Below are 70,911 nucleotides of genomic sequence, written 5' to 3'. Positions count from 1 at the left end.
CCCCTTCACGCCCCACTGGCATGAAGGTGGCGGATTGGGGAAAATAATCGCAAAAGCTAGCAATAAGCTATTATTAAGCGATTAAGCGATTATTAATAAAATGACCTGATTATGAAGGGGATAAAACTTAGATTTACTTTTAACTTTAGGGCAGGGAGAATTTTTAGGGGTAGAGCCGTAAGGTAAAAGGCTCAGGGGATCTAGAGGTGGACTTATCGTCCAAAGTACCCTGGTCATTACTTAGAAGGTCCCTTTGTTTGTCAGACAGAGTGAAGTGGCGTTAAATTGTAAGTTTTCTAATAAATGTATTGATATCGAGAAACAGTTCAAAATCATTAGGAGATTGATTAGGACAAAAAGATAATCCTTTAGATAGTAAAGATATATCTTCGGGGGTTAGGGGATACTCCGTTAGATTAAAAATCTGTATTGTACTAGTACAAGTTTGTTTAGTATTCCTTTTTGTTCTTATTTTATTTCGTCCTCCTCGTGTTCCCCGTTTAGTTTTTTTCGTTTCTTTTGTGGGTGGAGGGGCTGAAAAAACGATTCTATATTCCTAGTTTTCAGGACTTTCGATGGTATAGATTGATTCGTGTTTTGTGTACTAGTTGCAGAGAAAACTGCATGCGGAGTGCAGGAGAGACTAACATCTGTTGATGGAGGAATCTGTGAACATGGGTGGATACTTATGTCGGCCATATCTACCTGGGCAGCGGTGGGCGGACTATATTGGGGAATGGGGGGCCTTTTCACTAAAGTCCCCAGTGTGTTGAGACTCTCCCTGATTTTATTGGGAGTATTGGCTGGGGATTTGGGGTCGGACAGGCTCTGGATATCATGTCTCAATTGGCGTACTGTGTCCGTAAATAGCTTATTTAGAATTGCTGTTTTAGACCTGATGAAGCGTCCGGTATAGAGGACGCGAAACGCATTGTCCATGTTACTATGTTTTTATGTTTTCTATTTTTACTTCATCATTGGTAATAAAACCATTTAACCAGTTCGCGACCGGTCGGGTCACCCTGCATGGAGAGGGCTCACGGGCTGAGCCCTTTCCATAGCCGGTAAGTCTTTGCTGCATTTCACAGCGATGGCTGCCGGCAGCTTCAAAAAGATAGCGCCATCTTACCTTCTGAAGACCCGAGGCTATTTCGTTTTAACCCCTTTATTACAATGTGCTGATAGCACATTGTAATGAATGAGGAGGAAAATCCCCATATACTGCCATACTGTAGTATGGCAGTATATGATAGGATCGATCAGACAACCTAGGGTTAAAGTACCCTAGGGAGTCTGAAAAATATTAAAAATAAAAAAAGTTAAAAAAAAAAAATTATAATAAAAAACCTAAAATTTCAAATCACCCCCCTTTCCCTAGAACTGACATAAATATAAATAAACAGTAAAAATCATAAACACATAAGGTATCCACGCGTCCGAAAATACCCGATCTATCAAAATATGATAACGGTTTTTCAATGCGTTTAACCCCGTAACGGAAAATAGCGCCCAAAGTAAAAAATGGCACTTTTTTGCCATTTTGAAAAATATAAAAAAATCTATAAAAAGTGATCAAAAGGTCGTACAGTCCTAAAAATGGTATCATTGAAAATATTATCAAATTTTGCAAAAAATTATATCACCCACAGCTCCGTACACCAAAGTATAAAAAAGTTATTAGCACCAGAAGTTGGCAAAATAAAAAAAAAAATTTTGTACAGGAGGTTTTAATTTTTGTAAATGTATGAAAACATTATAAAACCTATACAAATTTGGTATCCCCTTAATCGTACCGACCCAAAGAATAAAGTAGACATGTCATTTGGGGCGCTCAGTGAAAGACGTAATATCCAAGCCCACAAGAAAACGGCGCAAATGCATTTTTTCACCATTTTCACTGCATTTGGAATTTTGTTCCCGCTTCCGAGTACATGGCATGGAATATTTAATACCATCACTATGAAGTGCAATTTGTCACACAGCTCTAAAAATAAAAAAGTTATAGATTTTTGAAGGTGGGGAGTGAAAAATGGACATGAAAAACCGGTTAAAATTAACCATCTGGATCGGTGAGCGCCTTGGAAATAGTCCTACTTTTTCTTCTGAATCTACGAGGACGGAGGTGAGCCCCTGCCCTATAATATCTTAATATAATATCTTATATTCTTTGGCAACTGGTACTCCTGCCACCGGCGAGGACTAGGCAGCACCCGATGCACAATTCTACAGCGTTGTGCCTGATCGCACAACCATTGAAGGTGAGCGCATTACCTTACTAATAAGGACACCATTGGAATATCCTAGGATTTATTGCACCAGGAAGCGCTTTTTGTTTTTTTCTTTTCTCTTTAGTACCAGTATGTCAGTGTGCTTGGTTTACAATCCTTCATCCTGGTGGTAGATGTCCTTTAAGGACACCCGACTTACAGACGACCCCCAGTTACAGACGGACCTCTCTGCCAGATGTGAACTCTAATTCAGCTTTCTGGATGTTTTAATTTAGTCCCAGGCTGCAATCATCAGCCCTATGGTGTCTATAATGAAGCTTTATTGATAATCCTTGTTCCAATTGCATAAAAAAAAATTGAAAAATGAATGGGATAAAAAATGTTTTTTTTATGGAGCTACAATTATAAAATCTACATTCCCGACCTACATACAAATTCAACTTAAGTACAAGCCCAAGGAACCTATCTTGTACATAACCCGAGGACTGCCTGTATTGCATTAATAATTTTCCTCATAATTTCTCCGTTCTACAATCCTTAAACCTAAACCTAATTAAAAAAAATTTCTCCAAAGTTATGTGACAATGAGCAGAAAAGAGTCATATTTACCAGGTGCTCATTTTACTCAATGACAGATTCCAATAGCCTCTCTTTTAAAAATGCCTTTATCTGCATTCTGACTAGAGTCAATTCATTTGAAAAATTTATTCACACTACCTGGCTCCCTGCCAGCAGTTTAAAGCAAGTCCCGGGGGGACTCATCTCACCGCCACAAGAGAGAGCTGGAGGGAGGAGAAGGAGCATGGAGTAGCAGTAGATACAGAAAGCGACAGAAACTCCATGCATTGGAGATGCTTCCGCTCTGGGGATTCTCTCAAACTTTTTTAGAAGAATTGAACTCTTGTGAGAATACCGACACAGGCATTGGAATGACCTTCCTCATGACAGGTTCCCTTTTAAACTAAAACTTTCATCTTGTTCTATGTTTTAGAGACATTTGTAAAGTTATGATATAGTGCCCCTAGCATGCCAGGGCTTGGCCAGTGCTGTTATCACAATATTTTGTCCATTGCTTAAAGGAGAGAGCTGCTACCCGCTTGTTTTAGAAATCATTGGGAATCTCAATTACATCTCTGTTTGGCACTATACACAGGATATCGCCATTCTCTCTGTCAGCTCTATTGAGATGGACGGCTACTCTGGACATCTCTGGGTGCGACTGAGGTACATCGGACCCCCGTACTCATGATCTAAAGGGGTCTCAGTGATGGCTTATCTGCTTAAATTGGTACTGAATGCTTCCATAATATCTTGCTTATGTGAGTGAAAGGAGGAGCTAGAATACCCCCAAGGGAACTCCAATAGCAGGGGGTAAAAGAGCTGTAGAGCTAAGCAGGGAGAAGAGGAGTGGAACAGGGCAGGGAGAAGAGGCATAGGGGAAGAGGAGGCGTAGAGCGGGGCAAGGAGAAGAGGCATGGGGGAAGAGGAGGCATAGAGCGGGGCAAGGAGAAGAGGCATGGGGGAAGAGGAGGCATAGAGTGGGCAAGGAGAAGAGGAGGCGTAGAGCAGAGCGGGGCTGGAGGAAGAGGAGGCGTAGAGTGGGGCATGGGGAGACCTAGGGCAATGAAAAGAGGAGTCGTGGGGCAGGGCAAGGAGAAGAGGCGCAGAGTGGAGCTGGGGGAAGAGGAGACGTAGAGCGGGGCAGGGGGAAGAGGCATAGGGGAAGAGGAGGCGTAGAGCGAGGCAAGGAGAAGAGGAGGCGTAGAGTGGGGCAAGGAATACCACCAAATAGGAAGAGGTCCAACCTCCAGAGTATACTCAAATCACATACTTTATTGAAACATATAAAAACATAGAAATCAAGCAGCAATAATGAACAGACTACAATGAAGTATAAAATACATGTGCCCAAAAGTAATCGCCATAAAGGGCATGAGGGTAGGCAAAACACAGTCAGTGCAAAGTGATAGGTCCCATATGAGTATTGGGCTGGAGAGTAACAGATAACACTTGGTGAGTACAATATATCCAAAACACCAATGGAGCACAAATAGTCTGACTGAAAGAGGAGACCATAGCAGAGAGATGGACCACACGTGAATGACCCCGACACGTGTTCCGCTGACAAGGAGAAGAGGAGTCGTAGAACCGGGCAAGGAGAAAAGTAAGGGTAGAACAGGGCAAAGAGAAGAGGAGGCGTGGAGCAGAGCGGAGCTGGGGGAAGAGGAGGCGTAGAGCGGGGCGGAGCTGGGGGAAGAGGAGGCGTAGAGCGGGGCAAGGAGAAGAGGAGGCGTAGAGCGGGGCGGAGCTGGGGGAAGAGGAGGCGTAGAGCGGGGCAAGGAGAAGAGGAGGCGTAGAGCGGGGCAAGGAGAAGAGGAGGCGTAGAGCGGGGCAGGGGGAAGAGGAGGCATAGAGCGGGGCAAGGAGAAGAGGAGGCGTAGAGCGGGGCAGGGGGAAGAGGAGGCATAGAGCGGGGCAAGGAGAAGAGGAGGCGTAGAGCGGGCAAGGAGAAGAGGAGGCGTAGAGCAGAGCGGAGCTGGGGGAAGAGGAGGCGTAGAGCGGGGAAAGGAGAAGAGGAATCGTAGAGCGGGGCAAGGAGAAGAGCAGATGAAAAGCAGGTAAATATTATATTGAATGAGCAGTCATTGGGTTGGGAGGGAAATTAAGAGGGTGCAGAATCCACAAGGATGATATGGTGAAGCATACAGAGTAGTAGGTTATGTTCCCAAACTGATCCAGTCAGTTCTGTCTCAGTGATATCTCCTCATCAGTATAACTAGTATATCACCTTCGTCCTCCTCACCGTCTGCAGAGCTTTGCTCTTTGTAACTTACACTCCCAGCAAGTATCAGTTATATGGTCTTATAATTGTACTATGGACGTTCTTCTTCCTTCTGGTTGTGGACAGACCAACACCACGGTAGGTACCTCTTATCACTAATGCCCGAATATATTGTATCTGTATGTTGTGTATGTTCATATGTGAACTATAGGTTCTGTTAGATTGTATACCCTCTGAATATAAGAAATACACAGTGGATTGTATTCAATGCAGCAATTCCTTGTTTATCCAGAATAATATAGATCGTGATGATCCATTGTAATATAATTCACCTCTATCTATTATATAAAGCTGTATGTATGTATATATGTCCGCTAAAGGAATCTGTACGGTCGTGTTTACAATCGCCAAATTTTGCACAGTCGCTCTCTGTGACTCAGGGGAACGTCATAAACAGAGACAGTCAGCAAGCGAGACAGACAGTGAGCGAGACAGTCAGCGAGCGAGACAGACATAGATATAAAATATTTTTGTTAACCCAATCTATTTAGCTAAGATCAGTTATTTACTAGCCCCGGGAGCTACAGCAAGTACAATATATATGCAGTGGAACCTTGGATTACAAATAACTCGGTCTGTAAGCGTTTTTTCAACACAATCTTGAATCTTACAAAAAATGTAACTCGGTTTATAAGTAAAATTGCATAATCCAATCATTATTTGAGCCTCCACCCTCTACCGTACTGTTCCTCCCTCTCTCACAAAATTGTATAACAAGGGCTAGATTTTAGGGGTTCTTACTACTCATGACTAAATATTTTTGGGGTGTGGAACCAATCGTCTGGGTTTCAATGATTTCCTATGGGAATACTTGCTTTGATATACAAGAGATTTGGATTACAGTCGTGTTCCCAGAACAAATTAATTTCTACTAAGGAAGTTATTTATCACAGACTCTTAAAGGGCACCTACCACCACGAATCTACCTATAAAGGTAGATCGGGTGGTAGGTGGATGTATGGGACGTGAGGATAGCCCTTTTTAGAGCTGATCCTCACGTCCCCGCTAGCCTAGCATAAACTTTATTGCCCTAATATGTTAATTTAATTAAGCGGCTACCGGGGCGTGGAGTAGCCGGACACGAGGCTACACGGCGCGGCTACTCCACGCCCCAGTAGCTGCTTTCCCCCGCCTACCCTGCATGCGCAGTAACTCCGGCCAAGATGCGCGATCTCGGGAACGATCTACCTTTATAGGTAGATTCGTGGTGGTAGGTTCCCTTTAAGTGTCATCATAAACCATGTTTAATATGGTACAAAAATTTTCACCATCCTCAAAGGTGAACTATTCATCATTTATCCCACTAAACTACCAGCCCCCTGAGGTAGGGGATGAAATATCCTTCCTAGAATTCCTTCTTCTATGTAAAATCTCACCCGTTTACCTATAAAATAAAATCTCCTTCAAAGTCATGTGAGAATGAGAAGAGTCATCTTTTGCCAGAGATGAGTCAGGCTGGGGGGAAGTCACTTGGATACCTATGTTTTGGGCTCTACAGCATTTAGAAAATTTCCACCTATCAGGTTTGAGGTTCTACAAGCTACAGATCCAGAGATTTGGAATCTAAGCTGAAGATAAAGATCCAATTCCATACTATGTATCATTGTATTTCTGCAGCCTCTTTTCAAAGTGTGAGTCAGTTGTACTTCGATTTGTGCCTAAAAAGTCTCTAATGTGCTGAAAAATGGGAAGAGGGCGCAAATCAAAAAAACCATCAATCTTACAAAAACACACGGTGTAAGCGCAAAAAGAAGTGCGTAAATACTCCCAAAAAGGCACAAAAGGAAAAGAAAAAAACTGTCAAAATCAAGGTTCACGTCCCCCTATGTCTATAACTCTCTGTATCTCAGGTTCTGCTGCTTGAAAGATGAGATTTTAAACTTTATTTATATACCAGAAGCATGTTTCTAGGTACTACAGAACTTTCTGAAGTGACTCCACTCTTCAGCCTCTAAAAGTGACTCATCTCAGACAAAATTTCACTCTTCTCTGCATATTTTTACATGACTTTGGAAAAGATTTTTTTAAATAGGTAAACGGGTGAGATTTCACATAGAAGAGGAAATTCTAGAAAGAACATTTCATTCCCATCTTGAGAGGGCTGCTAGCTTAATGGGGTAAAATCTGGTGATGGGTTCTCTTTAAAGAAGGTCTTGAAGAGTAGATAATAACTTTACACTTGAACTACCACAATCTGTAAAATAATCTGCATTAACTTCAAGGCTGAGCTGTACCTGCACTTTGTACCTGTTACAGGAATCACAATCGGCACAATAAAATATCACACTCAGACACTCATAACAACAAGGATAACGGTAAACCTGGTGAGGCTTGTCCTATGTAACACGATGTGACAACATTTATATGAACTTATGACAGTGACTTTGCACTCTCGGATTCCCCACCACGTAAACAAGTCAGACTTGGGCTACCGACGCTATGGATAAACCACTGCACACATGATAAGAGCTTTCTCACACTAAGAGGCTAATCAGTGACTACACAGGCAGACGTGGGATCTCCTACATCAAAATTCACAAAACGTCTACTTTGTGTCCAGATGTGTCATGATTTATGGCTGCAGATGTCTTCAGCTTCTGGCAGTACATCTCCACACTGTGCAACTAAAAATAACACAGTCACTTTTGTTACTTGTTGCCTTACAGTGTAATGTAACCTGGATAACAGAAATGTCCCACACTATAGCCCTAAATAATATTTATCCCCATAGCCAAATTAACCACACTGCCCCCCCATTATTAAATATACCGCCATAATAAAACCACTCGGTGCCCCCTGCATACATCAAAACTTTCATTACCACCCTCAATATATTATTACAATATAGAGCTTGAATAAGTAATACTGTACCCCCTAATAAATATGGTTCTTTCCAATTAATTCCATAATATATGGTTTCACCATTAATTATTTTATATATTGCCCCTATATAATGTCCCCTCTATTTTTATACAATGCCCCTACTAAAGAATTGCTTTATATAATGGCATTTTTATTCTTTTTTTTATACCCCTTATCAACTTATCAATTATATTATACAAAATGTCCTGATACATTTTTATACATATAATCCCCTCAACATATACATATCATACCCCTTACATTTATACAACGCTCCTCCTATTAATTTACATATAATTCCCTCACATTATTTGATTCTATTATTTAGAGCCCCCCAAATTATGAAAGGTTCTTGTCAGAAAGAATTACCCCAGTAAATCAGCACTAGTGATGTGATATGTGATATACAGTCAGGGAGGTGGGAGCTGAATACCAAATCCAGGCTGTGTAGAGGCATTAATCACATCGGAGGGGGCGTGCCAAGCTTGACTTTACTCCCCGCCTCCCTGACTCCTTATCATGCTCTTTACCACATGGATTATACATTTTTCCATGGTGCTGGTTTACTAGGATACACCCTGCTTACAGGTTGCATTTAATTCACCCCAATTGTTTTATTTACATATATATTTTATTTATTGTCCCCCTCCTTTGCAATTTTTAAATTGTGCCCCCTTTTCCCCCCCTGGATCTTCCAAAGTGCCCCAGTACCCCTGTATTTTCCACACTTCCCCCCTCCCTGTACTTCTTCCCACCTGTATTTTTCTTACTGGACTTCTCCTTCCACCCCCTCTCCTCCCACCCCCCACTTTGCATTTTCCATTATGCTCTCCCTTACATTTTCTATACTGGGTCCCCTACAGTCCCCCCATATTTTCCATACTACCCCTCTTTGTCCCCCTGTATTTACCACATCGGACCTTCCTCCCTCCCACTTGTATTTTCCTTAGTGGGCCCCCTCACAATTTCATTTTCCATAATGCCCCTTCATCGTTGCATTTTCTATAGTTGCCCCCTCTTTCACCCTGTATTTTACAAACTGCCCCCTTTGTCCCCATATATTTTCTATACAACCATTCCTATTCCCCTGCATTTTCTATACGGGACCCTCCCTTGTCCCCCTGCCACGTGCTATTGCAGTCACCGGCAGGGGCCTCCTACGAGGAAGTGTCGGGGGGCCCACTGGTGGATTCACTGGTTCCCCGGTGGGCCAGTCCGATCCTGCCCATACACATTACATGGTCAAACAGTCCCCCCAATTTGTTGGGGAATTGTTAAAAACTTTTTTGTAAACAATATGAAAACTGGCTGTAATGTCAGAGGTCTCCGTGGAGGAGACAATTCTTATGTACATACTTTGTTATAATGATCTTATGATTTCTCTGAATGTCCCTGTAGTTATAGCAATTTATGTTTTCCAGACTTCTAGATAAATTACAATGTCCCGAAAAATTAAAATGAAGTATTTCACCCCACCAACTACGTATGAAAACCTTTGGATGGAATTTCATCAAAGCGTCGGCCACGTGAAAAATTTACTGCTGGATTTTATCATGGCGCTGAGTAACATCCTGAAAGCTGTGGTGGCCATCTTGAACATTTTGTGCGAGGTTATTGAATTGCTCATTCACTTTGGTCTGACGATAGTGAATGAAATTTGGCTGGTCCTAAAAATTGTTCTAGTGATGGGGGAAACAATAAGAGCTTTGGGTCCAGAAGAACCATCAAAAGTGCAAAAACACATCCCAGATTATATCAGGAAAAATACAGCAAATCCTGAGATTAGGAATAGGGTAACATCACTGAATAATTTCAGTAAAAAGGATATTGTCCATCCTGATTTTAGCAGAACTATTCAACCTGGATCAAGCAGAAAGGATTTTCACCAGTCATATAACAGCGGGAAGGATTCTCACCAATCATATAACAGCGGGAAGGATTCTCACCAGTCATATAACAGCGGGAAGGATTCTCACCAATCATATAACAGCGGGAAGGATTCTAACCAATCATATAACAGCGGGAAGGATTCTAACCAATCATATAACAGCGGGAAGGTTTCTAACCTGTCAAAGAACAGTGAGAATGAATTGCACCTGTCACATAATAATGGGAAGGATTCTCTCCAGTTTGATCCAGACAGGAAGGAGTCTAATGTGAGGAAGAAATACTCTGTACAATTTGATCTGAGCAAAAACATTGTTCACTCCGATTCAAATTCAGACAACTTAGAGTTGAATTTAATGGAGAGAAATTCTGTAACCTTCATCCAGGATACAAAGAAAACTCGGAACAATTCTGATGATCTGACTTCTGTTAACTCTCCCTGTCTGGAAACTTGTGCTGAAAAACCAAACTTGCTTAATTCTAATAAGAAACATCAGAAAGATTCCAAATGGGAAGAAACAAAGCGTCAGGCACAGCATAATCTTTTGGGGCTTTATGCCCCGCCTATTTATATTGGACACACCTCCAACATACGGTATTTGAACCCCAAATAGTACATACAATATATGTCTGCAAAAATGTATACAGACCACACACCAGACCATGTACACAAATCCATATTCAGGCAGGTTACGTACAAGATAGGTTCTGTAGGTTTGTTCTGAAGTTGGAACTGTATATTTTATTTTTGTAACTACAGACACATTTTTTTTTTGGTCTCTGTGACAATTGGATTTTAAAAATGTTGGATTGTCATAAGAACCAGGATTAATAATAAAGCTTCATTACAAACACCTCTGATAACTGTTACAGCTGTTTATTGTAGATTAAGGCTAAAGTACAGTAAGTTACCAACATCCAGAAGTTCCAAAATTATGTAGAATTTCGGTAGCGTATAGAAGTAATGACCACTTATAGAATCTAAGATATGGACATGTCATCATATGATGGACCAGAAGGTGGCGCTGTGTTATAAGTTACTTGTGTTACCTCTATACCAGTGATGGTTATAGGAGTGTTATATGTTAATAATAATCTTTATATAGTGCCATCAAATTCTGCAGCACTTTACAAATCATACATTATATACAGCAAGTAATGTACAAATATTAGATATTTTATGCTGCAGTATTTGGATCTTGCAAAAGGAAAGAACATTTATTGTCTACAAACAATGGCGTAACTAGAAGCTGATGGGCCCTAGTGCATGGTCTGTGCCAGGCCCCGACTATAATGTATGGTTTATAGTAATGGTCTTCTCATATGGGAAAGCAACACCATAAGGGCCCCCTAAACCTCCTGGGCCCCCTAAACCTCTTGGGCAGAAGTAGAGGTTGGATCCATTCCCTTGTGCCTAAGGAGATTCAAAGCAACAGAAGACACCAGTAGAATAGATAGATACTAAGTAGCGGGGTGGTGTAGATACAAATAAGGGATGATAAAATCACAGTGTAGTTTAGGAACATCCATTATCACCTCTCTCTGATGGTCAAGGGCAATAATTAGTTAATATTATGAATCTTGGTGCTTTAGGGATCCATGTGATCTTCTCTTACATATGGCTGTTGGGCGGAGGTCAGGTGGGGTCTGGATTCCAGAGATGGTTTTAGGGTAATAATAATTTAATAATTACGCAGCGCTGCACAAAGCTTCTAAATCAGTCTGTGTCCCCAATGGGGCTCACAATCTAATCAACCTAGCAGTATGTTTTGGAGTGTGGGAGGAAACCAGAGGACCGGGAGGAAACCCATGCAAACATGGAGAGAACATACAAACTCTTTGTAGATGTTGACCATTAAGCCACTGTGCTGCCCTAAGTCTTGAACAATATAAATCCAGACCTTAGTACCAGGAAGATCCAGCTCCTACTGCAGTTTATTAAATGTTTTACTACAGATCCGTAGAACCTTCTCAATACCATCCAGTAGCATAAGGATGTGCAACACCCTCGCCGATGCAATGGCGAGGGAGGGTTTGCGAATACGTCCCACCTGCATGTAATCACATTACACTACATGGTCCTGATAGGACATAGGGGTATTGCAGTGGTGAATCCTGCCTGGCAGGGCAGGAGTTAAGTATTTTGTATGATGCAAGATGCTATTGTCCAATGATCTGTGTTACATCCTGTCCTTTGTAAGCTGAGATGTGATTGGAGGAGCAGCCACCACCTGACCAAAGGGAGGTAATAAAACCCCCTGGCCAGGAATGTTCTAGAGTTCTTTCAGAGAGGATTCTAGTCTAGTCAGTGAGTGAGTGAGCAATCTCTGTCTAGCCCATACCAGAGCAGGAAGAGCCTAGCCCCTGCCTCTGAAGAGTGGAGAAAGAAGACTAGAGTTAGTATAGTGAGGAAAAGGGGTATCATCTTACCTTTAAAGGTGATACCTGAAGCCCTACAGGACAAGCTGAAGCTTCCTACCAGGACACAGCTGCCTCCCAGCCTGCCCTCTACATCCAGGCTGGTGAACTATCTCCTGAGGCTCCCTCCAACTCACATCTCAGCACTCCATCTACCTGTTAAAGGCACGTTGCTGCGGTTCCTGCCGGTTCAAATAAAGAACTGTAAGTTGTTTTCTTCAACTTCTGTCTCCGTCTGGTCCCTGCTAATACGGCTGCCTTTATCACCGGCACCATGTCCATCACCCAGAGACTCACACTCGGGACATTAAGGGGTTGCCCCAGGGAGATCCGCTATAGCAGCCTCTCCCTCATCATTTCTTGCCAACACCAGCCTGCTGGAGACCTGCCAGGCTGTAGGACAGCCCTCCGGTTCCCCCGTACCAAGCACCGTGACCATAGCGTGCTTAGGCCGCAACCGCCAGCCACTCCGGTACCGCGGGCCCCGGCTGTCTCCAGGCCTCACCTCAAGGGCTAGGCCCCGGTGGGGGATGTTCCAAGTGGCGTCACGAACAGGATTGATACTTCTGTGCCTTATTACGGCATTAAAGACTTTCCTTTATTAAAAAGACTGTGCTGCCTAACCCTGCTGCCATCCGGGTTTAGGCCCAAGTAATTGTGTGTTTCTGGATTGAACTGTGTTATACTGCTGCCACGTGCTGTCGAGCACCGCTCCAGCGCTCAGGAGGTTAATCCCTGCAAGAACTGTACCAGCTCTGCTACATCCGGCACTGCTGCGCCTGAAGCATTGACCTCAGAGGCGTGTGGCGCGGCAAGTATTTCCAGCCCGCCAAATCCTCACTGGCGGGAACTCCAGAGGCGTCACTAGGCTCCGCCCCCTGCGCGAGTGGCGTGAACTACCGTGGAGGAGGAGCTGGAGCGAGTGCGGCCGGCAACGAAGAGGGTTAATCGGCCATCTTGGATTTCGGCGCAGGCCGCGCCTGAAGCCTGCCAGCAGCGTGCGCCTCATCCGGAGTTCCGGCGCACGTGTCCTGCGACTGGAGGAGAACACCGCTGAGCATCACCGAGCCCTGCTGCCTGCGGGACATCGGGAACGGAGACCTTCGTGCGCCGGAGCTGTCCTGTCACCGCGGCTGATCCTGAGTGAGTACCGCTGGGGAAGTTAAAGGGGGGTAGAGATTGTTTCCGACGCTAGGTTATTGGCTCACCTCCCAGGGAATAGTGACTGTGTCTTAAAGTGCCCACGTCCCATTCTAGCCATCGCCCATAGCAACGGACATTGTGTAACCCTACAGGCTTCCCTCAGCTAGGTCAGTCATGTCCACCCAGGACGAAGATACGGGACTGGAGCCAGTCCCGTCCCCTGGTCCCTCCTCAGGGTACCGGAGCATGTTAAGTCCTCCAGAGAGTCCCTTCAGCCCTGCTACAGCTAGTGCCCCTGGGACTCCCACCATGATGCTTCTGACTATGCCCTACTATCTGGGGGCCCCCTGGTTACCCTACTACGAGGGAGAAGCACATACTTTCCCTGAATTCAGGGACAAGTTGTTAGCCACCTTCGCCTTGCTCCCGTTCACAGAGGAACAGAAAGTGGGCATCCTCATCGGGCAGTTGAAAGGACCCGCTCTCCGGGAAGTCAAGTCTTGGCCCCGAGAACAGTGTCAGAATGTGGTCCAAATTCTTGATAGGCTGCGCAACACCTTTGACAAGTGCACCGTCTCCGAGTTGAAGCAGAAATTCTTCGGGAAAAGACAGAAGCCCCAAGAGTCCCTCCGAGACTTTGCCCTCTCCCTACAGGAGACATGGAAGGCCATCACCTGCCTTGAGCCCAAAGACGCTGAAACCTCTGATCAAACCTTAAGGGAACAATTTATTAATGGACTTGTTGATAGAAATCAAAGGTGTCAACTAAAGATCATCTCTTCTCAACATGCCCAGGCCTCTTTCCTGGAGTTTAAGGAAATTGCCATTGACATATTAGGAGACCGACCACCTACTGGGCCGCAGAAAGAGCCTGAATCCGTGGAAATGGAAGAATCTGCTCTCGCTTGCCATCCCATGCAGTCAGCATCACCTACTCCTGCGGCTATGGAAGTTACCGGCATAACAGGACCGGTCCCTAATCTGGCGGACACCCTGCATCAAATCCTCGATCGGTTGACCCAGTTGGAAGTAACTGTCTCCGCTATGAGGAGGAAACCTCCAGAGAACCCGGTACGGTCAGCTACTCCTCGTGAATCTCCGACTAAACAGCGCCCAAAAGAAGCGAAGTCGTTAAGCACCTGGAGTCAGAAGAAACCCCGCCAGCGGTGCAGCTACTGCCATAAATATGGGCATGAAGAGAATGATTGTCGTCAGTTAAACGACAAACCCTTGGAGCTAAGGGACGACCTCCAAGGGAAGTCCCCGAGATGCTAACTGGATGCCCAGGTTCGTGGGGACTCGCCCCATGGTTCATGTAACCATCAACGGAGTTACCCTACCGGCCTTAATTGATACCGGCTCTCAAGTGACCACCCTCCGGAGTGCTGCCTTCGAGAAATGCCGAGGAAGAGCATCCTTAGTCCAGCCTTCAAAGGCTTACTTGAATATCATTGCTACGAACGGAAAACCCGTACCCATCCGCGGCTACTGGGAGCCCACTCTAACCATTGGAGACACTGAGTTAACCAGACAGGGCGTAGTGGTGACACGTGTGCCCGAAAACGGTAACTTCTCCCTGGTACTGGGTACCAATGTCCTCCGCAACTGCTACCCTGAAGTGCTGAAGGCTCTCCACGACTTCCCGGAAGGTAATTCAGGAGACTATGCAGGTTCTAGCGGCGCAACAGAAGTTTGCTGGCCCTAATGGTGAAATCTGCAGAGCCCGGATCAAGGATCCCCAACCTGTTCGCCTTCAACCTGGGACTGAGACGCTAGTATGGTGTCGAGCCTGCATGGGCGTCCAAGGTCAAGACTACCAGGCGATAGTAGAACCTCTACCAGCTGATGAAGACCTGCCCATTCTAGCCGCCAGGAGCCTAGTCACTGTATCCCGAGGACAAGTACCCATTCGATTACTAAATGTGGGAGACTCCCCAGTGGATCTGAGAAAGTACCAAGCCATAGCCACTCTCTTCAGTGTCCATCCTGAAGACTTGGTGGAAACCTCTCTGTCTGCCTCCCAACAGTTGGAAGTGAAGCAAAGTGCTGAAGGTGAGCCTGCCGAGCAACCCTGGTGGCTTGAGCTCAATATTGGAGACGACGATTTTACTCCTGCAGACCAAGTACAAGGTGTCCTGGATGTCGTTATGAAGCACCACCAGGCCTTCAGCAAACACCCACTGGATTTTGGGCAGACTACTCTGATCCAACACACCATCCCTACTGGCTCTCATCCTCCTATCAAGGAACGATATCGGCCCATACCTCCAGCCCGCTACCAAGAGGTAAAGAAGCTGGTACAAGAGATGAAGACAGCCAACGTTATCCGGGAGAGTCACAGCCCATGGGCTGCCCCGCTGGTCCTTGTGAAGAAGAAGGATGGAACCCTTCGATTCTGTGTTGACTATAGGAAGATCAACAATATCACCCACAAGGACGCCTATCCTCTGCCTCGAATCGAGGAATCCCTCGCAGCCCTAGGGTCAGCTGCCTACTTCTCTACCCTGGACCTGACCAGTGGCTACTGGCAAGTGGCCATGGCACCAGAAGACAGAGAGAAGATGGCTTTCACCACCCCAATGGGCCTGTTCGAGTTCAACAACATGCCGTTCGGGCTATGCAACGCCCCAGGCACATTTCAACGGCTGATGGAGAGATGTTTGGGTCATCGCAATTTCGAGACCGTCCTGCTATATTTGGACGACATTATCATCTACTCCAAGACTTATGAAGACCACTTCCACCATCTGGCTGAAGTCTTCCAAATCCTGACCCAACATGGGTTGAAGGTCAAGCCAGCCAAGTGCCACCTGCTACAACCTAGCGTCAAGTACCTGGGACATGTGGTGAGCGCTCATGGAATTGAGCCAGATCCAGAGAAGATTGCAGCTGTCCACGACTGGCCTACCCCATCAACCGTACGGGACATCAAAAGCTTCCTGGGATTTGCCAGTTACTACAGGCGTTTCATCCCGAAGTTTGCCCAGCTGGCGGCTCCTCTGCAAGAGCTTCTAAGGCGCCTGCCAAAAGAGAGCCAACGTTCCCGAGTATCCATTGAGTGGACGGCCGAACGAGAAGCTACCTTCCAGATGCTCAAGCAACGGTTGACTGAGCCTCCGGTGTTGGGATATCCAGACTACAGTCTGCCTTTCACCCTATACACTGATGCCAGCAAGCAAGGTCTAGGGGCGGTATTATCCCAGCTCCAAAACGGAACTGAAAGGGTCATAGCCTACGCCAGCCATTCCCTCCGAGAACCGGAGCAAAACGACCAGAACTACAGTTCCTTCAAGTTGGAGTTTCTGGCGTTAGTCTGGGCTGTGACCGAAAAGTTCAAGGACTACCTAGCTGCATCATCTTTCACTGTCTTCACAGACAATAATCCTTTGGCGCACCTGAACACCGCACGTCTTGGAGCACTGGAACAACGGTGGGCCTCCAGACTTGCCAATTTCAACTTTACCATCAAGTACCGGGCTGGTAAGACCAACGACAACGCCGACGCTCTGTCCCGTCTCCCTGACCAGTGGGAAGGACCCTCCACAGATGCTCAGTGGGAAGATGTCGAGATGCCAGCATTCTATGCCCGGTTTGTGCGTCAAGATGCCCAGAGAGTTTACTCCCTACCGACAGAGGCAGCGCCAGCTACTCCTCAAGAAGAGTCAGAGCCCCCTGCGGAAAAGGACCTCTGGATGAGTCTTCAGGCTGATAGCCGTGCCATAGGAGAAGTAATGGACTATCTCTCTAGTGGGCGAGTGCCTGAAAGAATCCGGCACAGAAGAGCTGATGGAGAACTGTCTCAATTGTGGCGCCAGAGAAAGACTCTGAGCATGCACCAGGGTCTGCTAAAGAGAAGAACTCTGGACCCTATCACTTATGACCGGCTATACCAGATTGTGATTCCCAGGAGGGACGCCAAGATAGTACTGGAAATGTACCATGACCAGTCCGGACACTTTGGCGCTCAGAAGACTGAAGCCACCCTCCGAAGGCGATTCTTCTGGGTCAACATAAAGTCCGACATTGAAGCCTGGTGTCGAGAATGCCCAGCCTGCGCCATCGCTCGAGGAGAGCGGCACAATCAAAGGGCCCCTCTACGTCCCATTGTGAGCCAACGGCCCTTGGAGATCCTGGCATTGGACCACGTGAAGTTGGAGCCCAGCAGATCCGGTCACAGTTATGCTCTTACGATCATCGACCACTATACCAAATTTGTGGTTGCAGTACCTGTCAGAGATCTGTCTGCAAGGACTACCGCAGCGGCCCTGTGGAAGAGCTTCATCCTCCCCTATGGCTGTCCGGACCAGATCCTTACAGACCAAGGAACAGCATTTGAGTCCCAAGTCTTCCAGGAGCTGTGCACTCTATATGGCTGCAAGAAGCTGAGGACCACAGCCTATCATCCCCAAGGCAACGGGCTTTGTGAAAAGATGAATCAGACTCTAATCAATATGCTGAGGACTCTGACCCCTGCAAAAAGGGCTGACTGGCCAAAACTGTTGCCCGAATTAGTGTACCTGTACAACAATACCACTCATTGCTCCACAGGATACACCCCGTATTATCTGATGTTCGGGAGGCACGGCCATCTCCCTGCGGATATGACCTGGGACATAGAGTCCCCTGATTCCCAGTCTTTACTCCCCCAGACTGACTGGGTTCACGAACACCAGAGGCGCCTGGCGGATGCCAGAGAAGTTGTGGATCTGCGGTTAGAAGAGGCCCGGGAGAAACAAAAAAGGGACTTTGATCGTAATGCCTGTGCTGAGCCTTTTGCCCCAGGAGATCGAGTGTGGCTGCGCAACAACCATCCTACTAGTAAGCTAGATGGACGTTGGGAGCGTGAGCCATACCTAGTTAGGGACAGTCTCTCCCCTGAAGTCTACGAGATTTCAAGAGGAGACCGTCCACAACTCCGGGTACATAGGAACCGGCTGAAGAGATGTCTTCGTCCTTTTGCCCCTATGTCCACACCTCTCACCTCGACCCCCAACTTACAGACCTCCTTGTGTTCGCCTACCCCCAGTTTCTTGGAACTTGTGACTGTGCCTCAATTCTGTTTTGTTTCCACTCCAGTAAGAGGTACCTCAGAGAGACCATCATCCCCACCGCAGTCTCCAATACTGTTGCCTGTGGAGGATGATCCGGCTCCACTGTCTGCAACCCCTGAAACATCAGAGCCAGCTGAGACTCCGACTCCAGCGCCTGAATCAGAGGAGGACGATGAGGAGATTGTTATCTTCTCCCAGCCGGAACTGCGGAGGTCTCAAAGGGAGACCAAAGGTAAAGCTCCTGCGTATCTGCAGGAGTATCAGCTGGTGTCACGCAGAAGGAGGAGGCAGGTACGTTTTTCTGACACCGAAGTACTTACCACCGAAGAAGATACTGAGTAACCCCTGAAGGGCTGTAGCCCAATTCAGGTACTGTACTATGTATATATGTGTTTACCTCCATTTTCCCTAAAGAGCCAGAAACTGTCCTGAGACTCTTACCCTTATTTATCTCAGTCTAGAGATTATACATTGTCTTGTGCTATGATAGCACCCTTCCTCTGCCACAGCAGAGATTTCTTCAAAGGACTCTGTCCCTCTACAAATAGAGGAGACCCTTTGCTTCTCAGTGCACTTTTCCCCACCTCAAGGGCTGTACCCAGAAGATGGACTTTGTTACTAGAGACCTTCTGAGAGACTTTTGCCAGATACTCCAGGGAAAAGTTGCTATTGCTATTGACTACTATATTGCACTTAATGCCTTCCTTTTAGGTACGGACATTATGCTTGCACTCTTTATGCCTTTTCTTTGCAGGAAAAGAGACATTTGATTCTGCTACCCTGAGTAGCCTATCTAATTCTGTAACGTTTGTAACGTTCAAGATGTGTACCCATTGGGCTCCTAAGCCAATGTGAATTTACCACCTGTTTGCACTCTGTCATATATGCCAGTAGTTTGCATTAACCCTTTCATAGGCTTTACAGGTTGTAGTGTGGCTGTGTCGGACCGTCTTTTTGTAAAACACTGACCGCTACCTGATCCCTCAAATCGAGGTTTGCACATGGGGGTAGTCCGTAAACTGCGGGTCTTTAGGGGACCGGGGGTGTTACAAAGATAGCACCTGGATGCCACCCATACATGGGTAAGGATGCCAGTCAGGAGGTACTCGTGTCGCATATGCTAACGCAATGCAGATATACACACTATATAATTGTCGCCAGGGAAGAAGTGTTTACATAACAAATATACAGGCCTTGGTGCAAGGAGTGGATTACAGGACATGACACCAAACCTTTCCTACTGTACAGTTCGGTTTAATGGCGTCAGCGACCAACTGTCATACAGCTACATGTTTTGTCTTAGTCCGACACCAACCCAGGTGCCTGTCTCCAGGACCATGGGCGGTTTGTCCCTACACCTCACATAGCCTGCACTTCCCAGAAGTGCCTTTATCCACCTCTGCCCCTCAAGCCATCTGTAGTCGAGCCGAGGGCGGCTCTTTCAATTGCCCCCGGGGTATGCAACACCCTCGCCGATGCAATGGCGAAGGAGGGTTTGCGAATACGTCCCACCTGCATGTAATCACATTACACTACATGGTCCTGATAGGACATAGGGGTATTGCAGTGGTGAATCCTGCCTGGCAGGGCAGGAGTTAAGTATTTTGTATGATGCAAGATGCTATTGTCCAATGATCTGTGTTACATCCTGTCCTTTGTAAGCTGAGATGTGATTGGAGGAGCAGCCACCACCTGACCAAAGGGAGGTAATAAAACCCCCTGGCCAGGAATGTTCTAGAGTTCTTTCAGAGAGGATTCTAGTCTAGAGAGATTCTAGTGTAGGAGAATCCTAGAGATCAGTGAGTGAGTGAGCAATCTCTGTCTAGCCCATACCAGAGCAGGAAGAGCCTAGCCCCTGCCTCTGAAGAGTGGAGAAAGAAGACTAGAGTTAGTATAGTGAGGAAAAGGGGTATCATCTTACCTTTAAAGGTGATACCTGAAGCCCTACAGGACAAGCTGAAGCTTCCTACCAGGACACAGCTGCCTCCCAGCCTGCCCTCTACATCCAGGCTGGTGAACTATCTCCTGAGGCTCCCTCCAACTCACATCTCAGCACTCCATCTACCTGTTAAAGGCACGTTGCTGCGGTTCCTGCCGGTTCAAATAAAGAACTGTAAGTTGTTTTCTTCAACTTCTGTCTCCGTCTGGTCCCTGCTAATACGGCTGCCTTTATCACCGGCACCCTGTCCATCACCCAGAGACTCACACTCGGGACATTAAGGGGTTGCCCCAGGGAGATCCGCTATAGCAGCCTCTCCCTCATCATTTCTTGCCAACACCACCCTGCTGGAGACCTGCCAGGCTGTAGGACAGCCCTCCGGTTCCTCCGTACCAAGCACCGTGACCATAGCGTGCTTAGGCCGCAACCGCCAGCCACTCCGGTACCGCGGGCCCCGGCTGTCTCCAGGCCTCACCTCAAGGGCTAGGCCCCGGTGGGGGATGTTCCAGATGTGGAGGTCAATAGGGTCAAAAGTAGGGACTACTCCAGACTGTCAACAGGTCATTTTAAGAAATGTAACTGGACACAGAGTAAAGTGGTAGTTATATAGATATTGGGGATCATTTACTAAGGGTCTTGGATTGCACTTTCGTCGGACTGTTCACCTTTTTCGGGATTGCACGGCTTGGACCGGTGTCGCACGTGATCAGTTTTTAGCGCAGCTGCTCTGGCTTCCATGCGACACAAATTGGGGACGTCCCGCTGGACAATCGGACTGATTCGGACTGAGCGCAGGATTTAACTTTCAAATTGTGTTGCAAGACAATGTACTTACATACACCAGGAAGAAGAAGGTGAACTCCGGCGGACCTGAGCGGGGAAGTGACACATGCAGGAAAGGCCAGAGCTGTAACAGAACCAAGACGTTTCCTATTTAGACTCGTAAGAACAATGTAGAATGGGAGAGCGGAGCCTGCACAGCTGGGCGGAGACAGGCTTGGCAGGGAGGGACGTATAATACGTGGGTGGATTTCTATTGGGGGAGGAGAATAACAGTATTAAAGGAAACCTACCACTTGTAGTGGCAGGTTTCCGATGGCAATACCGGGCACCAGCTCAGGGTGAGCTGGTGCCGGAGCCTATTTTAGTTAGTGTTTTAAACCGCGGTATCGCGGTTTAAAACACTTTTTAAACGTTATAGCCGGCGCAGGCAGGTACGCGCTCGGCGCTTACCGTGCACGCGGCTCTCATTCACTTCCTATGTAGCCCTGAGCTGGTGCCCGGTATTGCCATCGGAAACCTGCCACTTCAAGTGGTAGGTTTCCTTTAAGGATAGGGGGATTTAAAATGGGGGGAGGAGTTAGAGGTTATTTAGGTAGCTGGCAGGAAGAGGTGACCTCATTCTGGCCAGAAAAAATTGTACTGGGCAGAGAGGAGGGCTAAGCTTCGGCTTTGCGGTAGGTCATTGGGTTTGAATCCTGATCAGGTGGGTGTACACTGGTTGGGTTTTCGTGGCCTAACGTAAAGCAGAGTGCGGCCTAAGCTTCAGGAATGTTTTCGTAGATGGGGCCCACTGCATGTGTTGATGTTGCATGTTGGGGGGAATGATATTGGGAAGTTTCCAATGTGCCCTCTTATTAAGAATATAAAGAGGGACTTGCTTTGCTTGTGGGATATGCACCCAGGGATGATGATTGTGTGGTCAGATATCATTCGGCGTGAATCCTGAAGGAATGCTGTGTCTGTGTCGGCATTGAACAGGTGCAGAGTAAAAGTGAATAGGAGTGTGGCGAAATTTGTGAGGCTGAATGGAGGCATGGTGGTTCGCAACACATTGCTGGATGAAGACAAAAGTTACACTGGCCCGGATGGGGTGCATCTGACTGAGGTTGGTTTGGATGTTTTTAACTTCGGTCTTTCGGAGGTGGCTGATTTGTGTGTGAGGGTGTGGGGTAGCATGTCGACTTAAGGGGTCAAGTCGGCATGCTTGGCGGGTTCTTGGCAACAGCCAGTGGTACACTTAAAGTGTGGTTACGAAAAAGATAGCCACGAAGTATCAGTAAGGTGATGTTATGGATGTGAGGTTGGTGTTTTTTTTTCCTTGGATCGGTATCCAGGTGGAATGTTTGTTTTCATTGTCTCCGAGTTGGTTTGGTCTAGGACCACATCTTCGTTCACCATTTTGCTAGGAGGTTGGCGGCAAAGTGGAGCTGGGGGTGTGGTTCTCGTGCGCTGAGCGTGCAATTTATGGTTTATGGAGACAATGAGGTAAACGGTGGTTTGGTTATGTTTTAATCCCATGCCAATTAGGGTTGTTGCCAAGAACTTTGCCGTCATTATATGTTGATGTATTTTATTATTATGTTAACAAATGTTTCCTGTTTTTCAGATTTACATCCATTTGCAATAAAAGCTGTGACCATTCACCTTTCCAACCAATAAATGTGTCTGTGTTTTATTTGTAGCTAGGTGGTGGTCAGGCTAGGGGGTATTGTGGGTCCTTCCCTGGGTGCCGAACTCGGCCATTGCCTGGTCATGAGGCATATTATATTCACAGATACCTCCATACATAAGGAGTGAAGTGACAACCCCAACGTATATTCATTCAGAAGGTTTACAACCTCTATAAACACATATGGGTTCAGCATGGTGTGAAGATGTTCCTTCCATCATCACCAGAGCCCTTCCCAATAGAATCCTAAAAAGAGTGGGGTCTGAACATGTAGATGAGAAGGATCAACATGTAAATGTTAACGGTCCAACACCCACCACCAAATCCATATCGAAGATTGGAAGAATGGAAATTGACTATTTGTGTAGATCCAATCTATTCTATGGTCGAATATCAGTGACCATATGAATACCCACAGACTTCTGGGCTCAAACCAAACATTTACCTTGTTCTTCAGGGTACTGGTTGGGTTACTAGACTGACACAGACTGCAGCTACCATCTCCCCCAGGACTCACCACACACTGCCAGCAGGGAGCCAGGTCATGTAAATAAAACTTATATAAAGTACTGAAATGATTCAGAATGCTGACAAAGGCATTACAATCAGCACAGCACAGGCTATTGGAACCTGCTACCAGCTAAAAATCACATTCCTGGTGACAGGTCCGGTAATTTAATGTCCCAAAAATAGTCATCTGCAAATCTTCCATAGTGTGGTCCTCTATGGAGAAATGTGCAGCAACTGGGAGATCCTTCCTTTAATTTTTAGAGGAGGGACTGAGAATATTTCTTTTAGTCTTCCATCTTTTTGCAGAATCGGTTGAAGTTCCTTGGCAATGTGACGTAGGATCTCCAGTTGTGGGCTGTAAGTGGCTGCTAGGGGTGCTCTGGCCTCCTGTTGGGTCTCCTTATGTTTGAGTAAATCATCTCTGTTGATGACTGCTACTTTTCTTATTTGGTTGTCAGTCACTTTTGTTCTTTAGCCCAACTGTAAAAATTCAGACCTGAGCTCCAGGAGGTGTTTTTCCAGGTCTTGTCTGAACAGATACGGTTGTAGCGTATGGCCTGGCTGTATATGATGGATTCTCTGGTACGTTTGGGGTGGAAGCTGTTATTTCTCAGGTAGGCCGTTCTGTCTGTAGGTTTATGGAATATTGTTGTGGTTAAGCATCTGTCTTTAATTTGTATTGTGGTATCCAGAAAGTGTATCTCCTTATCTGAATAGCTGCTCTGGGCCTGCGCTGCTGCCTCACACCTCCAGACACTCATCCTCACAGAAGATGGCACCTCAAGGAGTGGCGATTGGCATTGACCTGGGTACCACCTACTCCTGTGTGGGGGTCTTCCAGCATGGCAAGGTGGAGATCATCGCCAACGACCAGGGCAACCGCACCACCCCCAGCTACGTGGCCTTCACTGACACCGAGAGACTCATTGGAGACGCCGCCAAGAACCAGGTGTCCCTCAACCTCCACAACACCGTGTTTGATGCCAAGAGGCTGATTGGCAGAAGGTTTGATGATCCTGTGGTGCAGTCTGACATGAAGCACTGGCCCTTCCAGGTGCTGAGTGATGGGGGAAAGCCCAAGGTTAGGGTGGAATATAAAGGAGAGCACAAGACCTTCTCCCCGGAGGAGATCTCCTCTATGGTGCTACTCAAGATGAAGGAGACGGCTGAGGCTTACCTGGGTCATCCAGTCACCAATGCCGTCATCACCGTGCCAGCCTACTTCAACGACTCCCAGCGCCAGGCCACCAAAGATGCCGGGGTCATCGCCAGACTCAACGTCCTGAGAATCATCAATGAGCTCACAGCTGCCGCCATCGCATACGGCCTGGACAAGGGAGCCCGGGAAGAGCGCACCATCCTTATCTTTGACCTGGGAGGTGGCACTTTTGATGTCTCCATCCTCACCATTGATGATGGCATTTTTGAGGTAAAGGCCACAGCAGGTGACACTCATCTGGGTGGAGAGGACTTTGATAACAGAATGGTGACTCACTTTGTAGAAGAATTCAAATGCAAACATAAGAAGGACATTACCCAAAACAAGAGGGCCCTGAGGAGACTGAGGACCGCCTGTGAGAGAGCCAAGCGCACCCTGTCCTCCAGCACCCAGGCAAGCATTGAGATCGACTCCTTGTATGAGGGCATTGACTTCTATACCTCCATCACTAGAGCCCGCTTTGAAGAGCTGTGTTCTGACCTCTTCCGTGGTACCCTGGACCCCGTGGAGAAAGCCCTGAGAGATGCCAAACTGGACAAGTCAGAGATCCATGAAATTGTCCTAGTGGGAGGCTCCACACGTATCCCCAAGGTGCAAAAGCTGCTGCAGGACTTCTTCAATGGCCGAGATCTGAACAAGAGCATCAATCCAGATGAAGCTGTGGCCTATGGGGCTGCGGTCCAGGCTGCCATCCTCATGGGAGACAAGTCTGAGAATGTGCAGGATCTCCTACTAGATGTGGCTCCCCTTTCTTTGGGTCTGGAAACAGCTGGAGGAGTTATGACTGTTCTCATCAAACGTAACACCACCGTCCCCACCAAGCAGAGAGAGGGCAATGACCAAGGAGGCTCATCTCAGACAAGTGTAAGGAGACCATCGCCTGGCTGGAGAACAACCAACTTGCTGAGAAAGAAGAGTATACCCATAAGCAGAAGGAGCTGGAGAAGGTGTGCCAACCTGTCATCACCAAGATGTACCAGGGAGGTATGCCAGGGGGAATGCAAGGAGGAATGCCTGGCTCAAGCTGTGGTGCCCAGGCCAGACAAGGCAGCAGCTCTGGACCCACCATTGAGGAGGTGGATTAAGAACTTGTAGAATGGACTTGTGCTGAGCAGTTGCTCCATTCTTGTTATTATCTGTTTTCATTAATGGTATAAATAATGTTGCCATTAATTATCAAATTCATTGATGTTCGCACAATGATTTTATCTGTGCTGCTGGTTTGTTATAGAGAGAAAAAAAAAAATCTAATGTTTTGTTTGTAAATTTTTCATCATTATTTATTGCACAAAAAAAAGTTTAGGTTTTCGCATTCAAGTTTTTAATCTCTTATTACAATAAATACTTATAAACATGATTTACATTCACATTATGCGTATGCCCTGAACATTTACGGGCAGGTGGGGGCTTCCTTTTTGCCTCCATCTGCACAGTAAACGGCAGATCCTGCGGAGACACGCAGCAATCTACAGCTTTCCATCCTCCACTCGATCCAGATAACATCTGGCTGTCTAAAATGATCCGTATGTTTCTCCAGGTCTCTCAGGAGATGTATCGCAGTGACTGCCAACTAGTGGCTGAAATCTTCATCCTCATCGTCCTCTTCATCGGCAAGTACAGAAGCTCCGAGGCTCTGCAGGGTGGCGAGCATGCTGGATACGGACTCTGCAGATAAAACTAATGTTAAAAACAGTCACAAAATACAAAAACTACGCAACTTGATACAGAGCACTTAAAGGGCATCTACCACCAGGAGGAAAGACTGTATGCAAATGAGCAAATGAGCCTGAGGGGATCCAGGCTTCATTAACATGTATGGAGCCTGGAGCCCCTCAGGCTCATTTGCATACAATCCTTCATCTTGATGGTAGATACCCTTTGATGGTAGATACCCTTTAACCCCTGCAGGACCAGGACCATTGTTGTTTTTGCATTCCATATTTACTTCGCACCTTCTAAAAGCCAGAACTTTTTACATTTTACGACATGAGGTATAAATTATACTTCATAATATATTGCAATGTACTGGGAAGCTTGGTTAAAATTTCTTCTATATCACTGGATTTGGAAAAGAAGCACATTTTCTTACTGACTTATTTTTGTTTTTTACAGCTTTCACTGTGTGGTCCACATGACACATCCCCTTATTGTTTGGTTCAGTACCATCATCAGTGCAATACTAAATTTGTTACATTGCGGTGATGTGCGCAATACAGCATCCACCATGTGCTTCTACTATTTGGTATAATACAGCAGACATTTGCCCTATTTTGTTCTTTTTCTGTTTAGTTTTTTTTTTTTTATTGTAAAAGGGCAGTAACATTAGGTATTATAAAGTGGTTTGGTTAGTGTAGGCAGTATGCTATTTTTTTCACCTTAATTATGAAATTCTTTATTTATTTTACTTATGGGCTTATGGTTCCCCTAGGACAGTGAAGGCGAACCTTTTGGTGACAGAGTGCCCAAACTACAACAAAAATCCACTTATTTACCCTGAAGTGCCAGCATGGCGTTTTAAGCAGTAACTTATTGCTACCTGTTGTTCCACATCTTTCAATCGTATCGGCCCCCTGAGGAAACCAATACAATAGAAAAAGGAAGGGCAAATTCAGACTCAGACGTTGTAGCTTCTCTCCAGGGTCTCTCAGTAGAGGAAGAATAGTGGGTCCAGCAGGAGGACCTCCAGAGATATTGCAGTTCTGTCAACACCTTCTCAATTTTCATACAGTTCCAAACAACTTTAAAACAGAGCTGACAGCAGCATCTCTTGCCGGGGACTGCAGGAAGATTTGGTGAACTCTGTCCTGGGGCAATGGTCTGAGTGCCCACAGAAATGGCTCTGGGCGCCACCTGTCCCCCGTGCCACAGGTTCGCCACCACTGCCCTAGTATATGCATAAGCCCAAGTTACAAGGTCAAAGAAAAGAGCTGAGGTGGATACATATACTGCTTCTATCTTCTCCAGTTTCATGGAGTTTAAAATCTGCATTTACAGAGAAACCAGTGACCAGAGGACCTCCCCTACAAACCACACACAATATATTTAGGATGCATCTATACATGTTTCACTGATTGCTCTACACATGGAACAAGAGCCATCATCCTTCTCCTAGTTTATCATCTCAAATAGCCCTGCCGGTCAGGATATTTTTTAGGTCATTTAACCAATAGGGCAAATCCCAAAATTTGTGCCCCACCACTTTGCCAAGTAATAAAACTGAAGCTTCAACTCAGCTGCTGCGGAAGCTCACAATACACACCTCAGCTGCTGCGGAAGCTCACAATACACACCTCAGCGGCTGCGGAAGCTCACAATACACACCTCAGCGGCTGCGGAACCTCACAATACACACCTCAGCGGCTGCGGAACCTCACAATACACACCTCAGCGGCTGCGGAACCTCACAATACACACCTCAGCTGCTGCGGAACCCCACAATACAAACCCAATCTGCTGCGGAACCTCACAATACACACATCAGCTGCTGCGGAACCCCACAATACACACCATGGCTGCTGCAGAACCTTATAATACACATCACTGCTGACACAGAACCCTCTCCTTCTCATGTACATGTTTAACCTGTAATGTGCTGCATCACACAGGCTCTGAATAGCTCAGTAGGCTTGGCCTGTACCGCACCTTGTCCGAGGTATGCCGGGTGCTGGAGCCGACCCTGATCAGCTGTAAGATGTCGGTAATTAAGTTTAATTGATAATCCCTGTTGCCATGACGGCACACAATTTAGAAATTGCAATTGTCAAAAGGGACAAAAAAAATTTGACCAGTATAATAGTTAGAACCGTATAGGTATATGGATTTTTTAAAGAACAATGGTGGCTCTAATCTGACGGGTAGAGGCTTCTGTGGAACATGTACAAGGACATCTAAAAAAAGATATTGTGTGGAGCTGTTTGCTGATGACAGTTTCTCTCTAAAACTCAGGACAATGTAGAGCCATTTTTTTAACTAGTGGCTTCTAATCTACACATATATGTAATTACCTTTAACAGCAGGAGTTGGTCTTTGTTCCTTTTCTTCTTTTCCTACATCTACAGACTGGATGGCCATCATCCGGGTTTTCTGGTAGGAAGCGAGTAGCCCTTCCTGCCGTAGAGTTGCCTGGAGAGAGAGAAGTGGATTAACATCAACTACATCTTAAATGCAGAAAAAAAGTTGTCTATATATAATACACACATACTCAGCAAGTACTTCTGTTAGGTAGCTATTAAACCTCTCTGATCATCACTGCACTTTTCAGGTGTTCCCCAACACCGCAGTAAACACAATGGAAGACCACTCAGCCCATCACTGGTATAACACTGATACTGATTGGCTGAGCAGTACTAGGAGACGCACAGAAAGTGCAGTGTAGTGGGAACCAGAAACAGCAGATTAGGGAGCAAGAACTACCATCTAATTATGTTTTTGCTCCCCTTTTTTTCTGTTTGTGGGAAAACCCAATTGCTAGAAGTGGAGTATTTATAAAATGTGAAAATGCGTTCTGTATAAAGACTTCTGCTTGTCTGCTTCGTCCGACTCACCACCATCAGATTCTTATCCCTTTCCGCTTCTCGCAGTTGGCGACTCAGCTGTTCCTCTCGTACACGGGCCGCATCTTCTAATGTACTTATTGTTTCCTTGTTCCTTGTCTTCTCTCGTTGCATTTGACGCTCAGTCTGTCTCAAAGTCACAACTGCAGGATAAGAACAAAATGATAATATCTTTGAGTAAAAAAGATGTTTGTGCTTTAGATGCTGTCTCCACCTCCTCTGCTCCCTCAGCCTGGACAGGCGGTCCCCTACTTAAGAACATCCGACTGCAATGTCTGCAATGAAGCTTTAGTGTTTATCCTGGTTCTTATGACAACCCAACATTTTTAAAATCCAATAGTCACAGAGACCAAAAATAATTTGTCTGGAGTTACAATTATAAAATATACAGTTCTGACTTACATACAAAATCAACTTAAGAACAAACCTATCTTGTACGTAACCCGGGGACTGCCTGTATATTCCATCTAAGGTCTCGGAGGTGTGCATATTTATCAAATAGTTATTGAAGGACAGAACACATCCGATACAAAGATATCAAACACTTCACCGCTCTCATAATGTGTAGAAACAACCTAGCACTTGGACCCCGGAAAGAACTAGGATATAGATTAAGTAGATATATTTCAGGGTCTAACTTGCATGTTGAACACATCCCCAATATATTTATTTGTGTGTTAACAATCGAATATATAGGCTGAAGATCGGGCCCTTAGTAGAGGGGCCCTGTGAACAAATCAGTTCAAAGAGCGTGGGGGGCTTGGAGCAGCCTCAGGATGTTAGGGAGCATATGAAATGCCTAATTTGGTTGTAAGAAAATTCAGCTTCAACTAGACATGGGTACTACTCTGTCAGATCACCCAGGGGAAGCAATTTTCATGTAAGGGGTTCTAGTAGGGGTCTAACCTGGATAGTGCCTGCCTGTACCCACAGCCTATAGCTAGAAGTACCGCTATCAGGGAGATGGGGCGTGAACAGAATTGGGTGGGGGGGAAGAGTTGGCATGGGGACCAATTGAAACCCTATTCTACATTTATGCCAGATATTGCGAGTAAAGCTCCACAATGTTGTTGAAGATTAGGCCAACGGGGGACCCCATTTCAAGGTAGCTGGATGTATTGGGGCGTGCCAGCGTTTTTCAAGTTCAGTCCATCTATTACATGCTGGCATTTGAGACCACGAGGCGATATGGCAGAGGTCGGTCACAAAATAATATAGGTCAGAACTGACTTAGAAATCCTTGGACTCCTGCATCCCCACAATAACCCGAAGCACACTGACTGAAGCTTGTACCCAGTAGATGACCTGGCACTATGGGATATGATGTGTCTACAGCATTATTTCCATGGTACGTAGGTTATTGGAAGAACATGGCCGCTTCCTTCCAGCGCCACTCTTGTCCGCATGTTCAGTACCCCACAATGGGGCATCATTCTCATCTCATCATTCATTGTATGACATGAGACAGACTCACCTGCTTTAGTGTGCTCTCTCCTGGCCTCATGTAGATGCTTCTCCATTTGGGCCAGCTGCTGCGTGGTGTTCTCCTCTATGGCTCTCACTTTGTCTTGCAGCTCTTTTAATGACACAAAATGGATAAATTTAGCCCTCTAGTCCATTGTCATATCATATAATCGATCAAGACAAAGACCAGTTGCCAATGAACCTTAAAGAAAATCTACCATGAAATTCCATCCTGATAAACCAGGGACATTACTCATACATCCAGGCACCGGGACTGTGGTAATATTCTTTTATCTATTATCCATGGTCTCCTTCCTTCTAACATCAACTTTTAAAATGATGCCAATTACCAGAGCCTCTCCATGCTGTAGATTTAGATGCTGTCTCAACCTCCTCTGCTCCCTCAGCCTGTAATAACCTCACTGCAGCAGAAGTTTCAGCACACAAAATGGAAGGAGGGAAGTGCTCTTGCAGTGTAACAGCCTATGAGTCTGCAACACTAATCAGGCAGCACCCCTAGAGCCCTTGTAGCTCATTAGCGGATTTTAAAAGGAAGGAGGTGATGCATCCCATATAAGAGGGGGTTTATCATGGCTTGTACTGACATTCAAGCCATGACATAGTTGCAATTTCTGCCGCAGAGCCATGTATTACAACTTTTCCCCCCTTACGCTACCACCACGCTAAAGAAGGGATGTAATGATGTAATTTATACATTGGAATTTATACCAATACAAATGTCTGTTTTTCAAAATGGATGTAAATTTATATGCTTTAATAAAGACCATCTGATTTAAAAAAAAAGAAGGGATGTAAGGGTGTGACAGTGGCCATGCCAGTTCCTGACACAGGCTATAGAGCAATTTAACACCAGGCAAGGGCAAAACCTCTTAGAATATTTGACCTGTAGAAAGGGGTTAACAGCAAGCACTTGCACCCACTATTTAAATGGCACAGAAGGAGGATCCCTCTACCTCAGTGGTTCTCAACCTTTGTAATGCTGTGACCCTGCAATACAGTTACTCATGTTGCGGTGACCCCAAACCATGCGATTTGCAGTAAAAATGCTATAAAATCGTGGCTACAAAGGCTTTAGGCTACCCCTGTGTTTTGTTCGTTCGACCCCTGCTGGGGTCACTTGCCACAGGTTGAGAACCACTGCTCTACCTAGTTTCTTCTTCTGCACTGCCCGTAAACATTCCCCCTTTATACCTTTCTCATATTCCTCCTTCTCGTCCCGCAGTTGCTCTTGCAGCTGCGTTGTGGTCTCAGAAGCTTCGTGAAGTCTCCGCTCAAGGTTTTCCACTTGTTCTCTCAGGTTCCGCTCCCTTTCCTCGGTCTCATGGAGTGAAGAGCGCAGGAGGGATGCAGTCTGGTGACACGCTGCGATTTCTGCTTCTACTGTACCAAAAACACAAAGACCGATCATCAGATTGAATCAATTTAGATCTTACAGCTACACAAATGTCATTTACCCCCTAAGCGGTAACAATACTGCAAGTACCAGAAAGACTTACATTTTACTCTGGTCTCTGTCACTCTTCCCTCAATGACTAGAGCGCTGCGCTTCAGCTCTGCACTCAGACGGTCTCGTTCTTCATTTAGGAGATTCACTTCAGCCCTTAAATCCTCATATGATGGATGACCTCTGTGGATGCCACATAGAAAGTGAGAAAAGTGAGAAATGCAGGAATGGAGTGTTACGATGCTATATGGGGAATGATTCTGTTTTAGGAATACATCAGCTTGACAAAGTGGCAAGGACGATGACTTTTGTAGACATTTTGAGGGTCAGACATTGATAAGATGTTTGTAAGCAAAACCCTTTAAATCTATGGATATCATACACGGCCCCTTACTAGGCTGCTATATGGTTCTGATCACTTACATATCCACATCAATCACTTTATCCCTGGCCTGATCTTCTTCTTGTCTTAGCTTCGACAGCGCCAGTCTCTGTGCCATCAAACCTAACAATGGGAAAATATAATGAATTCACAGAGCGGCCATGGAATAAATTAAACCGCATCAAGCTTCAGTCCATGCATTGGTTGGATTTTCCAGGTCTACACATGGAAACTGTCAACAGGCTCTCTGCTTTTAGTAAGGCTGTAACAGACTTTTGGTTGCCTAGAGAAAAAAAAAAAGCAGTTGTAGAACACTCCCCCAGTGTCCTGCTACAATCCTGGAATATAAATCCATATTTCAAAGTCCTGTTGCTACTGAACAACCCACACAAAAGTTATGGTACCACAGCTCTTCTTACCCTGTATAGTGTCCACTCTCTTTGTAGCAAATGTGACCCTCTGCCCCAGGGTTACCAGTCTCTGCAATGCTCCCCGGAAGGAGTTTTCTTGTGTGTTAAAAGCCTGCACAAAACTAACAGCGAAACAAAAATTAACCTTAATTCACCATCTGGGACCTCTGTCGATCCTGAGAATGAAGGGGCTGGACACCACTGGCTTTGCATGTAAATTGCAGTGAGGCTACAATCACATGAAGGAAGATGTGCTGCACTTCCTTTCATACAAGCCGATGCATCCATAATCCACACTGCAATCCTTTCATTCAGAGGTCGGGCAAAGTGGCAAAAAGTGATGGCATATTCAAATGATACAACATCACTCCATAAGGTGTAATTAACCCTCAAATAATAAGACAATTTTTTTTCCTTCTATATAGCCAGCAAAGGAGCAGTCATACCCTTCTATCAGTTGCTTTAGGCATAGCACAGTGTGTTCAGCTTTTTCAGCTCTGCTCGACAGAGAGGCGACTGTAGCTTGTGCGGCAGTCAGCTTGTCTTCTAAACACTAGAAAAGTGGACAATATCATAGACATCACTTTAGTTTTCCAATATATACACCATACAGAGGAGGGAGGTACAATGGCCAGATGTGCTGGCACACCCCCATACAAGTGACGGACTGCTAGCACTGCGGAAAATAGCATGACTTATCATCATGCCAGGTTTACTGTAGATACAGACCACACATATGAATTGGGGAACATAAGAAGATTGCACACAACACCACATATCTCTCTGCTTACTTTGTTTCGGACCCTCTCCATCTCTAGCTCAGCGGTGCGGTCTTCCATGGCATGCAAGTTGAGGGCCAGCTGCTGACTGGTTTCTTCCAGAGAAGTTTGTAGAGAGCAGATCTATAGAGAAAATACATTACAGAATAGAAGTGAATTACAGGATACGGAATATGGTCCTACACATGCCACTGCCCTTACACACAGGTGTGAGCCAATGGGGCTTACCTTCTCTTGTATCTTCCGATCATCATCCTGCTTGTTGATGTCTTCAGACTTGAGCTGAACCATCAAACTGAAGACCTTCTCCCTCCACAGTTTAAGCAGCTGCTGAGTCTTCTGTCCATCCAAGTGTCTGTCCTTAAATCATATCATGCAGCACATTTAAGTAGAGAGAATAAGGAATATTCTAAACTGGGGTAAAAAACCTAAGTAATGACTAATGCGGCCACTGGCCGCAAAGCACCATGGTCTATGATGCAGACCGGTGTTTAAAAAAATTCCAAAATGATGGGTTTGTTTAACAGGAGAAGTGGTACTTACTGCCTTTTTACAGAGGTCATTTTCCTGCAGAGATAATATTTGCATGAGGGAGGAAAGCCGGGTCTGCAGGAGCGACATAGAAGTCTGCAGAGCATCTTTCTCTTTCTCCAGAAGCTAAAAAACACCCAATAAACAGAGATGTAAAACAAAGATCCTGTAAACTCAAATATATAACAATCACATAAATGTTACTGTGGTTATTTTACCTGAATTGTGCTCTTCAGTTCAAACTTTTCCCTCTTCTGCTCCTCTACCTGTCGTGTATCCGGAACCAGCTCTCCTATGTATGTCCTCAGCTGCAGCACTACAGTATTCTGGGATTCCAGCTCTAACTGGACCCGACTGGAAGAACCAGAATAAAAGTATATATAACCGCTGTAGCTATGCTTCCCTATGGGACTAAAATATTGAGGACCCATCAATATCAGAATTGTGGAGGTGTGACCTGTATCCCCCCCATTGATCACTGCTTGGTATTGCAGTTCAGCAACTTTCAGGTAACGGAGAATGAAGAGAAAACAGGACACGTGATATAAGACTGTGAAGCAGGACTCACCAGTCTTATATCACGTGTCCCAGCAAAGCTCTACCCAGCAAAGGCTGAGCTGGATACATCACATGGCATTTAGTAAACTAAGGAGTACATACCTCAACTGTACCTCCAGAGCCTCACTTGTTGCCCTCGCCCCCTGAAGGTCTTCTCTCAGATTCTTTACTTCTATTTCTTTCTTTTCCCGATCTTCTTGCAGCTGCGATTCCAAGGTGCACACTCTGATCTTCAGCTTGTCACACTCCATCTTGTGACTGTCTGCCAACAACTGCAGCTGTTAAGGAGAATGTGAGAATTTATGACAACTATAAAAAAAAATTATAAGGACCACAGATCTATCTCTTACCTCCTGCAGTTTCTGTGTTTCAGCAGCTTTCTCCTCCTGTCTTTTCCTCTCGTTTTCTTGTCTCCTCCTCTCTTCCACCTGCTCACGCTCTCTACAGGATTGCTTCAATGCCTCCATTTCTTGTGCCACCCTCAACATGTCCTCCTCCTTTTCTTGGGCCATGGCTACAGCTCTTTCCAATTTCTGGATTTCTCTCATCTGATGGGCAATAATTTCCAGTGCTTTGGATTCTGATGGTGGAACATCTGGAGGATGACGATCCAGAGACCTGTATGGAGCATCAAAATATGAATGAAGGAATGTCGATTTTGATGGGAATGCTTTTAAAGGGGTTGTATCATGTTATGACGTTATCCCCTATGCACAGGATAGGGGATAAAAACCTTATCAGTGGTGGTCCCTGCAGTTGGTGATGAAAATTATTAAATATGACAGGAGGCAATGTGCAATAAAGACTAACTTCCCCTACTACGGCTTTGAATTACAATACCTGGCCCTTGCACCATCTCCTTTATCTTGCTTCTTTCTCAACAGCTCATTTTCCTGTTTCAACTTTGCCAGTTCCTTCGTCAATTCTGCTAAAATATCAGGATCGGTAGATGGTGTGATAGACGCAAGAGGTGGAGGGGGCGACTGCTGTCGACGGGTCTCAAAATGAGAAGGTGGAATCAGTCCAGTGGCCCCTGTAGAGGAGGAGGAGAGGGACCTGTATTGTACGTGTAATATGATTCATAGCACAGGATTATAAAGGGCCTTGAATTATACAGGAGGCAATGGTGATGCAGAAGCACTTGTAAAAGAGAACAATCGATACAGCATGACGTTGATTAGCAGTAAAACATATTCTTCTTTATAAATCCATAGTCACAGATGCTTGGCTGTTCCTTCCGTGCTGTTTTGTCAATTTAAATATGGAACAATAAAGAAGAATATGTTTTACTGCCAATCAATGTCATGGTTCTAAGTTCGGTGAGGCTCCAGACCAGTTCCTGTGCACCGTGAGAAGCAGTTTTCTGGGAGTTCAATATTAATGAGAGCCGGGTACGGATTCACATATCGTACTTTCTTTATTTTGTTGCATTGGTGACACAAACAGGGGCCTAATATCATGGAGCCTGAAGAGGCAGTGACTCACAGCATCAAATAGAAATATGATGCTGTGTGTCTTACCGCCTCATCAGTAACTGGTCTGGGATAAACGGCTAATATAGGCCGTGGTCACACGTATCGCTAGGCGTCCGTTCATAATGCGACGCTAGAGCACAGGGGGCGGTGCTCGACGCGAACGCACATGCGCTCAGGCCAAGGACCGCACCTTGTGCACTAGCTTAGCGTTATGAACGGACGCCTAGTGTCCATATCTAGAGCCAAGATTAGCTGTCTGAGGCTCAGTTCACACCTGTGGCTGTTACTCTTTGCTTTTGGACAGCATAACGGAAACTAAAAATGGAAGGTTGATTGAGGGTGCTTCCACAATTTCAGTTTTTGATGTCTAAACCAGAAATGGAGTGAAAATAGAGGAGGAGTAACTCTTCCCAATAATATTCTTTACTCATTATGATCCACACCTGCTTTTGGCTGCAAAAGCTGCATCTGAAAAACTGTGGATGCACCCTGAGAACGACGCATTGCGTCACGTTGAAACCCAATGTAACCATAACATGTGATCAAGGTTGAAGCCTTTAAAATGCGTCAAAAACACATCGCGTGAAAGAGGGTGGTATCATATGATGCGTTGCGGTTTGTGGTGCGTTTTTGACGCAATACAACCTTAGCATATGATTAAGGCCAAAGCCTTTGGAATGCGTCAAAAACGTATCAAAAAAAAATGTGTCGCAACGCATCGCTTGATATCGCTCTGATGGATTTCGATTTAATTTTCATTCCCAATGACCTCCCCTGGACAATCATGCTTGTTTTTGATGGTGGATTTCCTTTAACCCCTGCTGTATAAGGGCATAATGTCCTCTGAGGGGGCCCCAAACCTACCAAGAGGCTCCATAAAATGTCACCTGAATGAATGGGAACATAGGGATAAGACGTCACCTCTAGCTCTTGGTAAATACACTAAATATAGTAAAAGTCCTGCATAAAACATCAGAGTAGAGGGCAGGCACTCCTCTCATCATATGCATGGTCATTACCTGGCCCCCGGGGTGGCAGGAACACTGGGGGTGGGTTTATGGTTCTCTTCTCCATCCTCAGGATCCTGCGGGACACAAGAATACGAGTGTTACCCTCAGTATAGCAGGTGCACCATAGTCAGATCTATCATGGATCACCCACCAGGTGATGACACCATTTATTGATCTGCTGGAGGCAAATGTGAACAGAGCCTGAACCGTAATCTATGGCTCTGCAGCTGTTGGAGGACAACAACTCCTAGCATGCCCCAACAGCCACAGAAGTACATTGTGGGAGCACAGATAGCCCTGAATATGCTTCATTATACACTTACCCAATACCACAAGTTGTAATAGAGATGTGCTGGGACTTGTAGTACCCCACCTGCTATATGTATCTTACCTCTCCTCTACTTGCAGTTCTTACACATCTGACAGGCGGGTGCTGGACCCGGGAAACACAACTGAAACAGCCGCCATTACTTTCCCCCTCCCCTAGCAACCAAAACCAGTGTAGTAACGTCAAGCCATTTGTCATCCATTGTTTTAGTCAATAAAGTTTATTCAAGAGAACGTGTCAACATAAGACGAGCGTCGATTAACATAAAAGGGGAGTGGTTACAATATTTCGTCCAATCATCACTCGCAAGTGATATGAGGAAAGGCTTATGACGATTGGGCTGCGATAGGAAAGGCGTGTCTTAAAGAAACCAATCACTGAAGGAAGGCGCGGTTTCTTCTCCAAGGCATAGGCTCTATGTCAAGACAGCTGGAAGGTGGGTGTGGTTACTGCCGATGGGCGTGTCACACGCTGGGAAAACGCGCCAAATTTCAAAGGCGCGCTTCCTTCCTCTGGCTTTCCCGCCGTTCTCCCGGCGCTTAGAGAGCGGCGACTGTGGTGACTCCGGGAGCTCTGTGACGTCACCGCCGGGGGTCCCCTCAACTCTACCGTCACCGTCCTCCTCCCCTCCTACTGCTGGGCACAATCTAAGGAGCTGGATTCCTGGAGAGGGGTCAAGTCAGGATTTGGGGGGGTTATAGGTAGAGAAGCTGACGTAGGCAGAAAAAGAAGCCACGCCCATTCAGTATTTTGGGGTTCTATTGAATTAAAGGGGAAGGCCATGATGGCACTTTGAGGGGTCAGCCTTACCATTGTTATTGACAGCCTTTTAAGTTGGTTATGATCTTGGGGTATAAGGTTAAAGGTCATCGCTATAGAAGGTAATTGCTCCTCAACGTAACATCCGCCATGGTGGGGTCAGACGTGTCCGCGGTGCAGCCTTGTTTCCAGCTGCTTCGTATGTGCTCGGAGCTGGAGGCCATTCCTACATCCACGTCCCCTGGTGCCCCCTCCCAGGACCTTTACACCTTCCTCCCAGACTCCTCCCGCTGCGTCTATCGCCTCGGAGCGCGGCCAGACTTGTGTGATGTTCCTCTTCCTGGAAAACCTAAGGTCCACGCAGAAATCCATGCTGAACGGGAAGCGAGCGGAGACTGGCGGGTGACCCTGGAGAGCTGCTCCAACTGTGGTGAATATCTCCTTGTCTCTGTGTCCGTCTTTTAGCCGTGCTTCTTCGTTTTTTTTCCATGTAGGTGGTGACACGTGTGTTTCGGTCAATCCAGTCCTCAGGTAGGTAGTGACTACTGGCGAAGACACCTCGTGCTTGAATTGTGTTTTGAAATACGGTCCAAAACCCATCGGGGAGGAGTTGCTCCGGAGCACAGATGTAACATAAGTCTAAGTCAGAGCTAGAGATAACCGGAGCTGAACTTGGAGTTCAGGGATGTCCCGCATGACCTGTACATATTGGCGGAGCATAGGCTACTAGCCATAGAGGTGATTGGTCAGGGGGACACAGGAAGCTAGGCGTGCAATTTGCCAGAGTGGCTGGACGTCCTACAATCCGGCAATATGAGTGGGACATCCCTGAACTCCAAGTTTGGCTCCACTCATCTCTAGTCTGAAATCATCTGACTTTAGAAGCAAATCCTCCCAAATGCGCTTAGTTTGTGTTTCAAATCGCATTTCAAGTTAAATTTGGGTCCTGGCACTATGGACTTGCTGGACAGTACTACTCCAGAACTGGGCTGAGGTGTTCTAAAACACAACGTGTGAACTCTGCCTCAAAAAAAGGTTTTCCAGCAATTCCTTAAAACCTTTTAGGGTCAGCAAAAAAAATGAAGTCACCTTGTTCTGCTTCCGGTGTCACTCTGATGCAATAACTTATTGACCCTGCGCTGAGTTCCGGAGGGGTCCAGGACCTGCTTTAGCCATATGAATGGCTTCTTTGGACCGGGGGACAGTCATGGAACTGATGTCCTATGGTCTGAAGAGGCGATTCATCAGCTGAAGTCCTGTGGCTCCCTGAACCTTTTAGCCGGGCACAGAACATGAGTGGCAGCACAACAGCTGGATAAGTACCATTTTATCTTTTGCCATCCCCACAAGGTTTTTTTTTTTTTAAGAATTCCTGGAACACATCTTTAAAGGGGTTTTCCCACAAACTAAAGATGGGCTCTATCCATGGGATAGAGCCTAACTTGCTGATCAGTGGAGGGTGTCAGGGCTGAGTCCCCCACAGATCATGAAAAACGAGGGGTCCTCGGGACCCTTCGTCGCTCCTTCAGACTAATGGAGCAGACGGCTGCGCATGACCATTCTGCTCCATTAATCTCTATGGAGCTCACGGAAATTGCGGTCATCCGGTGGATAGGGCCTAACTTTAGTTAGTCGGAAAACCCCTTTAAGGTGCTTCAATAGCTGCCAAATACCTGCTTGTCTGACAGCTATAGCTACAATAGTAATATTTTACTACATTTTCAAAAGAACTAAACAAAGTGTAAGTTTTGTGTGCAGCCTGTACAGGGGCTCCGATATGTGCAGAAGAACAAAAGCTGAACTTCTATATTATTAGGTTATTTCCATTTACCCCAGCTGCTATGGTTACTTTGTTTGATAAATTTCCTTTAAAATTGATCATCATAAAGGGACATTTGCTCATAGATCCGGGCACTGTGACTATGATCTTCTTATATTTATCCATAGCCGCCTTCCTTCTAAAATCAACTTTTACAGTTAGTCTACATTCACACTGCCGTTGCCCGTACCGTACCGTTGCGGGCAACGGCAGTGCACGGGGAGAGGAGGAGGTGAGCGCAGCTCACCCCCGCCCCTCTCCATAGGTCCTATCTTTTTACCGGGTACGGTGCCACACGTGTGCTGCACCGTACCGCTCCCGTAGGGCGCCTTGCGCCCATTGCCGTCTATGGGGGACGTATATCGGCCTTATGCTAATGAGCCTGAAATGTTCCTGGGCGTGTTACTACATGCTATATAGACCCCCCCCCCCTTCTCCCCCCAGTGTAACAGCCTGTAAAGCTACAGTACAGAGGTGCTCTAGTAATGCCCTTAGAGCCCTTAATGTTCATTAGCATAATTTTATAAATTGATTTTAGAAAGGAGGTGGCCATGGATAACGAATATAAGAAGATTACCACAGTCGCGGTCCCTGGATCTAAGTAAGTGTCCCTGGTTTCTCATGGTGGATTTTGATGGTAGGTTTCCGTTAAATGGAACATGGCAGGGCTCTTTGGGATGCTAAACTACTTAAAGATCTGATGGACCTTAGCTTGGTGTTCCATAAAGCTTTTGACTAAAAGAAAACCGTAAAAAAAATCCCTTTATACGTTGCCTGAAGGTGGGATTGATTAGCCTCATTGGGATTATCTTGTTTGCCACTGTGCCTCTTTATGGTGATCTGGATCATTAGGCCCTGCCACTATAAAGAGGCACCTCTTTTGGCTCCTCAACAGCCCCCTATCTAATAAGTTTCCAGGTAGCCAGCTACTCTTCCCCACTCCACTTTTAACTTGAAATTTTCGGGGCCTGGTTTAACAATAATGGTGGGGCTATCTGAATCAGGGCAGGGCGTAGTGATCCGACAACTCCTGAAACGGTTGGCTCTTGGTGCCAGCTTGTTTGCAACTGACCCATCACTAGAGCTTGGGGGTGTACACCTCTGCTTTACTGTACATTCAGGGTCTACTGAGTCTAGTCTTTCTGTGACTGGAGGGTTGGCCACTCTTAAAAGAGAATAAGAGCTGCAAATGAGACTTCTATCCCCCCAACTCTGACATTTCAAAAGCCCCCATGGAATTCATTTTAAACAGAGATTTGTGTTGCCAGACTTCAGTTTACTGCTGGGTATAGCCATTCTCTAGACTCCAAGGTGGGATATACCTTGTGTCTTTGGGATGTCTTGTGAAATATTGGTCGGCACACAGTGCAGAGGATGGGACTCGAAGCATAATAGTGAGGACAGTTTGGCGCTGCTGTTTTTGCATGGTAGTAGGGACCCTTTGCATCATAGTAATGTATGATACAGAGTCCTATCTTGGTACTAAGATCATACGAACCACGGTGGTGCATGGCAGGACAACCAGTGTACTGATGTACAGTGCTCAAACAACCCATAGAAGAGACAACCGTGGTGGCTATGGATGGATAGTAGGGATCCCAAAAGAATTGCAGGCTATAAATCTAATTTACAAGAATGTGCCCTAGATTTCTATGTTTATTCCCTTCTCCTATCACAAGTTATCACATAAATGTTTTTCTATTACCCAAATTTTGACTGTAGTTAGATAAGTGTATCTTATCATCCGCTTGGAACCATGCACAAGTTTCCTCGAATCGTAAAGAATTGCTACAGCGATTATAAGCAAAAGTAATATCCACCCTGCTGTGGTGTTAACTGAAGTCAAAGTCCATTACCACTGTACTGTACTTCACCAACTCCTAAGACCCTGTTTGCACGTGTTTTGCCCATTGTGTGCCTTCAAAATTCATCGTGATAAAACACACTTACTCGTAGCTCCAGGCACCGTAAATGTGGAAATTGTTTTATATTTATCAATGGCCTCCTTCCTTCTAAAATCAACTTTTAAAATTGGGCAAATGAGCCTCTGTGCTGTAGCTTTAGAGGCTGTTATTTTCCTTCTGCTTGATGTAATCTCGCGCAGGGGCTAGTTATCCTGCCCAGTGTAACTGCCTGTGAAGCTTCAGCACAAATGGGCTCTGGAAATGCCCCCAGATGTCTTGCTTGGAGTATTAATTTCCACTACTTGTTTTTGTATAGTGACCACTTTTCTTTGTATTTTCCTCTTAGGAATATATATAAATGATGATCCCCTCCCGTGTGGTCAGAGAGCCCAGTTGTCGGATGGAGACCTTCTTCTCTTCCAGGAGGGTTCTTCTTCTCCATCTTCTTCCCCCGATACATACTTCCTTTTCCAGCGGGTCCGCGTGCGGCCTTTGGACTTCTGTCCCATCACATCACCACGCGCTCGCACCTCTTTCCGGGGCTTTACTCCCGTAGTTGGAAACCGAAGATTAGGTGGAGATCGTGGAGCATCCCCTCATTACATGACTGGAGCCACCGTCATCCTCAACTCCATCGGAAGCATCAGCAAGATGAAACGTGAGAGAATGAACAGCGGTGGACTGATGGGAGGGACAGTGGAACTGGCCAAGCCGCCTACTCCTGACCTGCCACTCCCGTCTCGTACGGGTCTAGAGAGGAGGAGCAGCAGCCGCAGGAAAGCGCAGCACAAGGTTCTCTGTGAGTTGGAGGAAGATGAGGAGGACAGACAAGTGGAAGAAAACGGGAAGAGGAAAAGGAAAAAAGGAAGGCGGAAGGAAGACGAGAAAAGGGCTGTGCAACAGCTGGAAATGGGAAGGTAAGGCAGTCTACTAAACACATCTAGACATTATCTATAAGCTTGATAAACATTGTCAATAAATTACTTATCCTGTACCGATCCTGAGTTACATCCTGTATTATACTCCAGAGCTGCATTCACTATTCTGCTGCTGCGTACATGCTGGGCAATACTTATGAGGTCATGCACGGAGCACACTATATAGCAAGGTTTGCTGGGATAATTTAGCTGTGCAGTTTGCAGCATAGTAAATGCAGTAATGATTTGTAACCCAGTACCTTTCTAGATTAGTAATTTAATCGAATATGGCTGCAAGCAAGAAAAACCCACAGCTGCTCTGATGCTACATAGTGTTCCTGTCCTCCTACGCTCTGTCCTGTGAGGCTTTTCTTTGTTATTTCACGTAATTCCTTTTGCAGGAAGCCTCGTGGTCGTCCAAGAAAGAATCCGGCTCCTCCTCTGGTTGTGTCCCAGACCATCTCCAGTGCAGAGCCATGCGCCTGGCGATCCTGCTGCCTCCCGCAGGAAGACACAGTCAGCTGGGTGCAGTGTGACCGCTGTGATTCCTGGTACCATGTTGTGTGCATTGGACGCAGCCTGACCTCCCTGCAGGACACAGACTTCCACTGTGGCTGCACGTGACCAGGCCTGTGACTACATCCTCCTCTTTTTCTCTTCTCTTATTTTAACCAAGCATCCTTCTTGACCACTTCTCTTACTACAGCTGTGGTGCCTCTCGGCCGCAGCACATCGCACATTACAACCCCGGTCTCAACGGTTTTGTGCGTTCTTCAAGGCATTAGACTAAAAGCTGTCAGGTCTGTCCGCATGGGTTTTAGACATGCACTATAGGGACCTAATTGTACCCTACATTCCCTTCATTATTTAACCCGATCCCTGGAACCGGCAATTCTTTTATCTACCAACCCATCAGACCCATAAAAAGCATAAATACAGGACAGACCTGCAACAAAGACTTTTTATTGAAATTTTCTTGCTTTCTGCGGCTTTTCTAGTTCGACTCGGGCAAGAAAAATAGATTTATAAATTTTACCACTTATTAAAGAGATTCCTAATGATAAATCTCAGCTAATGATAGGTGAAAGTGCAATGATTCGTACAAGAGTGGACAGAAAGAGTCGTCTTGCATAACACCTGGTGTGGGCAATAGGCCTGGTTGCCACAGGTAATGTAGTCTGTGACACTTTTTATTGTGGTGGACGCTGTAGCTATACTAGGTTTTATGCAAGACCCATTTTATAGCATGCGGGAGCCATTCTGTCCTATGGAGGAGGCAATCTGGACTCTAATAGCCCCATTGTAAAGAACAATCAAGGCCCTGCAGGGTAATGTTGGAAAAGAACAAATACAAGCGTAATTTTCTGGATAAGTATATTGATAATTCTATCTGTTACGGGATATGCAACAACTGGCCCCCTTGATGTTCACTTGACTTCATAATACTCCATCTACTAGGTAGTGGGTGCTGATCTGCAGGGGTACCAGGTGTTTCTTACCCAACAATGTTGCATGGATGGGGTCATCAGTATATTTAGCTTGGGAAAAGTGCTTTAAACTGGGATTACACAGCAGAGCTTGTCATTTGCTTAGTGCCCCTAATTGAACACTATGGACTGAAACAGTTAGGAGCAGCATGGATTTTACGTTAAAAAAACATGATGCACTTGCTCCTGATCACATTTGTTTCAGTAGAAAGGCATATCGCATTTGAAATTACTTTTGAAAATGCTATTCACACGCAGCGTTTATGGTACTTGCGCATTGTAAATACAATGACATTGCACACTTGCATAAATGCGATTTAAAAGTAGCGCACAAACGTGGCATCAGACTACGTTCATACACTGAGCCTCAGTTGCGTTTAGAAGTGCAGATATGGCACCCTGTGAGTGGAGTGGTGGTGCATTTGCATTTTTATGGACTCATAAAAGTTTAAGATTTTGGGCACATGCAGTCCCTGCTCTTGTAGATATGGTTGAATCACTGGCCGAAAGACTCATCCCATACCCTTTAGCTTCATTCTATAAGTAGCCTATTTTAGAACATATTCTGAAGATAACTTATGACTTTCCATGCCATTAGCGTCTTATCCGTGGGCTGTCGACCGTTATTCTGCTTGTCATGAAGGCATTTAAATACTCTTTGCCCTTTAACACTAAGTCAATGGTGGCTGTAAAAGTCAACCTGTAAGGGCTCTAGAATTGGGTCCTGTGATCTCTAGGGCTAAGAGGACAGACTGGCTCCTGGAAGTTGCCCAGACTTGTACAAATGGCGCATGCTCTCCTCTCAGTAAATAAGATTTTTCTTCCACCAGGTAACATTGATATTATGAGATGGAGGGTAACTATTAGAGATGAATGGACCAGATGTTTGGGATTTGGCTGCGCAAACCTGTACCTATTGATGGCTGAACAGCCCTGGCCAATCATAGCCATGGTTAATTGCCAGTGCCGTTCATCAGTCAGCAATCTGTCTGGATTGGCACTGCCAAACCCCTAACTTGATTGTCTGGTCTGCTCATCTGTAATAAGCATTAAATCTGCTCTACTGTATACGTTGAGTGCAAAAAGTGATGAAGACCGAAGTGAAGCTACACCCAGTCTAGTAGTTAAAGCATTGCACCTTAGTGGCTGTACCTGGTTACTACACAAATCTCCCATTTACTTGAACGGGACCAAGCTGCAGTAATGAGACAAAGTAGTATCTGGTTCTGTACCTCCTGTTTGATCCAGGGTGTACTGGGCTGTGCTTGGTTCTACCAGCAGCTGATGGATAAGGTTCTACAGGAGCAGAGAATACATTCTGAGCAGATGTACCTCAAGGGGGTTGAGTGTTTGGATTTCCCTCACTAATTAATATATGTTCCTTATTTTAGGTGAGGGAATGAGTTTCTATAAATTGCAATAAATGCAAAGCACTATTTACGAAGACTGGCTTGTGTTTTTCTTCCCCACATACAGACTCATGGGGGACTCATACAGACCTGCTTTATCGTAGGGATCTATGATTGAGTTCATGTCCGGTTCTCGTGTCATCCAAGATGTTTTTATGATCAAGTGACCTTGGTTCTGCGACCCCCCCCCCCCTCCCCTATATTTAAAATTTAGCCATGTCCCACCCAGGTAGTTCTCAGACAGCCAGTAGTCTGTAAGTTTCGCATGGACCCAATGAAACTCTTCTTGCACATCTGGCTCAGTAGGAGTGCAGGAAATATTCATTGTTTACGGATAAGGCTTAGACTGGCGGGTGACGTCACGGCAGTCTGAGAAATAGCTTTGTGGGGCCCAGCTAAAATAAAATATCAGGGAGTGAATAAATGATGAGTTTTCAGAGCCAGGAGCTGCTCAGGTGATGTAAGAAAGAGTGCCTCTGGCTCATTAGCATATTTAATATAACTTCTATATTTCAACAATGCTACTGTCCAGCAAACTAACTAATGGGGTCTAATAACTACATCACACAGGTAAGTTATAGGTTTCTACCATCAGTATATTTGATAGTAAATGTCCCTTGTCACAAATTATGCTGTGGATACGTCTCCAAGCATCAGTAGTAGATTATAATATAGGTGGTTTGGGCAGTAGCTTGGAGCCCATGGCCACACAAACTACCCACTGAATTTTATACTGAGATGGACCTTTACCTATGAAATCCTCGTACATCTGTCATTCTTTCAATACACAAGTTTAAAGGAGCTCCTGAAACCACAGATTGAAAGCAGGTGTCCATATGGTACAGCTTCATTCTTGTACCATATGTACGGGGAGCTATCACCATATACAGCCCATGGCAGTCTTAGGGCTCATTCTCATGGCCGTACTGAGCCTATAAGTGACAACCCTTTAAATATTTTGTTCGCACGATCAGGGAAAGTTTCTATTGAGGTGAAGATGGAAAGGGGTGAGGGCTCCCCATCACTCCCATCTACATAAGGAGTCATTGTACAGTTTATTTGACCTGGACCAGACTATACCCAGGCTCCATGTCTGAAGAGGCTACATTGGACCCCGGGGGGTATACTGGGGCCTAGGCTACCTTGGACCCCGGGGGTATACTCTCTGGCCTAGACCAAACTATACCTGGGTATAATCTGGAACGAGGTTATTCTGGCCTGCTGCACTTGAATTCATGGACTGTAGATTTGAGTAAGTTCTAATTGTTAAAGGCTTGGATAACCCCTAGCTGATTGGTGGTCTAACATCCACGGGTCACACAGATGAAGACTGGATGGAGCTGCCTGCTTCCTTTTCCATCTATTGTTGATCTTTGTCTGATCCAGTTGAGGTGAATAGGAGATGGACAGCCATCTGTTTCCAGCTCATCATGGTGCTTATTAATAGACCTCTGTATATATAGTTAAAGATGAAATCACTTATGGAATAGCTTTATGAAGTGACCACTTGCTAGGAGGTGACACTAAGCACAACAGCAATGGCTGCTCATGAGTTATGCTGGTAAAAGAAGACTATATTACAATCGGTGACCAAGGACAGCGCTGACATCAAAGCCGGGATCTGGATATACGAACATGTCCACTATACTGCGAGTTTAATGCACACAATCTGGGAACACCTGCAGATACAAAGTATAAGTGCTGCTTATATGATACACGAGGTCCACGTTCTTGCTCTCATGGCTTGGTCCGTGACGGGTCAAACAGAGGATTGTGGATTTCCATCTCTCCTGTCTGTAGAGAACAATGGACATATAATTAGTGTTCAGGAATGAGACTAGTGAGGGTCTCCATATTAGCAGGTAAAATATCTACACACCGGGGCAAGTCCTGGGCACTCGTAGATGGCAAACTCCTCACCATCTGCCTCCGAGTCTGTGGACAGCTGCTGGCAGGGCTTCTTCTCTGAGCTGCTGAGAGCAATGGGGAATATACGGATAAGAAGATGGACATTTGTGGAAATTTTGATTCAGCCCCATCTTTTACCTTACCCCTCCTGTGCCTGGAAGTGCTTCTTCTGGGCGCTGTAATGTTGCATATAGTGAGACATCTGATCCGCTGACTATAAGAAGGAAAAACAAGATTAAAGGAGGTTTTCTACTTTTAGCAAATAACTGATATTGAAATTTCTACAATTTCCCCATATACAGGCGGTCCCCTACTTAAGAACACTCGACTTACATACGACCCCTAGTTACAAACGGACCTCTGGATATTGGTAATTTATTGTACTTTAGTCCTAAGCTACAATGAACAGCTATAACAGTTATCACAGGTGTCTGTAATGAAGCTTTAGTGTTAAAGGGGTTATCCGGGTTTAAAAAATCTTTTTATGGCCAGGCTGGGGAGAGCTAGTTAAACATAATAAACATGGACTTACCTCCTCCGGCGCCGCTGATGTTCCGCGCCGCGGTCCCTTCGATCGCGCACAGGGAGCTTCTGGTCCGCGATGTGGACGGCTCCTCCCATCCGTCCCTATCTCTCAGCGTTGTAAGCGCTGGGAGATGGTGTGCATGGGAGCATCCGGCCGGCCGGAAGCTCCCTGTGCGCCGGTGTAATGAAACCGGCGCACAGAGAAGACCGGCTGCGGCGCGGGACATCGGCAGCACCGGAGGTGGTAAGTCCATGTTTATTGTGTTTAAATAGCCCTCCCCAGCCCGGCCATAAGAAATTTTTTAAACCCGGATAACCCCTTTAATATTGATTCTTATGACAACACAACATTTTTAAAATCCAATTGTCACAGAGACCAAAAAAGTTCTGGCTGGGATTACAATGATAAAATATACAGTTCCGACTTACATACAAACTCAACTTAAGAACAAACCTACAGACCCTATCTTGTATGTAACCCGGGGACTGCCTGTACTTTCTGTATCAATTCCTCAATTTTCAAGATTCTATAGGAAACCTTGTTTACTTCCTGTGGATAAACACCAGTCCCTGGTCATGTGATGTCACACAGGTGCACAGCTCATGATATCCCTGGTCATGTGATGTCAGACAGGTGCACAGCTCATGATATCCCTGGTCATAAGGTGTCACATAGGTGTGCAGCTCATTATATCCATGGTCATGTGATGTCACACAGGTGCACGGCTCATTATATCCCTGGTCATGTGATGTCACACAGGTGCACGGCTCATGATATCTCTGATAATCTAATGTCACACAGGTGTGCAGCTCATTATATCCCTAGTCATGTGAAGTCACAAAGGCCTGTGGGTCACTATATCCCTGGTCATGTGATGTCACACGGGCGCACAACTCGTTATATCCCTGGTCATATAATGTCACACAGGTGCATGGCTCTTTTAATATCCCTGCTCATGTGATGTCACACAGGTGTGTAACTTGTTATATCCATGGGCATGTGATGTCACACAGGTGCAGGGCTTGGAATATCCCTGTGTGACATCACATGACCATGGACCAGTTTTATCCACAGGAAGTAAACAGTAAAATTTCCTGCAAGCAAATATCTAGAAAACTGTGAGGTACAGAAAGTATATTGGGAAATTGTTCAACTGCTCATGAAACAAACAATATCAAATAATTGCTGAAAGTTGACAATACATTTAAGATTACACATTCTGTCCAGAAGAGCTCACACTCAATCTGGGACCAAAACTTTTGTAAAACCGGTTTCACACGACCCAATTGGTCTTTTGGGTGGAATACATAGATTGAATAGATTCATATATTCCCTCCGTCTTACCCTCTGGCATGGGTGCTGCCTGCTGCCTTTATATGCGGTATATGCCAGCTCCTGCGCCAGGCGCACTTCTTTTTGTAACCTATAAAAACACAGAAAATACACAATGTAAAACCCATACAAACTGAAGATATCTAGGTATCGGATAACTGCGGAATAATGAAACCTGAAGGTTTCATTTACCTACCTGTACCAACACATCGCCACAACGAGAACTCCAGAAAAAGCGGTCAGACTGCAGATCACTATCAGAGCTATAACAGAACACAGAAATATCGACATTGTTATAGGAGAAATGAGATTTACTTTGCAGATATAATATAGGAGATCATAAGTACAACCACACATAAAAAACTGAATAATTAATTAGTCCTGTATTATATTCCAGAGCTGCACTCACTCTTCTGCTGCTGGTGCAGTCACTATGTACATACATGACATTACTTATCCTGTACTGATCCTGAGTAACATCTTGTATTATACTCCAGAGCTGCACTCACTATTTTGCTGCTGGTACAGTCACTGTGTACATACATGACATTACTTATCCTGTACTGATCCTGAGTTACATCCTGTATTATACTCCAGAGCTGCACTCACTATTTTGCTGCTGGTGCAGTCACTGTGTACATACATGACATTACTTATCCTGTACTGATCCTGAGTAACATCTTGTATTATACTCCAGAGCTGCACTCACTATTTTGCTGCTGGTACAGTCACTGTGTACATACATGACATTACTTATCCTGTACTGATCCTGAGTTACATCCTGTATTATACTCCAGAGCTGCACTCACTATTTTGCTGCTGGTGCAGTCACTGTGTACATACATGACATTACTTATCCTGTACTGATCCTGAGTAACATCTTGTATTATACTCCAGAGCTGCAATCACTATTTTGCTGCTGGTGCAGTCACTGTGTGCATACATGACATTACTTATCCTGTACTGATCCTGAGTTACATCCTGTATTATACTCCAGAGCTGCACTCACTATTTTGCTGCTGGTGCAGTCACTGTGTGCATACATGACATTACTTATCCTGTACTGATCCTGAGTTACATCTTGTATTATACCCCAGAGCTGCACTCACTATTCTGCTGGTGCAGTCACTGTGCACATACATGACATTACTTATCCTGTACTGATCCTGAGTTACATCCTGTATTATACTCCAGAGCTGCACTCACTATTCTGCTGCTGGTGCAGTCACTGTGTACATACATGACATCACTTATCCTGTACTGATCCTGAGTTACCTCTGGTATCATACTTCAGAGCTGCATTCACTATTCTGCTGCTGGTGCAGTCACTGTGTGCATACATGACATTACTTATAATGTACAAATTGAATATTTTGTTTCTTAAGCTGTAAAGCAGAGTGATTACTTAGTGACATTGTCTGGTTCATCTCGCTTTTCCTCCTCCGGCCCAGTTTCCTATCCTTCATCTGAGGTGAAAATGTTGAGGAGAGTAGTGATGGGACACGTGCATCGGAGCTACTTTGGAGAAGTTTGGGTTTATCTCCGGTAGGTGTGAGATTTGAGGAAGCAGCGGCGGCAGTGGTGGTAGTAGTGGTGGTGGTCTCTGTAAGAGAAAGTGTATGAGGATACAGATCAGACTGAAGAAATAACTGATATTGGATACTTAGGTTTCTAGAGCCTCTTGTGGTTGTCACCATCTTGAATCTTTGGCTTCTGAGAAGGTTTCAAAATTTTTCCAGTCGGAGAGCAGGGTCTACTGCCCAATCCCATAGGGGCCCTACTTACCCCTTAAAAATATATATACACAAATATACACCTGTGCATCATATACACTGACTTACACCATATACACATCACAAATAAACACATTCAGCATTTTCACATCTAATATCCCAGATGCCGGGACCCCCTGACACTGTGGGCCCCATAGCAGCAGCTATGGCTGCTACCCCTGTAGTTACGCCCCTGCTGCCCACATTGCTGGAGGGATTAGATTGTGAGCCCCATGGGGACAGGCAAGCTGTGTAATCTGTGTGAACTATATAAATAAAGAATTATTATTACAGGGACAGTGGGATGGAATATGCTGAACCCGTCTAATAAGATCTACTATATTCAGAGCTCATTATCATGATGGGAAGACTTTCATACTGACCTGTGGGGTTTATTTTATGCTCCTTGCTCATCCTGTATTGGATAATATCAATCAGTGAATCAGGTCCCATGAACGTCAGTCTTCTGCTCCCTGAAAAGAAAGTACAAATATTTCATGTTTTTTTGACAGTAGGTGCAACACCCCTGCCAATGCATGGGATAGTTAGGTGTTGCGAAAGTGTCCGAAAATCACCATGAAAATCTGCATCCAATATGCACAGTTTTTATGTGCGCTTTGCATGAAGATTTGTCTATTTAGTGTTGCTTCTTTTGTATGTCTTTTATGCAGATTTGTCATTGTGTCATTTGTCAACTGTTTTGTTTCACCTGATCAGACACCACCTCATGCAAAAATCTGCATCAAATCCGCATAATGGTGCGGATTTGTTGCAGATTTGATGCAGATCTTTCCACAGACTTCAAGGTAAAAAAAAAAACGCATTCAAAAATCCGCGAGGACGCACAAGAAAAGTTGCATGCTCATTATTTTATTTTCTCCACTGAGCAACAACTTCTATGCTGAAAAATAACATTGTCTACATTACTTTTTCCAAATCACATTCCCTTTAATGTTACTGTATTACGCTGCATTTTCCACAACCAATCTGTACGTAAAATCCGCACCCAATCTACAACGTGTGCAGATAGTATTAATAGACCAATCCATGTGAAATCTCCATGAAAAACACACATAAAAACTGTGCATATTGGATTTTCCGTGTGACAATCGGCAACGTGTGACGATAACCTAAGGGCCAATAATTTTGTTATATGCTGAATAAAGTCATATATATGGTTACATTTTTAAATGCCATATGATAGGAAGGAGTTTTCAATACTCTGGGGAACATTTATCAGAAGTGTTTGAGGTAAAACTGTTGACAGAATTGCCCAGGGTAACCAATCAGAGCTAACCTTTAATTTTATAAACAGCTGTGGGGAGATGAAAGCTGAGCTCTGATTGGTTGCCATGGGCAACTAGAACAGTTCTGCTCTAAGACACTTCTGATAAATCTCCCCCTCTGTCTGTTGTCTCCTAATAACAGTGCCACGTTTATCCACAGGCTATATCTCAGTGATGGCGAACCTTTTAGAGGCCGAGTGCCCAAACAACAACAAAGACCCACTTATTTATCGCCAAGTGCCAACACAGAAATTTAATTTGTGATTTATACTCCCTTCTCTGTCACAGTTTTCATTGATACCAGCACCCTGTGGACACCAATAAAGCAGAAAATAGTCCCAGGTAGCGCTGTCACTTTAAAATAGATCTGTGCACAGCAAGTCCTGGGCTGTCTGGGACTGCAGGAAGATACCTGGAGTTATCTCTGGTGATGGCCTGAGTGCCCACAGAAAGGGCTCCGAGTGCCACCTCTGGCACCAGTGCCATAGGTTAGCCATCACTGCTATATCTGGTAGTGCAGAGATGATAAATTCTGTCATACTGCCCCCTACAGACCAAATTGAAAGTAATATCCTGCTGCCACCTATACGAATATGTAAACTAATATTACCTGTAAATATACATTTTCCGGATTCAGATTCCTCGAAGTTGGGGATACAAGGGCCACATTTCGAGCTTCCTGGAGGACACATTTCTCTGTTCTTCATCACACAGTCCAGGTTTGAGAGACAGCGGCTGTGCACTGCAAGCAGAAGGACCTGATGACACTGGGAACTTGTCACATAGAGATTTTTATTTTTTAGATTGTAATGAATTTAGAAGAATCATTTTTAAATATTATGCCATAATTTTAGCAAAAAAATTACAATTTTTCACACTGGTGATTTAATTTCTAGTCAGAAAATTATTTGGTCCTTGCTATAATAAAATCTCTCATCAGGAAAAGCTGAAGTGTAAAGTATGGTGGACCGAACTAGGGCAGGAAGAACCTTTGAAGCTAATTGTGGATGACAGTCATCAATAGAGAATGGGGCAAATTTACTTACCCGGTCCTGCCGCAACCCCCGATCCGGACAGTACAACGAAGATGAAGTCCGGCGCGATTCACGTAGCTAGTGCACCCAATTTCCTGCATCCGTTGACCCCCCCCCCCCCCCCAAGCTCCGCCGGAGTTCACCTTCTTCTTCCTGGTGCTTGTAAGTGCAGGTCTTGTGACACAATTTCCAATGTTAAATCCCGTGCGTTGTCCGAATCCGTCAGATCGTCCGCCCGCCCCCGATTTATGCCGCATGAAAGCCGGCGCCGATGCTCCAAAATCCAATCGCGTGCGCCAAAATCCCCTGTTAAATGCAGCGCAACTCGGAAATCGCCGGGAAACCCGTCAAAAATGCGCTCTGCGGACCCTTAGTAAATGAGCCCCAATGTGATTACCCTGGAGTCACTCATCATATCTGCACCTTATAGGATCTAACCCAAAATCTCCATTCTCTAAAGAAATGTATTGAGAATTATGTAGAAGACATGACTGAAGAAATTCGGTCTCTCCATGGGAGGTCTGTGTGTAAAACATCTGCTGATCAGTTCTTAGAACAGTATGCAATGTGCAGGCAGCACTGTGGCTTCTTCATAGTCTAACAAGCACAGCGCCATACGTTGTATAATGGTTGTATTTGGTACTGCAGCTCATCAAACAAACTAACATAATGAACATAAAATTGCAGCCCTGTGAAGCAACTAGTCAATGGGGTGTTGGGTGTCAGACCCCCTCCATTCATATACTGCTGACTTATTCTATGGTCAGTATGAAAATTATAGTATCGTAATACCCCTTTAATAAGAGAATCTCACTCCATTTAACCCAATTTACCCAAGTTCAGTTAAAAAAAAAAGTGTTTGACGAAAAAGGTGCTCATTGTGAACATCATATTTTTAACGTATACACAGACATAAATCCATTAAGCTCCTCCACACCTCCAACAGCTTCAGAGGCTGTTGCAGTGTGCTGTGAGCACTTCCCCCTCCCTCTGCCTTAAGTAATCTCACACAGAGGGAGGGGGAAGTGCTCCCTGCACACTGTAACAGCCTGAGAATCTACAGCAGGGAGAGGCTCTGACAACACCTTTAGAGCCCTTCTTCCTCATTAGCATAATGAAAAGATTTTTTTATATTTAAATCAGGCAGAGGAAGGGGGAGGTGCTGAGGTAGGGGGGGGGGATTGCTCCTGCACACTGCTACATCCTCTGCAGCTACAGCAGGGAGGGACTCTGGTAACGGCCCCAGAGACTTTCTGCCTCATTAGCAGGCCCTTCTGCCTCATGTGCTGTAGCTTCATAAGCGGTAACACTGTCTCCCCCTCCCCTCTTCTCTACAGCAGCACACAGTGACAGAGGGAAGTGCTGAGGCAAAAGGAGGAAGGAGAGACGGAGTAACAGCCCGTGAAGACTTTAAGGGGCTCTGGAAACGCCCGCCCAGAGCCCTTCTGGCTCATTAGCATAATTATAAAAGTTGATTTTAGAAGGTTAGAGGCCATGGATAACAAATATAAGAAGTTTACCACAGTCACATTGTCTGGAGTAAGTGTCCCTGATTTATCAGGCTTAATTTAGACGGTAGATGTCTTTTAATATCTTCCTGCAGCCACCATTAGGGGAAGCAAATTGTATAGCAATTCAATGAAAACTGTATATAAGTCTGAGGTAAATGTGCCAGAATTAAGCAACAGAATTCTTTGGGCCCATGTCCTATGACTTTATACAGAGGTTTTAAGGTTGTGACATTCTCATTTGCATGGGTTATTATGGAGCTATTCCCTCTGGAAGCACTGGCACCACATGGAGGTAGCACATAGTGCTTATAGGATCTTAACAGAACAAAAAGTTTTGAGTACCTAAATGGATTTTAGAATTAAGCACCCCCTGTGGGTATTTTAGGGCTCTACCCACTGCAATATAGGAGATATAGACCCACAACCCCTGCATTTCAGATCACATCTCCAGTTTCCATGGTGCTTTTCCGCCGACGCACAACCATAGTATCGACCTTTGCTAATACAATATGACTTCTTTCATCTGAATACTGTCATTCCACACGTACACAGGAGAAGATAATGGACTTTAACTTATTAGATTCTGCCTTGGGGGATGACGTTTTTTTAGCGTTTCCTTGGCAACAGCATCACAGTCTAAATACAGGAAATGGTTAGTGAGGTCAGAAAAGGAGGGATGGGGTGGGGTGGAAAAATTGAGAGAACTAACAGGTAATAGGACAAAAAAAAATATCCTTGCAAAGATTAGCATAAAAGACGAGCTTACCTGTACCAGCGACCAGTAGCCAAACCACAAGAAGTCCTGCGATCACCATCCTGTCCTTACACTAACACATGAAGATGACCACTCGATGATAACCAACGCAGTGCAGCAGTCGCAACAATATACAATAAGATAGTGCCCCCCCCTGGTCCTAGGTGACTGTTCACACCTACATGCAGAATATCTCTAGGCACATGCAACAGGTGGCCACTAGTCATCCATAAGGCTACACGCAATGTTCTGCTTCCGCGAATAGTTTTGCATCCACCCTAAGGGTTAATATGCAAATGTCATTGCATAAAGTGAGATAATTATTCGCTAAGGAGGAACAGAGATGTTAAATCACTATCTGTACGACCCGGTCCTTCCTTTCCCTAGAAGTCTCTGTCCCAGTGAAATCTTTTGGCGCTGTCTATTTTTGTCCTCTCGCTCGCTGTGTGGAGTCCTGGTGCGGAGCGTTTATTTATCCCTGGCTCTGCGCACTGATATATCTTTATGAATGGAGCGATGCGTGGGAGGGGGCTGCGTGTCTGTGTGCAGAGCCTCGTGTCATCCCGGAGACAGGCCAATGGGAGACGGGATGTAGCAGAGAGGATACAGACCTGTGACTGCTCTGCTTTACAGACCCTTAGCATCCATTAGAAGGCGTCGTATGCATGAGATGGATTTAGTTAAGGGTTTTTTTTTATTATTATTTGAGTTATCAATAAAATTTGCAGAAATTCTGAAATCCCGATATGAAAGGATGTTGTCGGAACAGTAGACAAAATTCTGGACGTACTGGGGACTGGACTTTTTCCCTAACATTTTTAATATGGTGTTCCTGTGGGAGAGTAAAAGTCCGAACTAGTATCTTGATGTGTATACAGGCAGTCCCTGGGTTACGTACAAGATAAATTCTGCAGGTTTGTTCTTAAGTTGAACTTGTATGCAGGTTGGAACTGTGTACTTTATAATTGTAACCCCAGGCAAATTTTTTTTTGGTCTCTATGACTATTGGGTTTGAAAAATGTTGGGTTGTCATAAGAACCAGGATTAACAATAAATATTAATTGCAGACATCATTTATAACTGTAGCCTGAGATTAAAGTACAGTAAATTACCAAAATCCAGAGTTCTGTTTGTAACTAGGGGTCATCTGTAAATCGGGTGTTCTTAAGTAGGGGACCGCCTGTATTATTCCTATATATATATGTCTCCAGCAGGGTGGTGTTGGCAAGAAATGATGAGGGAGCGGCTGCTATAGCGGATCTCCCTGGGGCAACCCCTTAATGTCCCGAGTGTGAGTCTCTGGGTGATGGACAGGGTGCCGGTGATGAGGGTAGTTGTAGTAGCAGGGACCAGACGGAGACAGAGGTTGAAGAAAACAACTTACAGTTCGTTTATTGCAACCGGCAGGAACTGCAGAAAACGTGTCTTTAACAGGTGGAGTACTGGAGAGGTATTTGGAGGGAGCCACAGGATGTAGTTCACCAGCCTGGATGTGGAGGGCAGGCTGGGAGGCAGCTGTGTCCTAGAGGATGCTTCAGCTCGGTCCTGGATCTCTTCAGGTATCACCCTTGAAGGTAGGATGATACCCCTTTCCTCACTACACTAGCTCTAGTCTAATCTTCCACTTCAGGCAGGGGCTAGGCTCTTCCTGCACTGGTCTGGTATGCTAGAGACTCTGAGCTGCTGCTCAGCTAACTACTCTCTGCTTGCGTCCTGCAGACCCAGAGGGCCTGACTAGGACCGGTCTATTCTCCCTTCTGGGAGAGACTGCTCTCTTCTCTCTCTTGGGAGAGACTTCTCTAGAACATTCCTGGCCAGAGGTTTTATTACCTCCCTTTGGTCAGGTGGTGGCTGCTCCTCCAATTACCTCTCAGTGCACAGAGACAGGATGTAACACAGACATTGGTTGACATAATTACATCTCAGATTAACATCTGCCTTGCCAGGCAGGATTAACCACTGCAATTTCCCCTTGATCCTATAAGGACCATGTAGTGTAATGTGGTGTTATCTACAGGTGGGACGTATTCGCAAGCACTACCTCGCCATTGCATCGGCGAGGGTGTTGCATACCCCGGGGGCAATTGAAAGAGCCGCCCTCGGCTCGACTACAGATGGTTTGGGGCACAGAGGGGGCTAAGGGCACTTCTAGGAAGTGCAGGCTGTGTGAGGTGTAGGGACAAACCGCCCATGGTCCTGGAGACAGGCACCTGGGTTGGTGTCGGACTAAGACAAAAATATAGCTGTATGACAGTTGGTCGCTGACGCCATTAAACCGAACTGTACAGTAGGAAAGGTGTGGTGTCATGTCCTGTAATCCACTCCTTGCACCAAGGCCTGTATATTTGTTTTATCAACGCTTCTTCCCTGGCGGCAATTATATGGTGTCTATCTGCATTGCGTTAGCATATGCGACACGAGTACCTCCTGACTGACAACCTTACCCATGTATGAGTGGCATCCAGGTGCTATCTGTGTAACACCCCCGGTCCCCTAAAGACCCGCAGTTTACGGACTACCCCCATGTGCAAACCTCAGTTTGAGGGATCAGGTAGCGGTCAGTGTTTCACATAAAAGACGGTCCGACACAGCCACACTACAACCTGAAAAGCCTATGAAAAGGTTAATGCAGACTACTGGCAGATATGACAGTGTGCAACAGGATAATTCACATTGGCTTAGGAGCCCAATGGGTACACATCTTATAACATAACGTTACAGATAGATAGGCTACTCAGAGTAGCACGGTAGCAAATGTCTCTTTTCCTGCAAAGGAAAGGCATAAAAGTGCAAGCAAAATGTCCGTACCTAAAAAGGAAGGCATTAAGTGCAAAATAATAAGTCAATAGACATAGCAACTTTTCCCTGGTAGTCTCTGGCAAAAGTCTCTCAGAAGGTCTCTACTGACAAAGTCCATCTTCTGGGTACAGCCCTTGATGTGGGGAAAAGTGCACTGAGAAGCAAAGGGTCTCCTCTATGTGTAGAGGGACAGAGTCCTTTGAAGAAACTCTCTGCTGTGGCAGAGGAAGGGGTGCTATCATAGCACAAGACCATGTATAATCTCTTGACTGAGATAAATAAGGGTAAGAGTCTCAGGAAAGTCTCTTTGGGGAAAGTGGAAAAATATACACAATATGTACAAAGGACATAGTACCTGGAGAGGGCTACAGCCCTTCAGGGATTAGTCAGTATCGCTGGGTTCAGCAAAGACAGGATCCAGCTCCTGCAGGGAATCCTGTGCATCCTCAGCGGGAGTAGGTACCGGCTGGGGACACCCGGTGGCAGCAGTGGGTACTGCAGGTGCAGCAACATCCTCCGGACCTTCAGGGGGAGGAGCGCTGTCGCCCGGGGTGTCGGCTGTTCCAGCCGGGGGCTCAACTGAGCCAGGGACCACGGAGGGGTCCAGGAAAAAATAAACGGAGTCCAGCGTCCGCGCCGCGGCTCCTTCCAGCTCCGGTTCTTCCGGGGCCGGGTCATCACCCCATTGGTAACCGGCAAGGGGAGATGCGGGCCTAGATGGAACCTCCGGACAAGGTTCGCTAGCCGGGATGTCTTCTCCCACAGAAGAGCCGCGGGACCTGGCAATGCTCCCGGCAGGGGAACCGGTGGGGGTGGCGCCCTGTATCATGCCCGGCCCATGGATGGCAATGGGACCCGTACTCACAATTACTGTGGATGGGGCATTCACATGGGTCACCGCCCGGGGACTTGCAGCCGAGGAGGAAGAGGTGTTCGGAGACTCCGGCCACTCGTCGTCCTCATACCAGTCGTCCTGCGGGAAGTAGCGGTCCTCGTCGGAATCGGGGATCCGGATCACGCCAGCCGCCCAGGGTCCTCGAGGTCCTTCCTGCAGGGAGAACTCGATACACTCTCCCGGCTTCAGGTTGTGCAGGCTCTCCGGCAGATCAGGCCTCTTGACGGACCGGCGGGGTATAAATACTTCCCGTCCGGTGTAGTCCTGGGTGGCGAAGCCATAGCCCTTCCGTTTGTCGAAGAACCGGACCATGCCGGTGGTGCGATTCTTCTCGACCCAAGCTCCAGCTGTAGATCGACCGGCCATATACCGCTGGGCCTCCTTCTCTCGGCGTCGCTGGTCCGAGACAGCGTCTCGGAGTCGCCGGCGGGCGGCCTCACCTCGGCCTTGAGGCTGCGGAGGTTTCGGTGCTGGGGCTCGTGGCTCCGGTTCAGGCTCGGATCTCCTTGGACGACAGGTCGGTGCCGGAACAGGAGCAGGAACCACCGGAGGGTCAGGAGCCACTACAGCGGGGCTAGCAGGCCGCGCAGCAGGAGTAGTAGGCCTCGGAGCAGGTGGAGCGGCCACACTAGGCCCAGGTGTTGGCTCAGCAGGAGTCGGGGACTCCCCACGTGGACCCGCGGTACCGGGATGGTAGCCGGGATAGGGACGAGGAACCGCCCGGGTGGGATTTGGTACTGCGTCACCGTTTGGTAGCATGTCCTGGAGACGAAGGCCCGAGTCAATCCTCGGTGCAGCCGATGTCCAGCGGAGGGTCTTCGGACGGGCTGCGCAGAGACCACCACCATAGTCTCTAAGACCTCATAAAACTCCGGACGCTCCACAGGAGGGAAAGGCGGAGGACCTCACATGGCGTTGTCCTCTCTGTCCAAAGTCCACTCCAGGTCTGGCGCTTCTCTGAGGCAGGGCAGGAAGTCCGCCTCGAGCCAGTGGGAGGAGTCCGAGTCCTTCCCGCCAAGAGCTGTGGCGGGCTCTAATTTTTCCTGCGCCACAGGAGGCGTCATCTGGGTTTCCCGCCAGTGAAGGTTTTGGCGGGCTGGAATTATTTGCTGCGCCACAGTTTCTGAGGTAAAAATCTTCGGGCGCGGCAGCGCCGGATGTAGCAGAGCTGGTACAGTTCTTGCCAGGATTAACCTCTGGAGTGCGGGAGCGGCGCTCGACCGCACGTGGCAGCAGTATAACACAGTTCATTCCAGAAACGTACAAGTCCTTAGGCCTAAACCCGGATGGCAGCAGGGTTAGGCAGCACAGTCTTTTAATAAAGGAAAGTCTCTAATGCCGTAATAAGGCACAGAAGTCTATATCCTGTTCGTGACGCCACTTGCAACATCCCCCACCGGGGCCTAGCCCTTGAGGTGAGGCCTGGAGACAGCCGGGGCCCGCGGTACCTGAGTGGCTGGCGGTTGCGGCCTAAGCACGCTGTTGTCACGGTGCTTGGTACGGGGGAACCGGAGGGCTGTCCTACAGCCTGGCAGGTCTCCAGCAGGGTGGTGTTGGCAAGAAATGATGAGGGAGCGGCTGCTATAGCGGATCTCCCTGGGGCAACCCCTTAATGTCCCGAGTGTGAGTCTCTGGGTGATGGACAGGGTGCCGGTGATGAGGGTAGTTGTAGTAGCAGGGACCAGACGGAGACAGAGGTTGAAGAAAACAACTTACAGTTCGTTTATTGCAACCGGCAGGAACTGCAGAAAACGTGTCTTTAACAGGTGGAGTACTGGAGAGGTATTTGGAGGGAGCCACAGGATGTAGTTCACCAGCCTGGATGTGGAGGGCAGGCTGGGAGTCAGCTGTGTCCTAGAGGATGCTTCAGCTCGGTCCTGGATCTCTTCAGGTATCACCCTTGAAGGTAGGATGATACCCCTTTCCTCACTACACTAGCTCTAGTCTAATCTTCCACTTCAGGCAGGGGCTAGGCTCTTCCTGCACTGGTCTGGTATGCTAGAGACTCTGAGCTGCTGCTCAGCTAACTACTCTCTGCTTGCGTCCTGCAGACCCAGAGGGCCTGACTAGGACCGGTCTATTCTCCCTTCTGGGAGAGACTGCTCTCTTCTCTCTCTTGGGAGAGACTTCTCTAGAACATTCCTGGCCAGAGGTTTTATTACCTCCCTTTGGTCAGGTGGTGGCTGCTCCTCCAATTACCTCTCAGTGCACAGAGACAGGATGTAACACAGACATTGGTTGACATAATTACATCTCAGATTAACATCTGCCTTGCCAGGCAGGATTAACCACTGCAATTTCCCCTTGATCCTATAAGGACCATGTAGTGTAATGTGGTGTTATCTACAGGTGGGACGTATTCGCAAGCACTACCTCGCCATTGCATCGGCGAGGGTGTTGCATATATTTGATAGGATCAGAGTAATAGGATGCAAATACACAAGAACAGCTAAGCTTCCATCTCGTCTGCTAAAGACGTGTGTTATCTTTCCCCCACTTGAGAAATATTGGCCCCAGAAAACATGTAGAAGGTTATTTGTTATTGTCAAAAATACAGAAAATTAATAGGCTGAAGCTCAACGTAACGGTGTCAGCTCCTTTCAGGATCAATTGTATTATACCACAAGGAAAACAGACCAAGACTATATCCAGGAATAGGCTTCAAACTTGAGGCATGACCATGGCCAGTTTTAGACAAAATGTGGCTCAAGGCAAAACTAAAAGTTTGGCCTCAAAGTAAAACTATTTTTACTGAACAGTCACAGTCAGTAAGAGGCTCCTTTATCCCTGCACAATAACAACACTTTGTAGTTACAGTAGTAGGTAAGTATGTGTAATATGGGAAGAGAATGTTATAGGAGATAGACAGGTAATAGGGAGATGGATGATAGAAGATAAATATGAAAGATGATATAGATTTATACATAGATTATAGATTTGTAGATGCATGAATATCAAGTAGATTATATATATATAGATGATAGGAGATAGATACATACAGTAGAAGTGAGATAGAATATTGATTGATAGATAATAGATAGGAGATAGAAAGATAAATGGTTACATAGACAGATATACAAATAGGAAATAGACAAATTATAGGAGATAGAAAACTAGACGGATAGATGATAGATATATAGACAGGAGATAGATGATAAGCATCTTCACCCGGGCATTCAACCAAGGGGTATTAAAGGAGCAATATGTCCTCTGCCCACAAAAGTCCACATACATAAGGCCCCTTTACGACAGGGGGCCCTGGGCAAATGCCCTGTCTACTGCCCCTAACGCAAGCCCTGTGAAGCACTTTCAGTGGAGAGACACAGGCGGCAGTGCACTGAGCGACGCTTATCAGTGCCAACCTCCAAATGGCGCCAGGGACTGGGATTCGGCAGTGTGGGCCCCTCAGAAGCTCTTATCCTAGTATACAGGGTGCTGGTGCTGCCCCTGACAGCAAGATACTGACAGGACTCCCATAACATAAACAGTTAGTTAACAGTCAGTTAATTGTATAACTGATAATAGTGTCCACATTATAATGGTTAGAGTGTAGGGATGACCTTTTCTTTGGAGAGGAGCAGGGTGTTGGTGAAGCAGGTTTGGAGTGAAGTGTCAGCCTATTCGATGCATAACACAATGGCACAATGTCTGCGGGGCAGGGAGGTAAGATTATGATATTAATAGAGCAGTGAAAAGAAAAAACCCAGTGTCGTGCTGTGTGTGATGGACAGAGGAGAATAAAGGTGCGGGATATGCACTGGCCCATTATAACAGCTCAGTGGGGGGCGCTCTGGGATACTACAGCACTACAGAACAACCACAATGGTTAATAGTAAGCTCCGGCAGAGAAGTCAGCTATATATTATAAAGCACATAACTGGGAAAGAACCGTTTAATGAAATGTGCAAAATACACGTAAAGCGACACCATTTACGTCAGAGCACATGCAGTCCCCAGGTTATGTACAGAATAGGATCCATAGGTTTGTTCTTAAGATGAATTTGCATGTAAGTTAGAACAGGTATTTTTTTAAGCGCATCTCCAGACAAAGCATTTTTTTGTCCCTGTGGGATAGAATTTTGACAATTTGGGATTTACAAAGTGTCATGCTCCAGGGGTAATGGACCCAATGGACCACCGCGGACGATGGTGTAAGCCGACACCTGGGAGCAGAGTCTAAGGAGTAACCCAGTTTTCACCAGAGCCTGCAGCAAAGTGGGTTGGACTTGCTGCAGTGTGGTACCACCAGGTCGTTCCACAGGAGCGACTTTGTTCCATGGTGGCAGCCAAGGGGAGGTACACAGGTTTTAGCCAGAATCGTAGTCGGGGACAGGCAGGAGGTCAGGACGGGCAGCACGGGATCGGAGTTGGGGACGTAGCAATAGGTCAAGGCAGGCAGCAGAGGAGTCAGGAACAGAACTGGGGTCACAACGGCAAATCACAAGAACGGTGCAGGGCATGAGACAAAGCTTTCTCTAAGGCACACGGCACAAAGGTCCGGCAGGGGACACAGGAAGGGGCTGGAATTTATCAGGGAAGGTGGCCGGCCAGTGGCAATTATTGGAGCATTGGCCCATTAAATCCTAGTGAGCTGGAGTGTGCGCACCCTAGGAGACAGGGACGCGCACACCACTGCGGGACTGCGGGAGCCGTAGAGGTGAGTTGCAGGGAGGAACCAGAGGCACCAGTCGGAACATGGGTGTGCTTGCGACCTGGGATATGGGTCGCAGGGGCACCCGTGTCCCGTGACACAAAGCTTCATTGCAGAGACCTTACATAACTCATGCTGGCCATCATCACAGCCTGAGGTGAACGTTCAGTAAATTACCAGCATCAAGAGAGTTTTACCAGAGGACACAGTGGGGAGGAAGCTCTGTCCATAACTAGGAGTCGCCTCTAGGTCGGTGTTCTTAAAAGAAAACTGTCATCAAGTTTTACTCCACTAAACTACTGGTCCCCTCCAGTCATGTATGAAATGTCCTTTTTGTATGTGAAATGTCACCTGTTTACATATAAAAAAATCACCTCCAAAATCAAGCAAATATGATCTGAAAGATGAGATTCTAATCTTTGATGACAAACACAGTACATTTCTAGGTTCTATAGGACCTATAGAAGATCAAGGCTTCTTTAGTGACACTTCCTTTGCAAGCACTAAACTTGACTGTACAAATGAATAGTCATTTCATTGTCCATTCTGGAAAAAGCAAAGCTTCAATTTGATTGGTTGCAGTGGGCAATAGAGACAGTTCTCTATATATACCTTACCGTATATACTCGAGTATAAGCCAAGTTTTTTAGGACAAAAAATGTACTAAAAAAACTAAACTCGGCTTATACTCAAGTAAAAAAAAATAAAATCAATTCTCACCTTTCCGGAAGGTCCTCTGCTCGCATCCTGTCGGTGGCCGGTTCTTGTGCAGGTCCGTGGCGCACAGGTCCTGTGTGATGGCGGTGTACATGGTTGCCACTCGTCAGCAACAGGAAGAGGACCTGCGGGGGCGTCGGGAAGGTGAGTTCAGAGTTTATTTTTTTAATGTGCTGGGCAGGGGGCTGCTGGCTATATACTAGTGGGTCAGCAGCAGGCTGGCTATATACTAGGGGGGCAGCAGCAGGCTCACTATATACTGTGGGGAGCAGCATCAGGCTGGCTATATACTGGGGGGCAGCTGCATGCTGGCTACATACTGGGGGAAGCAGCAGGCTGGCTATATACCGGGGGGGGGCGGGGGGCAGCAGCAGGCTGGTTATATAATGTGGGGGCGGCATCAGGCTGGCTATCAATTGGCTCCCAAACTGTATAAGTCTAGTTTAGGGGTGAGATCTGGTGGTCCATAGGCTGTAGGACATACAGGATACAGGCGAAGGGTCGGTGCTTCTGGACTTCAGCAGCTGCTCCTGGCTGGAAGTGCTGAAGGAGTCATAGGATCTGCTTTGCCAATCTGTGGCCTCTTCTGACCACAAGGACATCACTTGTGCTGTCAGGGAAAGTGACACCTGCTGTCAGAGGAGAGCCTGGCTTGGCTAAAAAAAAGTCATGTAAGTGACCCTCTAGCACTTCTGGCCAGGAACCAAAGACCAGAAATACCAGTGATAAAAGGTAACTGCAGCTGGGTACGTTTGGTTTGTCACCACTGCCCTCTCAGGATTTTCCAGAATACCTGGAGAACCTCTATTACTGCTCTATTTTACCATCTGTGAAGTTGGTAAGTACCGTATATACTCTTTACAGAAAGGGAGCCCTTTTAGGACTGCCAAGGCAATAACAATTCATCAACAGAACTGTCCTAAGACAGAATGGAGCCTTATTAGTCAGGCCTAAAACATAACTTTTATTTTACTTGTAAAAGATTCAATCATAAATTTGTGACACACTTAGTTAAAAACCGCAAGTGTGAGGCTGTAAACTGTCCTAGTCTAATAAGTAATGCTGGGTGTGAACTCAGCCTATAAGTATCTATCTCTGGGTCCCTGCAGCGGCCCGTTGATTAAACAGCCTCAGACTTAGCAAATTAAAAGCCAAACAATAGCCCCCCCGACATGTTTCGCCGGAGAACCAGCGTCATCAGGGGATCGGTGCTAGTGAGTTGTGGGAGGAGCTAGGGTAGGTATTTATAAATTTTAGGGCGGTTCCTATCACGTATAGACACCAATACCAGCAATTTGTTGTTGATGTTGCTTAGCAACGTTTGACTGACACCGTGATTGGCCAATCATCTCTTAGCCTTCATTGGGATTACCAACCCCTCTGTGGAGCTATAACGTCATTGGTTCCAGTCATCGGTGGATAGTGCATGTTAATTGGTTCATTTTGCGGCGGATTCTATTGGATGCCGCCAATTATGAGGCCATCAATAGGTGATGTCCGATATTGGTGATGTCACTGGGTCTTGCGCATATGCACCACAATTCTGTCGCAACCCGTCAGGAAACTCGCGCATGCGCGGGGACTTAGTGTATGGCGCGACAGAGCTGACATTATGGCGCACGGCACATCAGATGTTGCGCTAAAGTGCGCCAAAAGTTGCTGCAGTAGTTCCAAGAGTTTGCGCGTGCGCGGGGACTTAGTGTATTGCATATTGTAAAGCCTTCGCGCATGTGCAAGGAGATAGAAAGATCCTTGCCATGCGATCATCATTTATCGATGGAATATGTGTCATGATGGCTTGGTCAGGTGGGTGAACCGTATAAGGTAACATACCATGCCACTCGGTGCAGCAGGAGTACATACTTGCAACGTTAATGAGTATTGCAGTCTTTGGTAAACGCCTGTTTTTTTTAGAATATGCGTTGTAATTATTAATAGTGTGTCAACTCATTAAATGACAATGCTGGGTTGCGTTAGATGTAACCTCAATACCAATTGTTGGTTCGTTCTGATGACAGGGGCAAAGCGTGGTCGAACATTGTCCTGTCTTTGGTGTATAAATGACCAACCTACCATTAGCTCCGTCTGTGTGTAATGCATTATTCTGGTGTATTAAAGTATACAAAATTGTCCAACAGGATATGGATTGTATTTCTTAAAGGAATGCAGAATAGGAAAAACCCTCATTTAATCCTTGCGGGCTCAAAGAGTTAAGTTGGTATATCCATCTAGCTTCAACTTGAAGAAGTTTCCGATCTAGATCGCCACCTCTTGGGCCCAATGTCACTTTGCAGAGGCCCCAAAATCTCAATAGGCTAGGGTCGCCATGATGATGCTCGTGCATATGCCTGGCGATTGGGACCTCCGCATTAGTTCGTACGGAACTCAGGTGTTGCGAGATCCGACGTCTGAATTGTTGTGTAGTTTTCCGTATTTTACCGTATATACTCGTGTATAAGCCGAGTTTTTCAGCACAAAAAATATGCTGAAAAACCTCACCTCGGCTTATAGACGAATCAATAGGTTTTCCCAGTTTTTTTTTCTTTATCATCCTTGCTTTATTGAATTAGAGTAAAACAGATAACATCCAATTTGCAGTTTATATGACACAGTTGGGTCTCGGCTTATACTCAAGTATATACTGTATGTATATAAGGATTTAAAGGGGTTTCTTGACCCAACACATTAAAGGAACCTGTAGGGGCGTAAAAAACATGGGTAGCAGCCCTAGCAGCTGCTACGGGGCCCATAGTATCAGGGGCCCAGACACCCGATTTGCAACCATTTTACACATATGTTGCACATTATAGGAATCTCTCATCTCTATGTCCTGGCATCTACTTCCCCAATGTGGGCAGCAGCTACTGGGCTGCAAAAAAAAGACCTATGGCTTTTGACACCATCCCGGGATAAGAAGACTGGCTGAGCACATACATATGCACGTACAGGATGTGTGTATATGGGGTGTTTATACTATATCAAGTATAGTATCTTTAAGGTGTATACACTGTATGTGTGTATATTCTGTATGGGTGTATAAATGTATGTATGGGCCTATAATGAGTGCAGGTGGCTGTATAAATGTGTGTACTGTATATACTTGAGTTTAAGCAGAGTTTTTTTATGCTGAAAAAACCCCACTCAGCTTATACTTGAGTATTAAAAACACACAAACACACACACACAATGGCGCTGCGTGTACTACCCTGTGATGTCACGCCGCATCACAGTCAGTGTGTGCGGGCACTGAGCATAGACGGGCCTCTGCCTGCAATGCCTGTAGATCCAGGGAGATGAACCACAGGGAGAAGAGGACGCCAGAGGTGAGTACCAAGTTTATTATTTTATCATGCAGGGTACTGTGCTAGACACTGCACTTTAAAGGGAGAGGGGGGGAGGGGAAACTCTGCTGGACATTATGGGGCTTATTTACTAAGGGTTCGCGTATTGCATTTCCGTGGGACTTTCCGTTGTTTTCGGGATCATTGCGGCTGCCACAGCTATTTAGAAGGGGATTGTGTTGCACACGCATGTGACGGCTTTCATGCGACAGAAATGGGGGGGTCGGGCTATAGGACGATTCAACAGATTTGGTCTGAACGCGGGAATTAACATTAAAATTTTGTTCCATACAATGCACTTACATGCACCGGGAAGAAGATGGTGAACTCCGGCGGACCTGATCGGGGAAGCGACACATGCAGGAAATCAGGCGCACGATCTTAGTGAATCGCGGCAAAGTGCATTCTGGTCGGACAATACAATGCCCTTCGGGGAACACGCCAGGGACGCGTAAGTAAATGTGCCCCAATATTTTAAAAGGGGGCTCTGCTGGACATTAGTCACAAGGATGTACTCGTTCTACAGAACATTAGCTAACACATGAAGGGAACGACTATGGTAAATCTTTTCCGTCCCCATGATACTGTGTAGTACTGGATATCCCAGAATATGTAAGCATAGCAAAAGGGGGTGATGAACTGGGAATCCAGTGAGGAGCAACAAACACTTGTTTGAGACTGTCTGAGACTTTGTAGTAAAAGCACCACCCCATGGTTTGTATCGGATGTTGCAGCTCCTATCAAGGAAATGCTACAATCCCAAAAACAGACGCATACAGGAAATCTAGATATTATCAATCTATTTAAGAAGCATTAATGAAGCATGGTTTATATTTGCGACATATACACCAAAGCAATTAAAATGACTTTAAAATATGATACAGACAGCAAATATTACTCAACATAGGTTTATTTACATGTTGTAGAAAAATTATAACATGTAAGAATCTGCACTAATAACCAATAATAGCAACAAGACTCTAAACATGAGTCACATAACAAGAAAAAAACCCAATAATTATAAAGAAAAATACCTAAATAATATCTGCAATGTTTTCCACCAGGGAAAATACCCGGCAAATGTCCTTTGTAAATACTGTACATGGAACCAACAAGTCTTTATATAAACATTTTACTGATAAACTCTTTTAGGACAAAAAAGGAAGTCCAAGAGTACAAAGTTCTTAATCCACCTCCTCAATGGTGGGTCCAGAGCTGCTGCCTTGTCTGGCCTGGGCTCCACAGCTAGTGCCGGGCATACCTCCTGGCATTCCCCCTGGCATACCTCCCTGGTACATCTTGGTGATGACAGGTTGGCACACCTTCTCCAGCTCCTTCTGCTTATGGGTATACTCTTCTTTCTCAGCAAGTTGGTTGTTCTCCAGCCAGGTAATGGTCTCCTTACACTTGTCTGAGATGAGCCTCTTGTCTTCATCACTGATCTTGCCCTTCATGTTCTCATCCTCCACCATGCTCTTGATGTTGAAGGCATAAGACTCCAGAGAGTTTTTGGCAGTAATTTTCTCTCTCTGTGCATCATCATCTGCTTTGTATTTCTCCGCATCTTGCACCATCTTCTCGATCTCCTCCTTACTCAGTCGGCCTTTGTCATTTGTAATTGTGATCTTGTTCTGTTTTCCGGAGCTCTTGTCCACAGCGGACACATTCAGGATACCATTGGCATCGATATCAAAGGTCACCTCAATCTGGGGAACACCTCGAGGAGCTGGGGGGATTCCACTCAGTTCAAATTTACCCAGCAGGTTGTTGTCCTTGGTCATGGCTCTCTCCCCCTCATACACCTGAATGAGGACACCCGGCTGGTTGTCAGAGTAGGTGGTGAACACTTGGGTCTGCTTGGTGGGGATGGTGGTGTTACGTTTGATGAGAACAGTCATAACTCCTCCAGCAGTTTCCAGACCCAAAGAAAGGGGAGCCACATCTAGTAGGAGGAGATCCTGCACATTCTCAGACTTGTCTCCCATGAGGATGGCAGCCTGGACCGCAGCCCCATAGGCCACAGCTTCATCTGGATTGATGCTCTTGTTCAGATCTCGGCCATTGAAGAAGTCCTGGAGCAGCTTTTGCACCTTGGGGATACGTGTGGAGCCTCCCACTAGGACAATTTCATGGATCTGTGACTTGTCCAGCTTGGCATCTCTCAGGGCTTTCTCCACGGGGTCCAGGGTACCACGGAAGAGGTCAGAACACAGCTCTTCAAAGCGGGCTCTAGTGATGGAGGTGTAGAAGTCAATGCCCTCATACAAGGAGTCGATCTCAATGCTTGCCTGGGTGCTGGAGGACAGGGTACGCTTGGCTCTCTCACAGGCGGTCCTCAGTCTCCTCAGGGCCCTCTTGTTTTGGGTAATGTCCTTCTTATGTTTGCGTTTGAATTCTTCTACAAAGTGAGTCACCATTCTGTTATCAAAGTCCTCTCCACCCAGATGAGTGTCACCTGCTGTGGCCTTTACCTCAAAAATGCCATCATCAATGGTGAGGATGGAGACATCAAAGGTGCCACCTCCCAGGTCAAAGATGAGGACGTTGCGCTCTCCCCGGGCTCCCTTGTCCAGGCCGTATGCGA

General features: G+C 46.0%; 5 protein-coding genes across 6 annotated transcripts in view; 2 read left to right on the top strand and 3 right to left on the bottom strand.

Moving 5' to 3' along the window:
- Positions 1-24,078: 24,078 nt before the first annotated feature.
- Positions 24,079-25,646, top strand: LOC140076427 (heat shock 70 kDa protein-like). The gene has a single exon (XM_072122958.1). It carries the CDS (start codon positions 24,105-24,107, stop codon positions 25,644-25,646), a length of 1,542 nt encoding a protein of 513 aa, XP_071979059.1. The 5' UTR covers positions 24,079-24,104.
- Positions 25,647-26,007: 361 nt separating this feature from the next.
- CCHCR1 (coiled-coil alpha-helical rod protein 1) lies at positions 26,008-37,984 on the bottom strand. Its single transcript, XM_072122916.1, has 18 exons — positions 37,570-37,984; positions 37,188-37,252; positions 35,534-35,726; positions 35,044-35,311; positions 34,796-34,971; positions 34,354-34,489; positions 34,148-34,261; positions 33,833-33,964; positions 33,617-33,727; positions 33,272-33,378; positions 32,835-32,947; positions 32,457-32,538; positions 32,086-32,216; positions 31,781-31,969; positions 30,579-30,680; positions 29,096-29,247; positions 28,556-28,673; positions 26,008-26,216 (listed from the first exon to the last, which is right to left on the bottom strand). The coding sequence occupies exons 2-18, from the start codon at positions 37,240-37,242 to the stop codon at positions 26,122-26,124; spliced, it is 2,274 nt and encodes a 757-aa protein (XP_071979017.1). The 5' UTR covers positions 37,243-37,252; positions 37,570-37,984; the 3' UTR covers positions 26,008-26,121.
- TCF19 (transcription factor 19) lies at positions 37,949-43,970 on the top strand. The gene is made up of 3 exons (XM_072122917.1): positions 37,949-38,695; positions 42,335-42,905; positions 43,307-43,970. Exons 1-3 carry the CDS (start codon positions 38,416-38,418, stop codon positions 43,527-43,529), a joined length of 1,074 nt encoding a protein of 357 aa, XP_071979018.1. The 5' UTR covers positions 37,949-38,415; the 3' UTR covers positions 43,530-43,970.
- A 3,310-nt stretch (positions 43,971-47,280) lies between these two features.
- On the bottom strand, positions 47,281-56,469 carry LOC140076593 (neural proliferation differentiation and control protein 1-like). Of its 2 annotated transcripts, none has more exons than XM_072123188.1 (9): positions 55,937-56,469; positions 53,236-53,367; positions 51,723-51,812; positions 50,973-51,170; positions 49,764-49,830; positions 49,580-49,658; positions 47,853-47,923; positions 47,681-47,774; positions 47,281-47,595 (listed from the first exon to the last, which is right to left on the bottom strand). In XM_072123188.1, exons 1-9 carry the CDS (start codon positions 55,983-55,985, stop codon positions 47,539-47,541), a joined length of 837 nt encoding a protein of 278 aa, XP_071979289.1. In that variant the 5' UTR covers positions 55,986-56,469; the 3' UTR covers positions 47,281-47,538. The 2 variants fall into 2 exon arrangements, with proteins under 2 accessions (XP_071979289.1, XP_071979290.1); XM_072123189.1 differs by having other exon boundaries at positions 47,681-47,771; positions 55,937-56,465.
- Positions 56,470-69,219: 12,750 nt separating this feature from the next.
- The window catches only part of LOC140076592 (heat shock 70 kDa protein), a 2,261-nt gene continuing 569 nt past the window's right edge, over positions 69,220-70,911 (bottom strand). Inside the window, exon 1 of the mRNA XM_072123187.1 lies at positions 69,220-70,911. This exon is cut by the window's right edge and continues 569 nt beyond it. Within this exon, the coding sequence (XP_071979288.1) occupies positions 69,512-70,911 (1,400 nt within the window). The 3' untranslated portion in view covers positions 69,220-69,511.

The sequence above is a fragment of the Engystomops pustulosus genome, chromosome 9 (genome assembly GCF_040894005.1).
Source record: "Engystomops pustulosus chromosome 9, aEngPut4.maternal, whole genome shotgun sequence".
NCBI lineage: Eukaryota > Metazoa > Chordata > Amphibia > Anura > Leptodactylidae > Engystomops > Engystomops pustulosus.
The sequence above is the reverse complement of the archived record's forward strand: the minus strand, read 5'-3'. Positions and strand labels throughout refer to the sequence as shown.

Bases quoted from the DNA above. Each gene is read 5' to 3' on its own strand.
- CCHCR1 (XM_072122916.1), bottom strand. From the start codon at position 37,242: ATGGAGAAGAGAACCATAAACCCACCCCCAGTGTTCCTGCCACCCCGG. The intron at 34,490-34,795 runs GTATGTACTCCT...TGGTTCTTCCAG, and splicing joins GCTCTGGAGGTACAGTTGAG to TCGGGTCCAGTTAGAGCTGG. The intron at 33,728-33,832 runs GTAAGCCCCATT...TTTTCTCTATAG, and splicing joins ATCGGAAGATACAAGAGAAG to ATCTGCTCTCTACAAACTTC.
- LOC140076593 (XM_072123188.1), bottom strand. From the start codon at position 55,985: ATGGTGATCGCAGGACTTCTTGTGGTTTGGCTACTGGTCGCTGGTACA. The intron at 49,659-49,763 runs GTAGGTAAATGA...GTGTTTTTATAG, and splicing joins GTGGCGATGTGTTGGTACAG to GTTACAAAAAGAAGTGCGCC. The intron at 47,924-49,579 runs GTAAGACGGAGG...TCCTTCTTATAG, and splicing joins GGCAGCACCCATGCCAGAGG to TCAGCGGATCAGATGTCTCA.
- TCF19 (XM_072122917.1), top strand. From the start codon at position 38,416: ATGGTGGGGTCAGACGTGTCCGCGGTGCAGCCTTGTTTCCAGCTGCTT. The intron at 38,696-42,334 runs GTGAATATCTCC...TTTTCCTCTTAG, and splicing joins GGAGAGCTGCTCCAACTGTG to GAATATATATAAATGATGAT. The intron at 42,906-43,306 runs GTAAGGCAGTCT...TTCCTTTTGCAG, and splicing joins CAACAGCTGGAAATGGGAAG to GAAGCCTCGTGGTCGTCCAA.
- LOC140076427 (XM_072122958.1), top strand. From the start codon at position 24,105: ATGGCACCTCAAGGAGTGGCGATTGGCATTGACCTGGGTACCACCTAC.